The sequence below is a fragment of the Euprymna scolopes genome, chromosome 16 (genome assembly GCF_053919585.1).
Source record: "Euprymna scolopes isolate OS-2025 chromosome 16, ASM5391958v1, whole genome shotgun sequence".
Classification (NCBI taxonomy): Eukaryota; Metazoa; Mollusca; class Cephalopoda; order Sepiida; family Sepiolidae; genus Euprymna; species Euprymna scolopes.
In genome coordinates, this window is record NC_136497.1 from 103,092,867 (window position 1) to 103,164,955 (window position 72,089).

A 72,089-nucleotide genomic window follows, 5' to 3' on the forward strand; every position below is an offset into this window, starting at 1 on the left:
GTTGCAGAGATATGTGTAGCATAGTCAGCCGACTTGATTTCATCATTTTTGGAGACATGTGGTAGCAGAATTGCTATTACTCCAACAATTTCTTGTTGACAATGTGAGGTGAAGTCTTATTGCTCTTTTATGAGTCACTAATTGCTAGGCATGCAAACAAATCCTCTCCACACCTTTTATTTCAAAACATCCCGACTAACTAAACGATAGAGAGAGATAGAGCTTAGCTTTCCATTCTAAACTCTTTGTTGTCTAGTGAAAGAGATTACATAATCTAATTATTGTGTGACGTGACAGTCATGAGTATTCCCTTTATGCCATGGAGGTTCTTCAAATAGTTTACACTCTCTAGCTATGTAACAGATTCTCTTTATAAAGCTCAGAGGCCTAACAAGTATTAAGAAAAAAGCAGAAAGGACAGGTGCAAAATGTCTTCATGAGAATTGGCAAACTGTACTTAATATTCTAGAAAAAAATGTCATTCATCACATTTTAAACCTTCGCCAAATTGAGGCAGACGAGTTGTGTATAACAGGAACATATTCCTTTCGATTTGAGAGGGATAAAAATCTCCAAGTATCTATGTTTTGTTCAATTTTGTAAACCTTTAGAAAATTCTGTGCTTTCCTCATTCAACAAATATTTCTCCTGACAGATTTTCACCAAATCTGCATTCATCAAGACATGCATTGATTATTTTTTTATGGAGAAAACTGCAGCTATTTTGCGAATCTGCAAAGCGTGAAATAAATTATTGGAATTTCCACTCTTTAAAAGTTTAGACTGTGTTTCACATTTTGATTATAGTTAAGTTCACAATGTTTCGGCTGTTGTACTGTCCAGATGAATTCGAACGCCTTTTATCATATTAAAACCAAAGGCTGTGCAATTAAATGGAAAGTACATCATTCAAATCTTTGTTAACATAATAGCAATCAGCAGCAACCAATACATGCAATTAATAACAAATGCAATGTATATTGCTAAATATTAGTTGCAAGTTTGTAATTTAAAACATTCTGTTGTTTTATGGCATGATCATATAAAATGTAGACTATTTTCCCTTGAGTGAGAAGTTCGAAAAAGAGCGGTAAAGATTAAGGCACAAACTTTCAAAGAAATAGAAGAGAGTTAGTACCTGTCACTGCATCTCGTTCTCTAATCCATTTCACTTTAATATCACGAAACCCAAATTTCTTTTGTTCCTTTCTTTTCACTATTTCTACCAACCAATTAATGTGTGCGTTACATTTTTGTGCTAATTTATTTGTTTGTCTACCCCTTTAAACAACTAATCGAATGATCGTAAAAAGCCTTGGCTCACGTGTGTTTTGTATTCACAATTGATTGTTGCTTAGACTGGTTATTAAACAAGGTTAATAATCCAGTAGAACATTGAAATACATTCAAAGAAGGCCGAAAAGTGCAACGGTTGAAACATTGTTGAAATGACAACAGTTAAGATGAACAACATCGTCATATGATATTAATAAACAATATCTCATAACTTATCATCATATGATGAGAAGAAATCATTAAAGAAAAAATCAAAGATAGAAATTTAGTTACAACTAATCATCAAATGAGTAGAAATCAATTTCGCTGCAAATCAATGACTCTGTATTGATCGATTCAAATCGATTAAGTCAGCCAAAAGTTAAAGAAAATGGCTAAAAGTTTAGTGTTTAATTAAATTTAGTAAAATTGTATGCTTTTACCTTTTTGTCTTTGTTAAATTTACAAATCAAAATTTGCATCTTTTCATGGACTTTCTATAGTTTATTTACAGACACTTTTAGAATGTAGACTTAATTCATTATAGTGGTCTGATGAGAGCCATGATTGCATTTGTGTAGCCGTTTAAAATGCGTTTGTATTGTGATTATTATTTAATACTTCTGACACGAGTCATTTTACGTGATACCTCACTGGCAACAACACTGGGTGTTCCACGGAACCTAAGGAAAACATCATATTTGCAGAACATTTTGCTTCTTTTGGATTCTTGCTAATAACGATCTCTGATTTTCTCTGGACATTGAATGGTAGTAAACAACTTCACAATTTTAGTAATCTCTGTGCTCTTCCAGTTGATCTATGAATGGTGCACTATTTTTCAATAATTGATGAGTTCATTTGAATGAAGTCTTTTTTTAATTTGGAGTTATCTTTTTTTATTAGATATTAGTTACTAGTTAATAGTTTATGATCGCTGTGATTTTTGTTAATTTTCAACTTTTGTTTTAATATCTTAATCTCAAATGATTGAAGTCGTCCTTTTTCAATTTTCATTTATTTGGCTTCTGCTTTTGGCCGGTATTTCTTAAAGTTTTGTTAATTCAATGTTAATGATATCGTTTTTAGCTGTTGTTATTCCCGGCTGGATAAGAATTATTCGGAAATTGTTGGTGTTAGTTTCAATATATTTGCTGTTGAGTCATGAAGTTTAAAGTTTGTGTATTTAAGCAGCAATTCAAAGGAAACAAAAAAAACATTGTCAATAGAACTAATAACCACATTAAAATATAACAAACAAACAACGATGACGAGTGCAAGTAAGATGAACTTGAGGCTTTGAAACTTCTTTACCAATTTTTTATGGACTTTTAACTTGTATCATTTTAAGAATTCAATTCTTTCTTTCATTACTTTTCCTTTATTTATTTCTCTTTTGTCTCATTTTTCCATTTGCTTTTCTTCGGAACTGATCAAAGAGGATAGCCAGAATGACAACTCCAAGACTAAACCGAAACACAATTTTTTATCAACACATGAAATTCAGATTTTTCCATTGTTTTAAAAATTTACAACAGTGGTTTTATTTGAATAACTCTAATTTGTAAACTAATAATCCAATTAAGCTCAAATTTTAACAATACTAACTATAAGGTTAAAATTTTATAAATATCACATGAATTTATATTTTAGTTTGATTAATTTATTTTATTAATGATGCCATCTATATACCAGGCTCAGGACTTATTGAGTGATGTGTTATAATGGTTATTTCTATGCCGATTTTCATGTAGAGTGAGTGTGTACATGATAAGCTTAGGGATATCATAAAAAAATATAGGAAATGGCTATATCAAGTTAAAATCTCATCAGATATATGCAGCCTTTCAGCTTAGAACAACGCATAGTAAATGTTCCGATACTACATTTCATTATATTTCTATTTTGTCAGTGAAACGAAACGAAATCCTTTTGGACTGAGGTTATTTCAATTTTTGTCCAGCGAGTTATTTTGGAGAGCTTTTTTCCCGACATGAAAACTTTGTCTTCCATGGATAGGCAAGCAAATAAGCATATACAGTTTTCCCGCGTGTATTAGGGATATTAAATAAAATGTGACGTTGGGTCACTTAATGAAAACTAGTTAGATTGTTTAAGAAAGTGAGTTTGCAAAGCCAGTTTATTTTTTAAAAAAATAAAGGAAAATAAGAAATTAGTTTCTTATTCGTCCCTCTATCCCTATTCCTTTCTTTCTGTCCCTCTCTTTCTTTGTTTCCATATCTCTCTTTCTTTGTTTCCATATCTCTCTTTCTCTCTTTCTGTTTCCTTCCATTCCTTTTTACTTCTTTTCTAACCTCGCTCTCTTCATCTTCCTCTCAATCTTTTGCTTTCTCTCTCTTATTTCTACTTTTGTGTAGGTAAAACATTGATCTGCTCTTGACCACAGGAAGTGGCTGTAGGGTTATTTCACAGAAACAGAAAGTAACCAAATAATGATCTCCATTGGTAGCTCTATATGGAGAGGACATGGGGCAGCCATTTGCTTTTTATGTAAATATGAGCAACGAGTTGGAAGGACACTTTCCCACTTTACAAACAAGATACATATTGAAAAGCACGGAAATTTGTAAAACAACAGTGGACATTGAATGTACTCACGAGCAAATACCATGGAGTGAGCATCTATTAAAGCAACTTATTGATCTTCAGAAAGAAAACATCAAACTAAGAAAAGAAATGATTCACAATCGTCCTAGCATGCCGCAGATGAAAAACAGCCTCAATAGAACTGAATTTCACTGATGGAGAATGGACATTGCTTTTGGACACATGGGCCACATGCTAAGATATATGCAGAATGGAATATCCAAACGCAATCCGGAATGAATTACGTGAGATATACACACCAGGAACAAACAGGCTACTCTGAGGCCAGAGAGGTTCAACTCTGCTACAGAGGAGTATCTTCTATGTCAGAAGGTATCTAACTCCTGATTCAATCCTTTACCTGTATAAGCTTTTTCTTAGAACTGCACACCTGTGGAACTCTGTTCCATTTTCCTGTTTTCCAACTAACTACAATATGGTCGTCTTCAAGTCCAACATGAATAAGTTCTTGATGAGTTATCCCCTTAAGTAATCCAATTAACCAATTTTCCACTATGAACAATTACCACAACATTTTCCCATTGAAAACTGCACACTCATTAACCTTTATCCTCGAGCGGTCTCCAGGCCTTAATAAGTGGTGACTCCTTTAAAAAAAAAGAGCCAGATATGTCCTAAAATGGAATACTGTTGCCATATCTAGGCGGGAACTGCACAGAGCATCCTATCCAGAATTCAAAACCGGTTTTGGTGCTGACCTTTTTTCTTCCCTGCAACCTCTTTTCCACAGAAGAGACGTTGCGACCTGTCTTATGGTTATTTTAATGGCAAGTGCTCGTCTGAGCTTCAAGCTATGGTTGCTCCTTTGCCAGACTTTCACAAAAACACTCGTCCAACACAACGATCATCAATAGTTTCCTCTTCTTTCTATGTGTCTAAATCTAAACAAATTCCATGAACAAAGTTTCTTTCTTACAACTACCAGCCTTTGGAACTCTGTTCTGCTGGCCTGCTTTTTAGCTGACTACAATATAGTCGTCTTCAAGTCTAATGTAAACTAATTCTTGTTGAGCTGCCCCCTAAATGATTTATTTCTACCCAATTTCCACCACTATTAATATGCTGTTGTCCCAGTGAATGCCATACACTAATATACCCTTACTCTCAAGTGACTTTCAGGAGTCGTGTGTAAAACATATATTACTGGTGGTGATTACACAAAGAAGTTCACCAACAGAAATTTCACTGTATTAGACAGAACGAAGGTGAGTCAAAAACACTTTTCTGATTAAGGCTAAAATCAAATTTTGTGAATTTGATATTCATTGCCCAAACGACCAAACTTTCCAGCAAAAAGTGGACTATCCAGACAACATTCTGAGAAACACCGACCACCCAGGGGGGGGGGGGACTGGCAGAGGTAGTCTGCCTTGAGGCAACAGATAAGTCAACTGCCCACTTTAACTATGCCACATTTCCTCTTGCAGTATACAAAGATCAAACCAAGAAGAGCACAACCAGAAGACCAATGCTTCTTCATTTTTACAATATACAAAACGTTCCAACAGATGCAGGAAGGCGCCACACTCTAGAAGGTTAATGAGTTGAGAGGATTGTCCAGCAACTGGACTCAAGTGCCACTTTTGTGGAATGGTGGGGCATCTGAAAAAGGTATGTCATAAATTTGTAGGGACCAGAACGGAAGCCACGAGCAAAGTATTGAGAAGTCATACATCTGCACTAACACACCTTTTTCTTCCAGTGATAAGGAACAGATATCGGTATGTGAATTGTTATTTATGTTATACCTGGCATGAATTTTATTTCTAACAGTTTACCTTCCATTGTTTGCAGTGAATGATGTGAACATGTGTTGAGCACACTTGATTAAAAATATTCAATTAGTCATTGTTTCAGCACATTCTGTTGGCTTGAATGGGATAGTCTCTGGTTTTCTCAGGAAAACATTAGAAAGCCACAGATGAAGAAGGTAGAAACTTAAAAGATCTAATTCAAAATTGCTTCCCCCAGTCACCCAACGACCTTCTACACAGCCCGAGTTTTTTGGTCTAGGCTTCAGAATTACATTGCCTGAAAGAAGTTATTATCAAAGGGGAAAATTCCTGGTAGTTAGAAAACTTTGTGTAAAGGTATTGCAATCCCTAAATTCTACATATCAAGGTGTACATGATATGCTGGCAAATGCAAGACAATGATTGTTCTGAAGGAGTTTGGATGCTAACAGGAAAACAAAATCCCAGTACTTGCAACACGATTACATCATCTCAGCCCAGGGTGCACTTGATGTAGTTGGTGGTTGACTTTGTCAATATACAGAGTAGAAACTTTATGGTGTATGCTAATCGATACTGGATGGATGGAAGTAGACCTAATGACGTTAAGGAGAGCCAAAATTCTATACAATATTTTGAGGACTTTGTTTTGTGTTTAAAGTGCACCTGAAATCTTTTCAGACATTGGACTCTCGGGAATATGATCCCTTTTTGAGGAACTGACATACCTCATCAGCCTGTTATGTTCAAACAATGGTCGCACAGATTAAGCTGTTAAGATTTCAAAATGTATACTAGCTGACAATATGGACAGCTGTGAATGTCTATGCCACAAGTGGACTGCTCGGGTATTACTAACCTAATCAAACACCCTCATCCAAGACTTTGACATGACCCCAGTGTAAGGCTATATATATATATATATATATATATATATATATATATATATATATATATATGGTTGAGTCATTAAAAAACATCTTCTTGCCCTAAATAAATACCAAACTGGGAAACATTGAAAGGAATAGGTGAACTAAATGTAGCGATATGTGGAACAAGCAGTTCTACAACCAGCATTGTCGTCAACTCAAAGAATTCCAAGTAAGAGACTTTGTCTAAATCCAGAACTGGGATGGTAACTCCGAGGGGCGTGCAATAAGTAATACCCCTGACCCACTTCCAGTTGTCTGATCTAGCGGAAATTTTGTATGTGCAATGATTTATATCTCTACGGGTTATGTGGCAAATTATAGCTCTGAACTAATTGTGGTTTCTGTTTTACAGGTGTTTGAACTGAGTCAAGTGTGAAATGGAGCCTGTTGAATGTCGAGCAGTGATCTGTTTTTTTTTTATTTGAAAGGACGCACACCACAGGAGATTTTTGATGAAATGAAAGAAACTTATGGTGATAATGCCGCATCATATGACCTTGTAAAACGTTGGTATCGTGAATTCAAACATGACCGGCAGTCTGTGGAAACAGCTCCCAGACGTGGTCGCCCCCCTTCTGCCATTGATGAGGCATCTATCCGTCAAGTTAAGGCTGCCATTTTGGAAGATCGGCGCATTCCTATTCGCCAAATAGCCCAAGATGTCAAGATTAGTACAGGATCTGTGGAAACTATCATTCATGACCATTTGCATATGCATAAGGCGTTTGCCAGATGGATTCCCAGGTTGCTCACACCATTCCAGAAGCGAGAATGCGTCGACTTCTCAAGGATGAATTTGTAGATGTGCCAAGAAGATGAGTCAAAGTTTTTCAAAAGAGTGATTACACAGGATGAAACCTGGGTCCATCACTATGATCCAAAGACCAAAGCCCAGTCAATGCAGTGGAAGCACTTGGACTCACCACCTCCAAAGAAGGCAAGGGTGCAGCCCTCTGCTGGCAAGGTCATGCTCACAATCTGCTGGGACCATCACAGCAAAGGGTACCACAATTACAGGAGCCTATTATGCTTCACTTTTGAGGAAATAAAGGGAAGCTATCACAATCAAGAGGCGGGGCAAGATTAGCAAAGGTACTCTCCTCCTGCAGGACAACGCTCTGGTCCACAACTTGCATGTCGCCAGATCAGAAGCATGGGCATGTGGTTATGAAATCCTTCCTCATCCTCCCTACTCTCCTGACCCTGCACCCTCTGAGTTTCACCTCTTCCCAGCCATGAAGTTGTTTATGAAAGGAAAGCGTTTCCCAGATGATGCAGCCTTGATTTCTGAAGTCACGTCGTGGTTGGAGGACCAACCTGGGGTGTTCTACAAAAACGGTTTTCAGAGCTGCATCAAACGATGGGAGAAATGCATAACTCTGAGTGGTTCGTATGTAGAGAAAGACGAATAACTGTGCCAAGTTTCGTTGCTCTACTGCTATTGGAAGTGGGTCAAGGGCATTACTTATTGCACGCCCCTCGTACCCACATTGATGGGCAAGGATTAAGAGGATCGTAGAAACACATGGGAACCGACAGTACCAAGTGCAAGTAGATGAAAGCAATGAAGTAACATAGTGCAATATCGGCTTTTCCATAAAATATACACGGTTGTCGATAACCCATGTTATACCATATCAGGATCCTCAAATCCATTCACAAACTCTGAGCTCCACACAAACAACCTCCTGAGGAAGCAGTGGAGGTTGAACGGCACATCAACTGCTTAATGAGCATTATGAAAAAAAAATGGAGTATGATGATGCCACAGGGAGATGTACACACCCGGTCAGTCCCCCACCGGTAGGAAAAACTTCATGTCACAAAACAAGAACACCACAAACGTGCATGAAATCATTCAAGTTTTCTGGTGAATGCAAAGATGACAACGACAATTTATCTCATAGTCACGAGAATGGAGGAGTATTAAGAATCATTTGTTCCTGACAGCATGAAGTGCCTGTTATCTCCCCTGAACAGGAAGTAATTAGGGGTGATATTTCTTGATATATTGAGAGAAGCTGCGAGAACAGCCATTAGTTTTTTAGCAATGAGATGGAAGGACATATTTTCTCACTTTACACTTTCTTTCCTTCTTTATATTATTTCTCCTTCCTCCTTCTCTCCCTCACTTTCTCTTTTATCCTCTCCAACTACGGATTAAATAGTGTTACTGTTTGTGGTTACATAATCTTTTTTATTTATGTTTATGATGGAATGTTCTAATCTTTTTATTCTTTGATTCATTTATTATCCTTGACTCTTAAGAAAGAGACAGAGATGAGATGAGAGAAAGAGATGGGAAAAGAGAGATACTCTATAAAATAAGAACAGAGGATCAAACTAAAGTGAGAGAAGATGTAGAAGTGACAGAAACGTAGCAAGAGTTGGCTGAGTTGATTACCAAATTAAAAGTTTTAGCTAATTGGAATAATTAAAATGAAAAGGAAATAATACATATATTTTATGTGATTATTATATAGGGGAAAACTCTTAGGAAACAAACATTGATTAACACAGCTTTGGTATAATAATAGATTTGTAGGTAGAATAATGACTTGTATTTTACTAATTGTTTACAATAGATTACAATAGTTATTGCATTTCAGATTTAATTCACTTCTAAATCAAACAGACAAAAATAAGACTCAGAAGAGTAAAATATGCAAAAACCTGTTGCTTTACTTATTCATGACACGAGTAATTCTTTATTCTGAAACGTTTTTATACATAAAATAGTTGTCGTTGGTGGAACACGGTAACATGTTAGAAAGAACACTGTTACTGACAACAAAATTGCATTTATTTGAACAATTTTTGAGAAAAAGATAAAAGTCTACGTTCTAACCTTCCATAGGTTGAAACCCAATTACAGGAGACTAAACCAGACATATTATTTCTAAGCGAAACTGGCATTGGACAGACTATTTCCTTTGATGAGTTTGTAATTAAAGGATACTTTAATTTAACTTCCAAATCTGACACCCAAGATTTCCATGGCCATGGAATATGTGCTTATATAAAAGATGGCTTTCAATGTGGTAGGGACATCTCCAGAGAAGAGCCTAACTTACCCTATATGTGCTTCTGGGTTGCACTTGCTCAAATTACTATCGCCCCCAACAACAGAGGAATTACTATCTTTAAAAGCATATCTGAGAAAATTGACCACGTTCTATCTGCTTATCCTTCAGCTAATATTCATGTCTGTGGAGACTTTAATGTTCACAATGTGGAATAGTTAACTCACTCAAACTAGACCGATAATGAGGGAAGATTCTCTTATGATTTCTCCATTGCTTATGACCTCACTAAGATTGTTCACGAACCCACCTGTGTGCCCAATACTGACGGCCAGTATGCAAGTCTCCTAAACCTTTTCCTCCCAACTTGCCCTGAACTGTGTCCAGCTTCCGTTTTGTCTCCACTTGGATCTTCCGACGATTCTGTTGTATCAATTAAGATAAAACTGAAATGTAATAAGACCTCAGATGTACGTCTCCATCGTACAGTATATCGATTCTCTATGGCTGACTGGGATAGTTTCCGTAAATTTATATCAGATCTACCTCTGCGTTCCATGTTTAAAAAGGATGTGTCCTCTATAGTATCAGATCTGACGGAATGGTTAATTGTAGGTATAGACCGTTTCATACCCTCGAAAAAATTCCATCAAAAACCTAACAGCCAGCTATGGTTCTCTCCAGAATGTGCTGCTGCCATTGTGCACAGAAATCACTTTTTCCATTGCTTCCAATGTAATAGATGTACTGAGACTAAAGCCACTTTCAGGACTGCTAGCAAACACTGTAAAAAAGTAATAAAGAATGCAAGAGAGTTGTATGCTCAGTCTGTCAAGTCCAAAGTAGTTAAGCAGCGGCTTGGTTCCCACCAGTTTTGGCAAATAGCAAACAGGATCCTGAACAGAAACGTGTGCTCTATCCCAACTATCATAAATGGACCTGAGGTAATCTCATTAGCATCAGACAAAGCCAAACTCTTTGCCAAGAATTTTGTAGCTAATTCTATTCTATGTGACCAAGGCCACCAACATCTAATATTTCCTCCTGTATCAGAAAACACGCTATGTGATATATAAACATGATGTTACCAGCTAATCAAGAACCTAGATTCCAGTAAAGCAACTGACCCTTGTAGTATTCCAATTATAGTACTCAAAAGACTTCAACCAGAACTAGCGCCCATCCTTACAAAACTGTTTAAACGTTGTCTTAAGGAGAATTGCTTCCCATCACCTTGGACATTCTCATCAGCATGCCCTGTATTTAAGAATTCAGGCGATCACTCATCTCCCTCTCAGTACAGGGCAATAAGTCTCCTGTGCGTCATGAGTAAGTTGCTGGAATATGTGTTAAATACAGAAGTAATCAACCATCTCAGCAAAAATAACCTCCTCAGTGACACGCAATATGGTTTCCGTTCTGCTAGATATACAGCAGATGTGCTTACAGTTATATCTCATAGGATTAGCAAATCTCTCGATGGAGGGTACCTTTATAGGGCAATTGCTCTTGACATATCAAAGGCCTTTGATAGAGTATGGCATAAAGATTTACTTCACAAGATCTCCAGCTACAGTATAGCTGGAAATGTCTTCTCAATTATTAAATTATTTCTCTCTGATAGGTTCATAAGAGTAGTAGTTGATGGGCAGAAATCAGAAGCTCTCAGTATTAATGCTGGAGTCCCTCAAGGGTCCATCCTGAGCCCAACTCTCTTCCTGATCTACATTAATGATCTTCCAAATCACATCCTTACATCATTCGTAGACATTTATGCTGATGACACTATTATCTATAGTAGTACATCTAAGACCGTAAACGACCAAGTTCTCTCTGATTCTCTCTCCTCTGATCTTGAGCAAGTGGTACAATGGGGAAAGAGGTTGCTTGTTACTTTTAATACACCTAAAACCAAGTTTTTATCTTTACATCATCAACGCTCTGATCCCCATCTGGCATCAATTGAAATGAATTATGCTGATAACACTACTATCTATGGTAGCACATCTAAGACCGTAAATGACCGAGTTCTCTTTGATTCTCTCTCCTCTGATCTTGAGCAAGTGGTACAATGGGGAAAGAGGTGGCTTGTTACTTTTAATATACCTAAAACCAAGCTAAAACCAAGCTAAAACCAAGCTTTTATCTTTACATCATCAACGCTCTGATCCCCATCTGGCATCAATTGAAATGAATGTCTCTTGTCTTGGGGAGGCCTCACGTTTTGACAAGCTTCTAGGCTTGAGCTTTACTCCTGATCTGAAATGGAACACATACATTAAATCTGTTGCCAAGACCGCTAGAAAAATGGTGGGATCCTTCTATCGACCCAGTAGAAATCTCACTAATGGTCCAATTCTCTCTATATATAAGAGCCAGGTACGTCCTATGATGGAGTACTGTTGCCACATTTGGGCAGGAGCTGCTAGAAAGGACTTATCCTGCCTTGATAAAGTTTAAAATAGACTTCATAGCCTCGTAGGAGATGTCCTTTTCTCTTCCCTGCAACCTCTTTCTCACAGAAGAGATGTTACGAGTTTGTCTCTGCTTTATCGTTATTTTCATGACAAGTGCTCCTCTCTCGCCAAACTTTCACAAGAAACACAGAAAACACTATCACTAATTTTCCCCGCTCTTTATATGTGCCTAAACCTAAACGTAGATTCCATGAGAAAAGCTTCTTTTTTAAAACTGAACGCCTATGGAATTGTCTTGTTTTCCTGCTTTCCTTTCTGACTACAATATGGTTGACTTCAAGTCTAACGAAACAAGTTTTTGATGAGCCGTTCCATATGATTTAAGAAATTTACTGAATTTCCATTACTAACGATTACTATATTGTCCAATATCTACTGTAAACTCTTTACCACTTATCTTGGAGTGGCCTCTTGGCCTTGATAAATGGCGATGCCTATGTAAAAAAAAAGTATATCTTCAATGAAACTAATTTGAATTAAAATGTTATTCTTCATAATAACATGAATCAACTGTGCCCTCTCTTGTCAGTTTAGAAGTAAATGAGGGAAACCTGATATAAGATCCAGGCTTAAACCACATGATTTGATTACGTCACCAGATGAACTAACAAGGAAAAGAATGATGTCTATCATACATTCGAAGTGTCGTCATCCTTTATTCTAACCACAGTTTCTAACCTCGAGGGTGAAAATCAATACGGCAATCTAATGACATGTGAATATTATGAGAAATGAAAATCATGATCACGATAAGGTCATATACATATAACATTTGCATGAACGTTCAACGATGTATTTGTATTTGTTCATGAAGCACTATTAGTTGGTCGAATGAAACTCATTATTTCAAATAAATTGTCTAGCTGGAACCCCATTTATTGCAAGGAGAATTAATGTAGTGAACTAAGAATGGACAAAAGAGAAATGTCATTCCACTAATAGAATAATAGTGGCGATTTAGAAGTAAAACAGAATAATAGTAGCAATGACTATTATTAATGTCAGCTGAAATATAAGGAAGAGTAATACGTATGTTAATATTCTACTACTATCATTATTCAACTTCATCAACAAAATTTCGTCATGCCAATAAAAAAGCAAATAAGCAAGTAGAGAGAGGTGCAGCATAGAGGTTCATGCAAACAAGGGAGAACGGCAAAGAGAAAGTAATCTAATTTATAAAACTCACCATGTCTGTCTGTCTCCATATTTTTAAATTCTATCTCTTCTGAAAATAAAAGTCGCAGAGCGGAGCTAGGGATCTCAAATAATTAGATTTTGTAGGGGCCGTTATTGTATGGGTCTTTAGACGGTTAAAATGGTTTTTAATAGGCCAAAAAAGTTGAAAAAAATCGTTAGACACTTTGTACATTCATCTTAGTTTATTTTTAATCAGTTCATATGCGTGTCACGATGGTACAGTGATAACGTCACCAGCTTTGAATGCTACAGTTTTATTTTTTATTTTTTTTTTACTTTTGAAATCACGACTTTATAATAAATCTGAGCAAATTAAAATATCATATTTAAGCGTATTTTACAACCGGACAAAGATGGGCGCTCTCCTTTCATATAAAAAAGGTGTTATATCAGTTTACGAAAGGAGAGGAACATGCATAGATAGTAATAGAGAGACATTGACTGAGAAGTAAAACATCAAATATTTGCTTGGAAAATAGTTTTATTTTATTTACTGATTAAATTAATTTTAATATTGGTATTTATTGATCGATTTTGTTTTTAAAGAATTTAATTTTAAAATAATCAAAATCTATTATTATGTTGAGGTAAACAACGTTTTTATTTCCCTGAAATTTTTTACTGTATATTTGGATCATGTTATTAAAATATTCCTTAATTTCATGGTTTAGTAATATTTGAATAAATCCGTTCTTATTCTTAAAATTATCCGTAATTTGTAATTAACTGAACAATTAACGTATCTCTCTCTTTTAGTTGTCTACGTATTTTCCTTACTTGTCTAATTTTGTATTGATTCAACTAATCTCTATCTTAATGTCTCTGAGAAAGAGAGATTCTCACTTGTCAACTCATTTAGAAAATGCATCATTACACATCTCTCAAGATTTAATCTTTCATAAATACATATGTAAATTATTACTTCTATATTATACATAAGTATAATATAGAAGTAGAGACTTTTTTTTATTCATGCAAGAATAATTTCTTAGCAGGTATATAGCAGTTTATTAATTTTCGAATGAAATTAACGTAGAACATTTCAATGATAGTTATTGTGAACCAATGGGTCTCGAAATGTCTAGTATATTACAATCAGATTAATGTGTGTTTCTAAGATGTTTTCTATATCAATTGTGTATAAAACAATATTTCAAAATAATAAATTATAGTATTAAGAATAAATCACTCTTCTTCAGTCATTGTCAGCTAAATATTGTTAAACTAGCAGGACCCGTTAACCGGCGTTGCCTGGTGGAAGCCTCCCCACCTAGCAAAAGTAAACTACGGTTGTTGGTGGAGGTCACTGCCGTCCCTGAACAAATGCGGACACTGGCAACCGTTTCCGAAATGAAATAATCTGGCTTTCAATAGCGAGTAGTTATGGCTTGGATCGATAACATGCAGATACTTTTTGAATGTAAAAAAGCAATTAAGTGAATGTGTAAATCAGAATGAATTAATAAAAGAACGAAAAATGATCCATTAGAATAATAATGGAAAGTGTAAACAAAAGTTAAAGAGGTTAGGGACTTTCAATGTATATGGACTATTTAGAGTGATCGTATTGTGGAAAGTGCTTGAGGAGAAAAAATGAAACATGTCAATCTCCAGTAATTTATTTGGTTGTATTGCAGGGAGAAGGGAGTTAGTTGAAGAAGTAACAGGGAGAGAAAAAGAAAGAAAGAAAGAAAGAAAAAAGACGTCGAGGAAGAAGAGGGAATAAGCAAACCTACATAAAAGCAACTTACAGATACAGAAATTATTTTATAAAAATAAATCAACGCCACATATAGGATAATTTACAATCTTAATTCCTTCATAATTTTTCATGTCTTTTTTGTGTTATTTATTTTTTCCATAATTGTCAAATAGTTTTTATAATTTCTAAATCTTTCATAAATCATTCTTTTTCAACAGAATTCAATGCTTTATCCTTGTTTGGCTGTTATGCTTTTTTTTTTAAAGAACTTTGTGTGTGTTATTATATCTTGTGACCATGGGATTCACACTTTCATTTGATGCATTACAATAAAAATCATTTCCTTTGAAGCAGAGTCCATATATTCCTACTGTGTCTATAATTAGATACATTTTCTTCAATATTCTTACAAGCTCCTTTTCTCAAATGTAACAGTGAATTATTTTTACCCATTTTTTCACTGTTGAAATTTTTATAGCTTATTCCATTTATAGCGTTTTGAAATGTGTATATTCGATATTGTTATTTTATATTCATTTACAATTTTATTTCATATATTTTATCATATATTTGTATTTGTTCCCAGGATTAATTGTATTTCTTTATAAATTTCCTATGTGTGCCATATACCTTTTCCTCTATTTTTTTTCTATTTTTCTTGTCTATTTCACCTAGGTCGTTCTCACTTCTGTTCTTGCTCGGTATAATCATTTTCTCTTTCAATTTCTTTCATAAACATTATGTTTTTTAATTATGCATCCATATTTTGTTATTTTTGTATTTGTAATCAATCCAATTCCTGTAATAATTAAGAGACTTTTAAGAAAATCGTTAAATCATGGCTTTAAAAATTGCTGATAATACCACCTTGAAATAAAAACTACTATAAGATAACGATGATAGTCGTTCGAATAATTTTATAAATGAAAATTTTGTGATTCAATACATTTTCACCTACTGAACAAAACATTCTGAATATTCTTAGTAATATTTGAATGACAGTTATTCATCTAAAGGACAATTTAGCACTGAGATTGAAATTTGATGGAATTCACTTCTTGATATGTCCCATGAAATCGTTGAGTTGACTTGACTACAGTATTTGAGTAATAATCTATTAAATCTCTTTACCGATCGAATGTTTGTGGTTCGAGCTAGTAGATCATTAAACATGAAGCTTTTCCGCAGATCTTTCAATATCTTCCTCAAGTTGATCTACTAATTAGTATTTATGGCTAAGCCAGCCAATCATATCTTGTCGAACTTGCAAATGTTTCTGTCGAATCAGGAATTTGGACGGAATTTAGAGCTTTATTTACTTCACAGGGGTAGCGTGCTCTTGTTCCGTCAGCAATGACTGGATAGAGGTCCTAAGTAATTCATAAATGCATTTTTGATTGCCCACACTGATGATTGAGCAATGCATCAAAAATATGACCGATATATACATTTGCAAATTACTTAGGACCTCTATCCAGTCATGGCTGACAGAACAAGAGCATGCTACCCCCGTGAAGTAAATAAAGGGTTCCACTCAAAATTCCGTCCAAATTTCCGAGTTTGACAGAAACATTCCTGAGTTCAACAAGATATACCTGAAGAAGGGCGGAGGTTATATCGACCGAAACGTTGTGAAAATCACACTCAAAATGAGAACAGTAGTCTGATGAATAATAATACAAATAACTAATCCTCATCTAAAAAATTCTGAAACATCAAACCAGCCATTCATATTCTTTTTACCAACTGCCAATCATATTCTTGTGAATGGCCAGCCAATCATATTTATGTGAAAAACCAGCCAATTATATTCTTGTGAACTAGTCAATCATATTCTTGAGTTAGTCAATCATATTCTTATGAAGAACCAGCCAATCATATTCATGTTTAGAGCCAGACAATCATATTCATGTTTAGAACCAACCAATCATATTCTTGTGAAGAACCAGCCAATCAAAATCTTGTGAAAAGCGAGTCAATCCATTCTTGTGACGAACTAGCCAATCATATTCTTGTTTAGAACCAGCCAATCATACTCTTATGACGAACTAGCTAATTATATTCTTGTGCAGAATCAGCTAATCATATTCTTGTGAAGAACCAGTTTATCATATTCTTGTGTAGAAGAAACGTAGATTTCTTCATGTTCTAATTATTGAAAGAATTCATATTTAGAAAATTTTTCAATATTTTCCAGAAATTTTTTTCCCCCCAAAAGTAAAGCTTGTCGTTTCAAATTAACAAGCTGACAAGATGAGATTAAACATTTGCATCCGTTGAAATGATAAAGAATAAAATGTGACTGCGATTTCCTTGCCCTTTTTGGCAAAATGTAGTATCTGTTCTTTTCATAGTCAGCGAAAAGTTAGGGATGCTTATCATCATCATCATCATCATCATGTTCTTCTTCTTCTTCTTCTTCTTCTTCTTCTTCTTCTTCTTTTGTTTGATATCTGTTTTACTTGTTGACATGCTTTGGGCAGAGTTAAGGAATTGATTTCCAAAGCAACACATCTTTGTCTGGGTTTTGATTTACACCTTTCCCCCCGATCAATTTTTATCACTTAATCCCATGTTTTCCTTGGCTTTCCCCTTGTGAATTGAAGCTATTACTTCAACTGTTCTACATCTATTAACTCAAGAACGCTTATCTATACTTTAAATGTGACCATACCATCAAAGTCTCCTGTTCTGTGCACACGACTCTGTACTTAGATTTAATCTTCCTCTGGGATCATCAGAACAAAGCCTGTATTGAAGAATCACATTATACATCCATCATAGCATAAAATGCCATTTCTATGTAATGTATGTCCTCAACCCTTATTGGTCATGTTTCACTTCTAAGCATCGTCAAACTACATACACATGCTTCCCTTAACTGACTGTAGTAACACTCTGCTGCTTAGTAAAGACAGAAGTCCCATGCACTTATTCCATTCATTCCTAATTCTTGCAATCACACGAACACTTGCTTCAGCCAGTACTCTAATGGTAACACAAAGATGATAACATTTCTATTTCAATTTCATCATCCAGATATGAGTTCTCACCCATTTCTTATACTTCTTACACACAAATTGGTTATTCTCTTCCAACGCACCAATAACTTCATTGCACTTCTTGTGTACTCAATAATTGACTCCTTTTTCACAAACTGGCATATCCCCAAGTGTTAAACTTAACAAGTAGGTCATCCATTGTTTCACAAGCAAGTACTAAATCGTCAGTATATATCGTCTCTGCTGGACAAAAAAGTATGGAAAAACCCGGACAATGACAAAGACACCAATAAATAGTGAAAAACTCAGTATAGAACTCTGACGTACTCCTTCTTGACCATTAAAACAGCCACTGTATGTTCTGTTAATTCTAACTAGAATTTGGGCATTTCGGTACATTGATGGAACAACCTTTATCAACTACTTGTTGCACTTTATTTTACACAAAGCCCTTCAGATAACATTTCTTAGCACTCTGTCAAAAACTTTCTCCAGATCTACACAGGCAACATATATTCTTACCAAAGCACTTTTCTTGTGTTTTTTTTTTCAGGATACATATAGAACTCATAATTTTTTTGCTCAAGTATAGGAAAACAACTGCATTTAATCTATTCTTATCCGATTTGTGGCTCAGTTATCGTCTCAATATCTTTCAGGATTTGAGCGATCCATTTTGAGAATTTGTAATTATCTCTATTTAGTGCTTACCCTCTGCCTTTGTAGAAATTCCCAACTGTATTAAGTTCAAAGTCTTTCCAGATAGCCTCCTCTTTTATTGTCTGATTTGTCACGTCTGTTGCACCCACATGTTTCAACATTCTGTAAGAATACATGAGATTGCTCCATCCTTACCCATCTTCATTTCTCATTTCTTTATCAATTCTTGTAGCTGAACGATGTTCTATGAAAAATCACTATTCAACAATTTCTCATAGTGGCATTTCCAAGCATTTTTTTTTGTCCTGTGCATTTGTTGCTAACACACGATTGTCATTTCGATTGCACTTCTCTCCAATACTATCCATATTTGTTTTTGCAATCTATTTAGCTATTCTGAATATTTCATTATTTTACATGTTTGGAAATATGGCTTTATCACCATTTTTACTGACTTTTTACATTGTCTTTTTTCTTTCTTGTTACCCTAGGTCTTGGTGACTCTTCCATCCACCCACAAGTTTAGTCTGTTTCATCCAACAATATATGTCAGTATCATCCACTATTCTTCCATACTTCTTGTAGTCGAAATGCCCTATAACTTCTTACATGTTCTTCACTCAATCTCCAAACGTTTCTTCTCCAGAAAAACTTTCTCTTTATGAGATTTCTTCCACAAATTTGCTTTGTGTCACAACTTCTTCACCACATATTACTTTCACATCACTTTTACTTACCAGCAGATAATCTACTTGAGTTTTTTCTGTACCAGTGAGATAATTTCCCTTTTTCCTAAAAATCGTAGTAGCAACCAACGCGTCCATTACAAGACTAAATTGTCATGTTGCATGCCTATCGCTATATCCATTTCCTCTATGTACGACTTCAACATCTCTAGTATTCTTTCTAACATGATGATATTAACCTCCTTTCACGGCAAATACTTTCTCATCAAATTTACTAGTTACTGCAATAAGCCATAAAACTCATCTTTCACATCTTTACTCAAACCACATTTTGATTCATGAACGGATGTAAGTGTTAAAATGTTTACACTAACCATCAAATTCATCAAAATGATTTGCTCACTTACACAACTTTAATAACTTTACCGATTCGTCTGCAATAAAAATACCAACATCTAATCCAATGCAACTTGTATCATGCATTCTTATAATCATTCGAGCAGGTTCACTAGGTTTAAAAATGGTCTTCTCTGGAATCTGAGTTGTTTTCATCTCTGTTTTAATAACTGTTGAAAATCACCATTTTTTTTTTATTGTAGATTTGCTGATTGGTTATTTCGGGAATTAGAATTTAAATTTAAATTAGATGTTCCTTTTGTAATATTATAGGGAGGTGATTTTCTGTCTATTGTGACCATGACTCATTATTATTATTATTATTATCATTATTATTATGTGTCTCTTATTATGTGTGTATCGATGCATGTCTATGTACATGGTCGTGTTACCGTTAGCATATATATATATATATATATATATATATATACTCCTTTAAATTCGTTTTTCTTTTGTGTGCATTGATATTTATATCAAAAACCCACTTTTCTATTTATTTAAAAAGAAAATATAATTTTCTTATATATGGGTTGTGGAATTGCATTCACTATCAAAAGATCTAACTCATTTGCATATTCTTTTAAACATTCATTTTAATTAATTCCCTATTAGTTTATTCGATTTTCTTATGGGATGATCATCTTTAGTTAACTATTACGTGTAATTATATTCATGCAGATATTCTACATGATTTATACTTGCATAATACTTGTGTAAAAAATTTAGAAAATTGTTTCCACATATATTTATGTATATGTATATATTTTTGTTCACTCTATCTATCATATCTATAAAAGTGAACGTGTCTATGTGTCTGTGTGTGTGCACATTCCCCTACGCAATAACTCTGTCAATTTGAAGTCTACATACTCGAAATTTGATATACAGGGGACTGAGATTTGGGAAAATTTTGTGATCAGTTCTCGGCCAGAAATTAGTCAAAGTTCAACGATTTGCCCTTTGAGAACTCTACCAAACTCCTCCGACAATTTGGGGTCTAAACACTTGAAATTTTAGATATAGGTTTCTTAGACATGGATCTAACTTAATAATTTGATTAGAGTCCAAAAGAATAAATGTTAAGGGGTCATAATAGAGGTCAAAGTTAAAAGAATTTACCTCTTTTTTTTGTTCAGCGTACACCTCCAAACACCCGAGCAACGCCCGGCTGAAATGCTAGTACGTATATATTTTTGTTAATCTATAAAAGTGAACGTGTCTGTGTGTCTATGTGTGTACATTTTCCAACCAATAACTCTGTAAATTTTCAGTTTACAGACTCGAATTTTGATATACAGGGTACTGAGGTTTGTGAAAATATTTTAATCGGTTTTTGGCCAGAAATTTCGCTGTTAAGGAGTCAAAGTTTAACGATTTGACCTTTGAGATCTCTACCAAACCCCTCTGACAATTTTGGGTTTAAACACTTAAAATTTTAGATATAGGTTCCTAGGATATGGATCAAACTTAATAACTTGATTTGAGCCGAAAACAATAACTGTTCAGGGGTCATAATAGGGGTCAAATTTAAAAAAAATTGACCGCTTGTTTTTTTGCTCAACATGCTCACCTCCAAACACCCGGGCAACGCCGGACTGAAATGCTAGTCTATCTATACTCCTATAAATTCGTTTTTTTTTTGTGTGTATTGATATTCATATTAAAAACACTCTTTTCTATTTATTTTAAAAGAAAATAAAATTTTTTCATATATGGCTTGTGGAATTGCATTCACTAGCAAAAGATCTAGACTATTTGCATATTCTTTTAAACATTCATTTTAATTAATTCCCTATTAGTTTATTCGGTTTTTAATGGGATGATCATCTTTAGTTAACTATTATGTGTAATTATATTCATGCAGATATTCTACATGATTTATATTTGCATAATATTTGCGTAAAATTTTTACAGTAAACACAAAATTGTTTCCATATATATTCATGTATACATATATATTTTTGCTTAATCTATCTATCTATCTATATCTATTTATCTATCTATATATCTATAAAAAGGAACATGTCTGTGTGTGTGTCTGTCTGTCTGTGTACATTTTCCTATGCAATAACTCTGTCAATTTTTAGTCTACATACTCGAAATCTTATATACATGGTACTGAGATTTGTGAAAATCGATGTGATCGGGTTTCGGCCAGAAATATTGCTGTTAAGAAGTCAAAGTTCAACAATTTGACCTTTGAGAACTCTACCAAACTCCTCCGACAATTTGGGGTCTAATCACTTGAAATTTTAGATATAGAATCCTTAGACATGGATCTAACTTAATAATTTGATTAGAGCCCAAAAGAATAAATGTTAAGGGGTCATAATAGGGGTCAAATTAAAAAAAAATTGACCTTTTTTTTGCTCAGCATACACCTCCAAACATCCGGGCAACGCCTGGCTGAAATGCTAGTATATATATATAAAAGTGAAAGTGTCTATCTGTATGCGTGTCTGTCTGTGTACATTTCCCTACACAATAACTCTTTCAGTTTTCAGTCTACAGACACGAAATTTGATATACAGAGTACTGAGATTTGGGAATATCTTTGTAATCCGTTTTCGGCCAGAAATTTCGCTGTTAAGGAGTCAAAGCTCAACGATTTGACCTTTGAGAACTCTACCAAACTCCTCCAACAATTTTGGGTATAAAGAATTAAAATTTTAGATATAGGTTCCTTGGACATGGATCTAACTTAACTTGATTTGAGCCGAAAACAATAAATGTTAAGGGGTCATAATAGAGGTCAAATTTAAAAACATTTGACCTCTGCGGTCTCTACCAAATTACTCAGACAAGTTCTGGTCTAAACATTTGAAATTTTACATAAACGCTATTTAGGGATAGGGAAAGCTTTTTAATCGGTTTGGCGCGAAAATTTGAGCTACTAATATATGTATGTATGTTTGCATGTCTGCGTAAAACTTTTGACAGAGGCGACGAATTTTCACAAGATCGGTATTCTTTTGAAGTTGGACCCTTCTGACGTGAAGTACCGAAAAATTGGCTAAAAACATTAATTTGTTCACTCTCAGCACTTTTCTACAGAGTTGTGTCGCCTTTTTCACCGATATTTTCGAAAGTCATCCCCTCTGTTCAATTGTCTAGCCTTAATTTCACTTCCGATTTGGTGGTGGTCGTAACAGCAAAGACGTTCCGTTTTTTCCCCGTTCTTTCCCGTGGTACAGATTCGAGCCTGCCTTCCTATTACCACTTTTTTTTTCTTTTTGGCTCAACACACACCTCCAAAACCCGGGCAACGCCGGGCTAAAATGCTAGTCTATACTCCTATTAATTCGTTTTTCTTTTGTGTGTATTGATATTCATATTAAAAACACTCTTTTCTATTTATTCAAAAAGAAAAGACAATTTTCTTATATATGGGTCGTGGAATTGCATTCGCTAGCAAAAGATCTAGCCTATTTGCATATTCTTTTAAACACTGATTTTAATTAATTCCCTATTAGTTTATTTGGTTTTCTCATAGGATGATCATCTTTAGTTTACTATTACGTGTAATTATATTAATGCAGATAATCTATATGATTTATACTTGCATAATATTTGCGTAAAAAGTTTATAGTAAATACAAAATTGTTTCCATATATATTCATGTATACGTATATATTTTTGTTTAACAAATTTTACCTACCAAACTCCTCCTAAAGCTTTTGGTCTACAGACAAGAGATTTCATATATAAGGTATTTGAATCCATGCGAAACTTTATATTTGGCTTTTACCCGGGAAAAATCGGTGTAAAAGTGTGAAAATTGAAAAAAATGAAATTTGCCTGGTGAAGGTCGAACGCCGACATTACGAATGCATAATGTAGTAGCTATTGGTTCATGTTTTAATTTTTAGCCTTGCATTATAAATGTCTTCATAGTCCAGTCATTGATGACAGAGGTAAAAATAAATCGTGAGCTGACCGTTTTGGTTTCGATTCTTGTTGGGGGCGCAGAAGACTTCTTTAAAAAAAAAAACTTTTTCAATCATTACTACGTATTGTGTCCAATCTATTTATATTTATAAAAGTGAAAATGCCAGTCTGTCTGTGTGTATGTCTATATACATTTCCATACCAAATAACTCTGTCAATTTTCGGTCTACAGACTCAAAATTTTAGATACGGAATATTGAGATTTGGGAAAATCTTTTTAATCGTTTTTTGGCCAAAAATTTTGCTGTTGAGGGGTGAAAGTTCAACAATTAGACCTTTGAGAACTCTACCAAACGCATCCGCCAATTTTGGATTTAAACACTTGAAATTTAAGATATACGTTCCTTGGACATGGATCTTACTTGATAATTTAATTTGAGCCCAGAAGAATAAATGGTAAGAGATCATAATTGGGGCCAAAGTTTTAAAAAATTGATCTCTGCGGTCTCCACCAAATTACTCAGACAATTTTTGGTCTAAACATTTGAAATTTTACATAAAGTGTATTCAGACATAGAGCAAGCTTTTTAATCGTTTTTTGCTAAAAATTTGGCTTTCAAGGGATCAAAGTCCAAAAGATTTTACCCTTGCGGTCTCTAGCAAATTATTCAGCCAATTTTGGGTCTTAACATTTTAAATTCTACATAAAGAGTATTCAGACATACAGCAAGCGTTTTAATGAGTTTTGGGGAGAAAATTTCGCTAGCAGAAAGTCAAAGCTTACAGAGCTGACCTTTACAAACTCTACCAAACTCCTCCGTGAATTTTTGGTCTAAACACTTGAAATTTTAGATGTGGGTTACTTGGACATGTGTCCAACATTTTAATATAATTTAAGCCCCAAAAATAAATGTTAAGGGGTGAAAATTGGGGTCAAAGTTTTTAAAAAATCCGACCTCTTCGGTCTCTATCAATATTTCTCTATGGTAGTTAAAAAGGCCTATTATATAGAAGGCATTACCATACATATTCACACTTTTTAATATATACATATGCACATTAAGTTATGGACAGTATATAGGGCCCGAGCAAAGTCGGGTGAAATTGCTAGTATATATATATATATATATATATATATATATATATATTTCTGTAGGCATATATTTTCTTATAATATATACTAATCCTTATTTAAGAAACTCAATGTAATTGCAGAGCAATATAGTGAATAAATGACAAAAAACTATATTCCAAAATTCATGATGTTGACCATCTTATTATTTATTCCTTTAATTCAGCTGACATTTACAATTCTTGACTGTATCTGTTTAGTAGCGCAAAATCACTTAATTTGAAGAGAAGCTGTAAATACCTTTAATATGTTTTCATTACCCCATTTTTAATTTTCGGTATTTAATCATGTCAAATCACACTTTATTTTCTTTTGATGGATTGATTATTGCTATTTCTATTGATGAGTTAAGGGCATAAAAGATTCACTGATTGATATAATAATTAAGTGATTGATTTTGCGCTATTGTTTCATAGTGTCAAGAATTGTAAATGTTAACTGAATTAAAGGAATAAATAATAAGATGGTCAACATCATGAATTTTGGAATATAGTTTTTTTTTCATTTATTCACTATATATATATATATATATATATATATATATATATATATATATACGATCATAAAGTCACCACACCTTTTTTCTGTTTCTTAGTCTTCTCTGATCGATTCTTCCTGTCATGCTGTAAAAGTGCCGATTTTCTAGCATGCATTCTTTTATTCGTCTATGAGTGAACTGGGGAAAGCCATTGTATTGTTGACTCACTTCTTTTTGTTTGCATTTTTTTTCAATGGCGCATATTTGCGTCCAACTCGATATGTCTGTTTCGCCTAAAAGCGGAAGCCAGACTGCATTTGCATGCGAGTGGAAAGATACCGTCTACTCTTTCTTTTTCATAGTATTTCTCTCTTTCTTTCCACAAACCGAATGAGATTTCAGGTGACACCGTCAACTCTAACTACAATGTTAATCAAGATTTTTTAAATTCCAATTTCACCCCAAACAAGGTGCAGTGCTACTTTGATGTAGGGGCCTACTATCGGGGACATACGTTGCAAGGATACTATGTAGGGAGTTGAGCAGCGAGATATCCATTCACACTACACTTGAACTTCTGCATGTCAGTATATTTGGGAAAGCAGGGATGCGGAAGGGAGTTCCAAAGTTTAGCAATTTTAGAGAAGAAACTATTAGAGTAGAATATGTAGAAGGCTTTCTTACATCTAAGGATCTCTACTGTGTAGGGGTGGGATTTTGTCGCTTGTTGAGTTTGTCGGGGGTATTTACGTCAAGGCGGTACAAGGGTTTGTAGTTTGTTGGAGCATTCACCATTAAAATACTTGTAGAACAGGCAAAAGGATGCAACATTACGTTGATGGGACAGTGGTTGAAGCTTAGATAACAGTTAAGGACCTATCAGGTTGGGGACTCTCTTTTCAACCCTGTCCGAGAGACTAGTAGCAGATCCCGATGCACTCAAATGTAACAACAGTACTCCATACATGGGCAAATGGTGGCTTTGTAGAGATACAGAATACTTTCAAGTATAAGTAGCTTTCTAGCACAGTAGAGCGAGGCCACCTTATTCGCAGCAGCCTTGGCAATGCTCTCAGTGTATCTGGTCCAGCTCATGTTCCCTGTGAACGTTAGGCCGAGGAGTTTGAAAGAATTACTTTCAGGTAATATATCTTTAGTCATAGCTATTGGTGGTTGAGAAGGTTTCTTGTTATTATTGAAGGAAACAAGCTTAGTTTTGGCAGCATTGAATGTGACCATTTTTGTCCCCATTCCACTACAGATTGGAGTTCTTCCTCTAGTGTTTTTGCCATTGCCTTAGATATGTGTTCATTTGTTTTCCTCTCGTGCCTGTTATAGAGTGTGGTGTCATCCGCAAATATACCCATCTTAGAAACAATTTTATCAGGGAGGTCATTTATGAATATTAGGAATAATAAAGGTCCAAGGATCGACCCCTGAGGTACACCCACATTTATATCATATTGTTTAAATGTACGACTGTCGAGGACAACCTGGATTCTTCTCTTATTTAAGAATGCTTTACTTATGTTAAGTATTCGTCCAATGATACCATAAGATCTAATTTTCCTGAGAAGACCATTGTGCCAAACCCTGTCAATAGCCTTAGATATATCTAGGACTACCGTTCTACCTTCACCTGCTTTGTCCAGTGAATGGTATATACGTTCAGAGATTAATGTTAGGATATCTGCTGCTGAACTCTTTTTGCGTTAACTAACCTGCACAGAAAATCGCAATTTCTAAGATGTCCATTTAACCCTGCATAGATTATATATCAGTTGGAGTTTACAAAATAGACTATATATATATATATATATATATATATATATATATATATATATATATATATATATATATATATATATATATATATACATATATATATGTATATATATATATATACATATATATATATATATATAGACATCCACATACAGTACTGTTTCACTATTTCTCAGCTCATCAGTGCGGCTAGACAAGCAACTACCTCAAGGATCGAAACCCAATCGCCCAAACGACATGTTGCATACTGTTGTTATTTTTGATGTACCAAATATGCGAGTATGTTTCGTTGTTCTTATTAAGTGTTCTTATTTAGATGGCGACTTACATATTTGTTGTTGTTCATGTTGTAAGAGTCTTAGAGTGATAGAGACAGTCTTAGGAGTGTTGATGTTGAATGTTGTGAGATGTTAGATATTATATATATTCATTGTGAGTGTTCATATGTCTTAGGATGTTCATGTTTGTGGAGATAGCATATTGGAGACATAAGCAGGATATATATAAAGAGAGAGACAGTTCTGTATATATATAATAGACAGTGTACATGTTACTACAAGAGCACCAAGCCTGTAATTCAACTAGAAGAGATTTTTGACTATCTTGATAGGTAGACCGAGAGTACGTTTGACATTTACATTTGGCAGTTGTACATATAATATAAACACGTTTCTTTCTCGTTGTAATGATGAATACAGAAAGGAGGCAATTATAAAAACACATTGATGAGCATTTATTCTTCGACCGGTCGAAAATCATTCTGTATTTCAGGGATTCAAAGTTGTTACATGGTTATTTCTAAATCCTCCCGCTTCCAGCGGGAGCCTTGACTCTAACCGAGAATCGGTCTGAACCTCTCTGCTCCTCTGATCTGACTGGTCTAACCCCTTTCTCTGGCTTCTTCTTACTGACTGATTCTGATTATCACTTATCTAACTAAATTCATAACTCATGACGTCATTGCATGACCGAGCACGTGTATATGAGACCCATGGCATGAATTCTTCTCTAACCTAATTTAACATTTTCCATTCTATTTATTTCATAAAGGAATTTAACCTATTTGTTAATTCTGTAACCCAAATTTCTATTATGTTTCTTTCTTACAATGTAAATAGTTTCCATCGAAATTGTATTCATTAAATATTTTAACAGAATCAACAATTTACTAGACATTCCATTTATAATAACATTCTATGTTTATTTTAACTTAGGATTGGAATTCTCAATTCCAAGTCTAGCTTTGCAAGTTCGAATCCTTGACTATCCTATTTCATATTTACATTTAACTAATTCCCTATTTTTTTACTTACATGAAAAGGGGACAGCCCTTATCATGTAACAGACAGTCAGATCTTCTAACCGTTGCACTATATGGTTGCTGCTATGTGGGTAGTGAATTAACAATGTTTTGACATTGTCCAAAGTACCTAAGCTCAATTTGTTTACACAAAGAACATCGCTTCATATGCTAATGGTAATTCGTATATCACTTCCCAAATGCTCAACATGATAGGGAGCATTATAGTCATCCACATACAGTACTGTTTCACTGTTTCGCAGCTCATCAGTGTGGCTAAACAAGCAACTACCACAATTCCTAAACTAATTAACTGATCATTATACATTTTGAAACACAACGGCAGGGCATAATTTTGCATAATGTAAGTTATATCTAGTTTAATTTAGTTTTATGCGAATGAGGCAGAAACTGTTATGAATACTGAGATTTTTTTTAAATATTTATAAAACATATTAGACATCAATTCATAAATGTTCCCCTAATTTTAGTTTCTTTGGAGCACAACCTCCTATTTAACAATGAAAATAATAAGAGTTTCATTAAATTTGATCCATAATTATTAGACACTAATTAAGCTAGATTACCTGAAGTCATTTTTACTTTACACAAATTCTAGAATCAAAATTATATAATTACTTTCATTAAAAATGAAATGAGAACATAAGAATTACATTTTGATTTTAATATTTTTAATGGAAAAATAAACGTTGCGCGGAACTATTTTGTTTAGTAAATTATCTTTTCTTTTCAATTACTTCAGTGTATCTTTTCAGAAATCAATGGACCACTTTCCTAGGTCTAACACTGGATCTCTATATGAGATACGCAGATATTCGAGTGTTCCATTAAAGTTTTCTTTTCCCTCTTAAATAAAGAAGTGAATATGATTCATTTAATTTTCTCTAATAGTTTATTTTTCTTGTGGTCTTTTTGTACACTTGAGTTCCAAGACAAAAATTCATTTAGTCTGCGGAGTATATTTTCACTGCACATGTAATTTGTTTTATTTTACACATTTATATATGTATATATTCATAGATTTTGAACAGAATTAAAAATAAAAACTGAAAAGATTTTCTACTTATATAAAAAATAGAGGGGTGCAGTATTTTTGATATGATTTGGAGAGTATGATCACTGAAAATTGGAAGGTTTAATTTATTGGTCCTGGCGATAGGAACTGACGAATCAAATGGAGCCACGTTCTGTGAGCAACCAATCAGAAACCAGAGCTGTTCCATAAAAATATTGAATCTTTAGAATTCCAACACACAATCTTTTCGTGTCAACAGAAGAGAGATTTTTTGCTCTATATCCTGCAAAATTATAAAATTCAGAATCTGTACAGAACAGCCACCCACTTCATCTTGTACAGAATAGCTATCCAGCAGAAACTCCTCTGAAATAAAACATGACTTTCAATTCAAGAGGTTGTGGACCTAGTGGTGAATATACTTCAATGGATGGGAATCAAATCTTGAATTGTAACAAGTGAAATTTTTAGGATATTTACGAATCCAAAATAATTCAAGTAGAACCTGAAAATAGAAACGACCCTGAGTTTATTGAAAAGAATGTAACCGTCTTTGCTTGGTAATGCGAGAAGCCTTGGACAATGATAGCAAAGAATTAAACATATTAAGAGAGCATTATTTATTGAACAGAAAACCCAAAATTATCTCTTTATATGCTGAACTGACATCGCTAAAACATGCAGAAACCTAGACATTTAAATATTATATTATAAGGGCCAAAACAATCGCAAATTCATTAAACAGGTCTGGTGAAGATTTTAGCGACAGTCTGTTAATCGCCATATTAAATGGATCTGAGTGAGTTTAAGCCGTTTATCATCGTGATAACCCAGAAAGAAAAACCAATGACTTTTAGTCAATTCAAGATAGCACTTAGGAGTTATGAGGAAACTGAGAAAATGGTCACAGAAAAAAATGAATCTACAAATATCATGAAATTTGAAAAAAAAAACAAAATTAAATTCTACCTTTACCTCGAATAAAAACCGCAAATTTTCAAGAAACAATTTTTCTCATAAGAAAAAAGTGAACATTATTTGCTATAATTGTAGGAGACACAATCACAAGAGTTTCCAATGTACGAGTAGGTACAAAAATTTCAAACGGGACTCAATAATGTGGAAGACTCCGTTAGTGAACATACATTTTTATTTTTATGTCCGGATGATGCTTCAATAAACAGTAAAAACTATCTTGTCGATTGTGAAACAACGGAACATGTAATTACGGAGGAATCGAATTTTATCAATTTTGACCCTAACTTTAACCTTCAGAGTTACTTTGTAGAGCTAGCTGGCGGCAGTCAAGTAAACGTTTTGAAAAGAGGCGATGCTAAAATCTCACTAAGGAATAATAAATGTGAACTTTGTTTCTGTATTCTGGAAAACGCTCTTCTAATTCCAAAATTTAAACAAAACATATTTTCTGTAGAAGCCACCAGTAAACAAGGTGCAAATATAAAACTTTGATTTATTATGATAAATCAAAACTGCTGTTCTCGAATGGAATTTTATTCAAAAGTAAAGAAAATTGAAGACTATATTATTTAAACAGTGTAGTCCTCCTCAAAAACCACCTGTTATGATTTACATACTTGGCATAAAATTCTTGGGCACTGCAATATGCCAGATATCAAAAAGTTACCGAATGTGGTTGATGGAAGAACAATAAAAATTTCTAAAATCTTGGCAAACTTCGACGTCTGTATATAAGGTAAAAAGGCAAAATACCAAAACAAGATGGCAGGCAAGAAGGCCACGAAAATCCTATCACTGGTGCATTGTGACTTGAATTGTTTCGTGGAACCGACGGGTAGAGAAAACTTCAGGTATGCATTGAATTTTGCAGACGATTATTCCGGTTTAATAATGATCTATTTCTTAAAGAACAAATGTGATACCGAAAATGAATACAAAAATACTTATTTGACATGACACCCCTATGCTGCAGTAAAGTGTACCCACTCTGACAATGGTACAGAATTCACTAATAAAGACTTTGAACTTTTATCAATTAACCATCGTACCAAACATGAAAAATCGACCCCTAATTCAATTCATCAAAATGAAACTGCTGAAAGATCATGGCAGACATTTTTGAAATGTTAAGATGTCTAGTCATTGAATCAAAACTCCCGAAAAAACTTTGGACTTATGCACTTACGACTGTTGTATGTACACAATCAATTCTTTAACAAAAGACTATCCAAAACCCCATATAAAGCTTTCTGCGATAAAAAGCTAAATTTAAGCAGAATGATTGTATTTGGTTCAACTTGATTCACATTTATAGTTAAAAAAACAAATTAAATATCAAACCGGTCAAGGTATATTCCTTGGTTGCGACAAAGACAACAGTCTGCTTAGTATTTTCCAAACAAAAATAAAATAAAAAGAATCCGATGTGTAAATTTCACAGACATATTTAATTTTAAAGACGAAAATGCATCATATGAAGAGGATGAATTAATATTTTCCCAGATTCATAAATCAAGTGATGAGAATGAAGTCGACGCTGATGAGGACAAGAGTAACAAGATTGATGGCAGGGATGATGCTGGTGTTAAATTCGAAAATTCATCTGAACGTTAATCAAAAAGAAGTAGAATACGACCGGATTTACTTTTGGTCGACAGTGTGGGACACTATCAAGTCGACTATTGCTATTCAACTGATAATACGCCCCCCCCTCCTAAAAAAGGCTAAACACTTTCTTCGTTATTTAAAAGAAACCAATGGGCAGCATTTAGTAATCAAAAAATCAACAAGTTCCCTAAAATTAAAATCAGATTGGGAAAACGATGAAGATTGAAAAATTATAACTGGATATTGTTTTCGACTATCAAAAGAAATCTGAAACGCAGCAGATTGTATTTCTCTCTTCTTGTGAGGTGGAATTTATAGCGCTTTCACATTCTGCACAGGAAGCTCTATATCTTAAGGGCATTCTAAAGACTGTTTTAAAACTAGAAATAACTGAAGCTCATGTAGTAATTAATTGCGATAATCAAGCTAGCATAGTCTTAGCACAGAACATAGTAATTCACCAAAGATATAAGCATATAGATATTACATATCATTGCATAAGAAATAAAAAAGGAATCTATTATTGTAAATTACATAGCATACTATGATCTTGTATCATAATTTTAAACATTATGTTATTTTGAATATTTAGTCAGAGTTTACTTGTAGGAGGAAGTATCTGCGTACCAGGTTGCCCCCACAAACTTCTGTACAGAGAAACCTTAAACACCCGAGGAGGACAATGTTTTGAAGGCATTTAAACTTTTTCATGTATATGTGTTCTTGTCATTTGAAGACGATAAATTGAACAAATGCAAAATATCCTTATTGAATACATGTGACTGGGAGCAGCGTGTGGAGGAAGCTGGTTAAACCTTCCTAGGATTAATAACATTGGTATTTGATATCCTTATGAAATCCACGTGAATTATACATGCGACAAAGTCACAAAGTCACTCTTGACCATGTAGACTAGTATTCTACCTCTAGAAATTAACACGAGAAATAAAGTATCTATAAATACCAAATCAGCAGGCATAAAATGTAAACAGTGGCCTTATAACTATAATATTTTAAAATATTCATAATTGTTTTTAAACCACAAATACATCTGTGTCGTTTTTATCAGTGTAAGAGATAATAAATACTGCTAGCCATTGGATGTTATGTTATATATATATATATATATATATATATATATATATATATATATATATATATATATATATATATATATATATATATACTAGCAAAAGTACTGCTCATTGACTGGGTTCAAAAAAAGCCTGCAGAAAATGGACTCTGATTTATGAAAGTATGATAGGTTATGAAAAGGAAGGCTTGTAAAGAGATAGCTTCGAATTTGAGGGTATCAAAACCAAAGCAAAATATGATGAAAGTAAAAATAAAATAGATAAACCCCATAATTTATTATACCATACCTGTTCACACTGAAACACTTATCACAATATTCTGTGGATCTATATTAAGCAAACCTTGTTAAACTTCGTGACATATTTCCATTCTATGGAGATCAGGTGCAAACGAACACCCCATAATTTTATTATACCATATTTCTTCAAACTAAAACATAATTATCAAAGTATACTTATGCAGATAGATATGAAAAGTCTTTATTAAAGTTTGTGCCTATTTCCATTCTATGGGGGCCAGGCGCGAACGCAGACCCCACAATTTTATTATACCATCCCTATTTAAGTTAAAACATACTTATCAAAGTATTCTTATGTACATCTATATCAAAAACACCTGTAAACGTTTTTTTTATTTTTTTCATTTTCAAATTTTTTTTCCATACTTTGTGGATCAGGCGCTAACGCAGACCCCACAATTTTAATGAACCACCGGTCTTCCAGATCAAACATACCCATTCCTGTGTCGCGATACATCTTCTATCATTATATATAATCAGTTTTTTTAAATAATCAACCATATAGGAGCCTATTCGTGACCACACACACACACACACACACACACACACACACACACACACACACACACACACACACACACACATTCAGCTTTATATTATATATATATATGTCAGCAATGAATGCTCAATTATGAAATATGATGATTTTGTAGCTTACGTTTTAAGTCATCTCTTTTTTTTTTGCTTAAATTTATTGGTATATGAACGATTACTGAATTATATAACCCCAAAAATAATTTTATGTATCTATTTCTATTTTCAGCAGTCACTTTGACAGTTCTCAATACGTAAATAGAGTAAGATAGTAAGTTTAGAAAAAATATATATGGTAATTGAGCTACAAAGAATGTTTCATATTCCTGAGGATTCATCAGGCCATAGTCAAAAAAGAAAACATTCAAACCAATATTTTAAAGTCAATATTTCGTCTCAGAAAGTGCCTTCGTGTACATTTTCGTTATATCTTACTATTTGCTGACTGAAAAATGAAGATAAATTACAGTAGAAACCCGGGATACGGTGGCCCTAGGATACGTTTTTTTTCAGGTTTTGAGGTGGAATACGATGTTTTTTCCGGCCACTGGTTATGGAATTTGCCCTGCCATACAATGTTATTTATAATGTTATTTTATTATATATATGTGCATTATATACAATATTTTGTAACCAATTCTTAAAGCCGTATGTTTTGGGAATATCAGAAATGTCACCATGTAAACAATTAATGGCTGACCTACTTAACTCTAATGACGGACAAAAGTTTGATTTGACTGAATAATGTCTGAAATATGTACATAGAACATTTTACAGTTTGCATGCTCAAAGTTGAATTTAGTTACTGATTGGAATTTTGCTCCATTCTTCTATATGAAAACAGAGAATTATGTTTTGACCTAAGGAAATCGAGCTTTTCACACGTCCAGGTATTTTGCCATGAGATGTTTATATGAACGTATAAATAATACTTAGCGTATGTATAAAGATCACTTCAAAAGTAAAGCCTCCTATTTGTTTTAACTAAAAAGTTGAAGATCTACGAAGACGGGAGTGTTACCATTTAAACTATCTTTTGTGCCCCAGAATTTATTTTTCTACATAGTAATCATGATACTCAATGCACTATTGCCAGGAATTCAATGACGCATCTTTACTTCGGACGTACGTCCATGACAGGTATTTCTTCCATAGAGTCTCATACCGTGAATATCTTCAGCAGAGAAAGAAAAATTTCAGGTAATAAAAGCATAAGTTCAGTCATTATGACAAAGCAATTTGCAATCCCATCTGATTCATTTGGGCAGAATAAAAACTAGAAGGCATTACTTTTTAAATGCCCCCTGTATATATATATATATATATATATATATATATATATATATATATATATATATATATATATATATATATATATATATATATATATATATGAAGGTGAATATTACTATGTCAAGAAAAATAGTAAAAATATTGGTACATAAGGATACAAATATTGGTTCTCCCTGGCCAAGAGAGATGCATTGAGAAAGAAAGATGAGGTTCGCCACACACAGTATTACTGCCTTTTCCAGCACACACACACACACACACACACACACACACACACACACACACACACACACACACATATATATATATAAAATTTTAGTCATTCAATAAGTTAAAACAATTATGACGTGAAATGTTTACATTTCAAAAGAAAACATTTTTATTATGTAAGTCAAAGAATATATTTGAAAAAAAATAAAAAGAGAGAAGATTTATAAACTCCTTAAAGGAGTGGAATTCGAAGCTCATGTTCTATGATTTTAAAAAATATTAAATATATTAAATTATATGTTTATTAATAAACAGATCGACCGGACCTCTATAAAATTTATTTTTTTAACGTACCCATTATATAAACAAAGAAAATTGCTCCAGGAACATGCCTACTTCGGACCATTACCTTGTGATGTGGATTACTCAAAATACAGTTTGGATCATTTTACCACACTGCTATCAAAGACATTCTCTTCGGATTTTACCATGCAATTTGGATGTGAATTTTTATATCCTTTTCATTAACATCCCTTACTCTATGACATTTAAATACTTAAACAACTTTTAATTGTGATTTTTCACTGACTTTAGCAAATAAGGTGTAAACCATTATAACCATTTGTTAATATTTTCTCCTTCGAAGAGATGGTAGACATCGAAATCCTATAGGATAAGGAGTTATAATATTGCAAATGTATGCTTTGTCTTACATAGAATAATAAAAATCTTTTGGTTTGAAATTTAAACATTTCACATCACAAATTTTTAAATTTATTGAATGACTAAAATTTGATTTATTTGCTCTATCTTGTATATCGAGCAATTTTTATTTAGATAGAATATTAGTGCAATATTTTGCAAAACTTATAATCACACTTTTCCATACCAGTTGATTGTTATATAATTTTATTCTGAAGTATATATATATATATATATATATATATATATATATATATATATATATATATGTATATATATATATATATATATATATATTTATATATATATAAACAATACTTACCTTACCAAATTATTGATTACTATGCCTTCTCCAACACATATTCCAGCACACACACACACACACACACACACACACACACACACACACACACACACACGCATATATATATATATATATATATATATATATATATATATATATATATATATATATATATATAATATTTGCCTACAATATATACCTTACCAATTTACTGATTACTAAAAACGTCTCTGGTAATTGAATAAGCCAAAATAATAGTTTTATTGTTATATCATTTGCACTTTTTGTTTTGCAATTGGAAAGTACGTGGATTTATTTCCGTTATCTATAGCCCACTCTTCTTATGAATAGCAATGAAACACCATAAAAAATAGGGAAGATCAATTATCCAAACTTTCCAATAATAATGAATGCTTTTTTTGTTGATGCACTTTGTAGGAAAGTTGTTACTGAGACAATATCCAGATTGCCAACGGAAAATCGCTGTTGCTTTAAGCTAGATTAGGATGCGTAAATCCATCGATATCTATATGAGCCATGGAGCTTTCAAACTAAGCATGAGATATTTACTATCAGAAAATGTATGATTGAATTAATGCATCCTATCTCATATTCCAGAAATGGTTTTGGCAAGTTCAAATTTTATTATGGTGTGGTTTTTCAAATTAATACTTTTGGGAAATGTATGAACACAATGTTCCCTAGTTATGAGTAATGCAGAAATTTGTGTGCAATCATATATAGTTTATATTAATACGATGATAATGATGATGACAAATAGTTTATATTAATACGATGATAATGATGATGACAAATAGTTTACATTAATAATAGTTTACATTAATAATAGTTTACATTAATAATAGTTTACATTAATGATGATGACAAATAGTTTACATTAATACGATAATAGATGATGATGACAAAACACAATGCACCAAGAGTATTTAGTACTAACGTTTAATATGAAGAATTCAAAACAGAAAACCGTAGCACATTGAAACACTTACCTACAACAGGTGAGAGGCAATAATAATAATAATAATAATAATAATAATAATAATAATAATAATAATAATAAACAGGCGTCACACCAAATAAGTGAGGGTCAAGGAGGGTGGAAAGATCGAGGAGAGAGAGAGAGAGCACTTACCAGACCTCCGCTGGATGATTGCAAAGAGGTCTGGGAAATTTGGGAGGCTTATTGCTATCCAACTTCTAGTGAAAACCAATGGTCGCTACCAATGAGAAATCGATGGTAAGCGACTATTGCGATAATGCAAATTCATCTGCAAAGGTTATCGAAAGAGGTGGAGAGTACTGGAAAAAAGGGAGGACTTGTTGTCACTCAGACTCCAGAGAACACCACAAGTTGTTCTCAAAGAGAAATCTTTTATTATGGCATGTGTGAAAACTCCTAGTGAGTAAATAATAATATGCATTACTTCCCTCGCATAACATTTATATTAATTGGATAAATCAATTATTAATCTGTATTATATAGTTTTCGTTTTTACTTTCAAAATCCGTAGATTTGGGTTTCATTCTTCTGAACAATATACTAACATCAATATGTTTGTAAGCGAGGCATGTTGCAATAGTATTCCATGTTTTATTCTATCTCTTTCCGTCTGGTAGTCGACCATTTTTAATTTCTCTACCATGTTGATGGTGAGATGAAAACACGTGGTGCGAATCCATACATATCATGAAAACTGTTGATGATTACTCGGTTAACCAACCCTTAACTGATTTGTGTGAAGGGGACAGCAGGAAATTCTTTTCACATCTGTGCCATCTCAAAGGAAAAGCTGGAGAAATGTGAAACATTGTTTCCACTCTTGAAAGGTGACGTCACAGTCATAATTTCTTCTCTCTTTACCATCCATTTATATTGAATACTTCTTATATTCTTATATTTATATTGAATACTTCTTATAAGGCTTGTTATTCAAGTGCGATACACATCTTTTAATTTTTAAATAAAAGCAATCAGAATTCAATTGCTCAAGAAGTTTCAACTGTCACAGGAGTAACAATAAATTTATCAATAAAACAGGAATATTTTTTAATTTCGAAAATATCTCGAAAAACAGATCCTAATTCAGCTGTCGACATGATTAAGTTTCCAATTGAAAATACAGCCTTCAAAATTAAAGACATGCCACGTTTAAAATAATCTCCACTATTCCAGTTAAGACATATTTGTTAAGTTTGGAAAAGGAAGCTTGTTCTAATGAAAAAAAAAGGTTTTAATATCATACACAACCGTGATGTTAATTCTTTATGGTTTCTTTTTTCCGTCTAGTTTATGAGGAGGAGGACAACTGAGGATGACTACCAGCAATGAAATCAGTCAAACAATTCTTTCTATTATTATGATTGTACCCGTGAAATCATGTGCAGTCAATAATTAGTATAATTGCTAATACAGTCATGTGTTAAACATATGAGATGATCCCGTTAAAAAATGAAATTGTACAGGATAATGACTCGTAAAATATTATTAATGCTTATGCAATATCAAGAAACCTTTTAGACTAAAATCAGCCTTTGTATGATCATTCTTCAACGTTCCAGTTATTTTGATTGGTTTGCATAAAAAAGTCTCATCCTTGAGCACTCAACGCGATCTCGCTTCTGGAATGGTGTGAGCAACCTGGGAATCCTTATGCGTATGCAAATAGTCATGAATGATAGTTTCCACAGACCCTGTACTAATCTTGACATCTTGGGCTATTTGGCGAATAGTAATGCACCGATCTTCGAAAATGGCAGCCTCAACTTGACAGACAGATGCCTCATCAATGGCAGAAGGGGGGCGACCAGGTCTGGGAGCTGTTTCCACAGACTTTCGACCATGTTTGAATTCACGATGGCATCGTTTAACAAGGTCATATGATGGGGCATTATCACCATAAGTTTCTTTCATTTCATCAAAAGTATCCTGTGGTGTGCGTCCTTTCAAATAAAAAAAAACGGATCACTGCTCGACAAGCTCCATTTCACACCTGACTCAGTTCAAACACCTGTAAAACAGAAACCACAATTAGTTCAGAGCTGTAATTTGCCACATAACCTGTAGAGATATAAATCATTGTACATGCAAAATTTCAGCTAGGTCAGACAAATGGAAGTGGGTCAGGGGTATTACTTATTGCACGCCCCTCGTACATGAAAAGACACAAACGTTAACGAGAGTGTAACGTTACACAATTATATACACAACTATGACGACCGCACGTATATTATACATACATGTTTATGCCAAAATATACCCATATTTGCCTTGAAGTTTAAAAACTTAACCTAAATGTGAAAAACTGGAATTTGCACTTTCAACGGCATTCGTCCTGACGGTCGATGCATTGCGATAATGAGCAAAGAAGCTGATGTTTAACCAATCGCAATTCTACCATCAAAAGACAACCATCTGCGTAACTGACAGTTAAACCAAATGATCATGTAAAATTGTTATCCAGATCCTGAGCTTGTGCTGCTTAGGCAGAAAGGTAAGGAGGATTCGGTTTCAAATTTGTTCCCCCGCTCGCCAATAAGCCCTCTCCAACAGTATCTTTAACTTCTACATTTAGTAACAAATTTTAACATAAACATAATACATGCTTCAAAATTACATTAAAAAAAGTATGGCATGACAAACAGAGGCTACAATTATAAAGACTTTATTAAGAAGAAATCAAGTTATATGACCTTCGTACTCTTACGTGTGCAGGATAAAAGTCTTAAAGTCAAATGCATTCTTAGGAGCTGGTATTTTCTGAAAAGAGGGACCAACACAGCCAGAGCAATTACAGAAAAAGTCCAAACTGATGATGCAACTATGCTTTATTATCAATGTCTTTTCTTGGGAAGCTATTAAAATAACTCCTATGACATTATAAGCAATATTACGTATATATACTCTAACACTAAGTAGAAAACACATTTTTATCAAATCGATAATGGATGGGTTAAATAAATTCCCTGAAGTTTTGCATCACTTTTATATCCCGTACTAAGAATAAATCAAGATATAATGATACTAAAACTTATATCTAAAATCCTTAAATTTTTCATAAAAATCGATTACATAATTTTAATAGTAGAAAATATCTAAATTTAAGGATATTGAAATCAATGACTATGGATCAAATGTTTTACAAATCGGCAAATATTCGAATTTTGAAATGGATTTCATATTATATCCTCTAAAATCCCGTTATAATACTCTAAAGATACCGAAAATTAGGGAATATTTATTGATTGATGTCTAATACCTATTGTAAAAATTTCACAGAAGTTGGAATATCAAAATTTTTATGAATTTTCCCCTTTGGATAAAACTAAATTAGATTGAATATAACCCATTTTTTACATCTAGCAGTTGTGTTCCAAAATTTTTAATCATCAGTTCATTACTTTAAGGCTAAATCCCACACACATATATAAAGATATACTTGTACCAAACTTTATATAAATAAAAATATGTTATGTTACATTAACTCTGTTTTTACTTTGCTATTCTTTTCATATGTAACCTTTTATCTGTTTGTTAATGTGAGACCTGGTTTGGTAAAGACGAAAGATCATCATCTATATAATTTATACCAGGGTTCATAAAACATAAGTTTGGCAACGTCTATCAGATAGTCATTGAATAAACATGGACAAAGTATTACTAGCTCGAAGTTTAGATAGCATTGTTAAAAGTGATACTGCTTTTATGGCTATATTGATGATTGCTCTACTGATTCTGTTGTTGTTGTTGTTGTTGTTGTTGTTGCTGCTGTTGTTGTTGTTGATGATGATGATGATGATCGTTGGACTTGAATGTAGCATCGAACATGAAGCTGTCAATATTATCTACTTTTGATCGAGGTCCTTCTGGTAGATTTTGAATACTTCAGGTTCCTGAAAGATTTCACGTTGCCCCAGACATGGAGGACAACAGGAAGCAACGGTTGCTTCAGGTTATTGACGAAGGTCGTCATGTATAGAAATTGAGTGAAATTTTACTTTTGTCAAAATTTCTATTCTCATTCTTGCTTGCCATAGATTAGCCATAGACGTATTATAAAAGTTGATTAGAAGTGTTAATACTTTTGGATTTTACCAGATATCCTTTAGCCGGACTGCGGCTCTAATACTACAAGGTGTAAAACCAATCCTCCTTAAGAGGCCCTGCCAGAAACTGAAGTTTTTGACGGCGTAGCTCTGATACTACCTGTTACCACAGTCTGCACAACATGGATGGATTCCTGTACTTTCTTTTCTGTTCCCTCCTTGTGACATTATCTTTCATTTAATGCTGCTCTTGTCTCTCTGTGTTAAGCTTAACTTAAAAAAAACCCAGCTGTGTTTAGAATGCGCAATATCCTAAGTAAATTGTTTATGTTTTATAATTACTGAAAGTTGAGAGATTCTTCTTTTCGAACACAAAAGAGATGGAAATAAGAGTTTGCATTGTTGTCCGTGCTTGTTTATTGCTTTATTTTCTCTGATACAAAAGGGCTGTGCACACATGGAAATGCATTGCTGTGAGCTGAAATGTATCTCCAAAGAATTAGTCGACTAAGAACAAATAAATTCTGAACCAAGCTGAAACAACATACATGATCGCCAATGTAGATAATAAAAATAATTTCACCCAACGCCAGTTAGTTTCTTGAATACTAAGTGGAAAATGTCAATATACTTATAGAAAGAAAATATGGGGGCATGCGGAATAATAAGTATCTGGATAAAAATAAAGTACATATCTCTTTTTTTCTTTTTTCTTTTATTCGTTCTTTCTTTCTCTTTCTCTCTCTCTCTCTCTCTCTCTCTCTCTCTCTATATATATATATATATATATATATATATATATATATATATATAAACTCAAATGACCTTGTAATGAGTGTTGTAACCACACATCCGGTTTATGACTTCCGGTTGCGCATGTGTACATAAACATAAACCCATAACAGCGTACACAAATAAACACAAATCGCTACTTTTGCAGAATTTGACCTGCGGACTGAAATATTAACATTATTATTTAGAAATTATTATTTAACATGGGAAGGGTGGGGATGTTTTGCAACTATTCTGTATTACAACTATACTGTCGCAATTTTCCTACAAATAAATCAACTTGGACCCGTTGACAACTATAAGAGCATTTTACAACGGCGATTTACCCACGTTCTTCCTTTTTTTTTTTTAAATTTATTCTCCATTTTTTTAATAAATCTTTCTACAAACAGTCATACATTTTCTTCTACACTACCAACATAAATAAATAACACTGAAAATGTTGTTTTTTACAAATAAATAATCAACACAATAAAATGTATTGTTTTACTGTGTACGTTTTCAGCATCCCAATTGTTTTTGTTTTTCGTGTTTAAATTATCCAAATAAACAATTGCTAATACTTTCTACTTTTTTTTACATTGTTCATTTCCACATTGTCTTAATTAGTTTTATTGACCTTATTATTAACATAAATTAAATATTTGACCCAATGGATCATGAATGTTTGTTTAAAATAAATGAAAAAGTTACATTTTATTTTCATTTTCTACTTAAAAAGTCATTCTTAACATGAGGAGAGTGTTTTTAACTATTCTGTACTTTCAACTAACAATTTCATTTAAAAAAGATACATCAAAATTTGAATTTAACTTGAAGTATTAACCTCTTCATGTTAAGAACGGCTTTTGGAATAGACACCTCCAACTTCGCCATGGTAAAAACGGCTTTCAAAATAGACACCTTATTTTATGGATTATTAATGTATTTGACCCAAATTTAACTTTGATATTTGTTGTCAGCTTACCCACCCGCAAAGACTATAAACCACCCCCAAAATTGGTGGGGGGTGGCAGTGTCAGACGGAGAAATTTGTTTAAACAGAGATTTCTTTATCACGCATGTGTACAAATCTGGCGGCCACTGAATTACAGTTCATAATGCATTTCTTTATATCTCGAAAACTACTTGTCTCCACCAAAGTTCAAAGAGATTGTCTTATTCAGCATGGTCGAAAATCTATAAAAGTCATCATTTTAAAGGAAATTGTGGAGATATGGTAAACATTTACAAAAAAAAAAGTGAATGTCTGTACAGTGTCAATAATGAAATGACAAATAAACAAAAAACAAATATATAACAAATAAGTGTTTCCATAGGCAATGTAATTTAGAGTAAATTTGTAGTTTAAGCAACGTAAATTATTTGATAGACACAAAATTAGAAAAGCTATTATCTTTACATAAAACAAGAATGAGAATAAAAATTTTGACACAAGTAAAATTTCACTCAATTTCTATACATGACGACCTTCGTCAATAACCTGAAGCAACCGTTGCTTCCTGTTGTCCTCCATGTCTGGAGCAACCTGAAATCTTTCAGGAACCTGAAGTATTCCAAATCTACAAGAAGTACCTCGATCAAAAGCAGATAATATTGAAATCTTCATGTTATTTATTTTTTTATCATTTTTATGAGACTAAACGTACTCCAGCATTCGAGGCTGCTTTAAAAATTTGTCCTTACTACGGTTTCACAGATTGGCCTTTGTAAGGGCAAATTTGGCCTTTTTTATGCTTTTTCATGGAACCGAGTTTTAAGGAATAGCGCAAAGAAGCCCAAATTTGGCCCCAAAATACTATCTGTCAAACTTTAGAAAGGCCAAATTTTAAAAGCAATATGGCGGCCTCGAATGTCGTAAATTTAGTCGAACAAAAAAAGATGAAAAACCAATAAAAATTAATTTTTTCTGGTTTTATTTCAACGCTTGGGTTTGATAATGTATTTTATATAAAAATGAAAGGGTTTTTATAATTTGTTTGTCTGTCAGTAAACCAAGACATAACAAAAATATAACATCGAGTGAGTGTTGTAAGCGATTGACATAAGCAACATGATTGAAGCCTATGTAAGCGTATGACAAAATATATAAGTACAAGCATCCACAGTAAGAGTAAATGTTTAAAAAAATAAGAAAAATATAATAAAATATGCTCCTACACGATGCTATTTCTTTGTTTATTTTTTGGGGTGGGGGCGTATTTTATCATGCTCTATTGTTATTTTCATCGTAGGTGCTCACATGATATGGTTCCTCCCTTGCTAAACTTTCACAAAAAACACTCGTCTAGCTACAACGACTATCAACCATGGCCCGCCACTCTCTATCTTTGCCTAAATTTAAAAGCAAATTCCATGAACAAGACTTCTTTCTATAACTGTTTACTTGTGGAACTGTTCCACTGGATTGCTTTCCAAATGACTACAATATAGTCGTCTTCAGGACCAATATAAACAAGTTCTTGTTAGGCTGTCCTTTTGTTGTCTTACAATTTTCAATCAATTATAAGGAAAACATTTCAGAAAAAATACAAGCGGAAATTAGTAAAAAATACAAGCGGAAATTAATAATTTTAAAATTTACAAAAAACAACAAATCTCTCATTTATAAATTTTAAAAGCATCGGAATCAGAATCGGGAATCGTATTTGAATCAGAATTTAGGACGGCATCAGTAATTGTATCGGAATCGGGATAAATTTTGGAATCGTCCAATCACAAATGCTTACATAATCAGTGTATGAAGTGATAATTACCATCCTGTTGAAGGATTCAAATTCAGTCAAAAAGTCAGGTTTTTAATCCCTAAGCCACCAAGAGCTAAAATAATCCTGGGAAAGGAAAGAGAAGTGTTCTACACATAATGTCGAGACAAGTGAACAAATATAGAAGGTTCTCAAATAGTTTCCTAGCAGATGCTAGAATATTTCATTAAACTAAGTTTGATAGTTTATTATAACTTTCTTAAAGAGACCAACTTCAATATATATATATATATATATATATATATATATATATATATATATATATATATATATATATATATATATACTAGCGGGGAGGGGTCACCTGGCTTTGCTCAAGTGTAAAATATGCTTAAATGTGATATTTTAATTTGTCCAAATTCTGTATATTATTATAGAGTCATGATTTGAAAAGTAAAAATAAAAGTTCTTGGGTGCCATCAGCTATAATCGAAATCAAAAGCAAAACTACAGCATTCTCAGCCAGTGATGTTACCACTGTACTAACGTGACACGTATATGAACTAATTAAAAATTAAAAATAAACTAAGATGAATGTCCAAAATGCATAGGAATTTTTTCAATTTTGACCCATTTTTGACTTCTTAAAATCTATTTTAACCGGCTAAAGACCCATAAAAAAACGGTCAATTAAAAATCCAATCCTTTGAGGATCTTAGCACTATTCTGCGACTTTTAATTTAGGAGAGATGGAGTTTGAAAATATGGAGACAGACGGACAGATAGTCTTTTATATATATATATATATCATAATTTAGGAATTTTAAATTTGGGATTCGAAAAAGTTAAATTTCAAATATAGATATTTTATTGTATGCAAGACAAAGAATACAGAAGAGTCAAATATATTTCCTTAACCCATGAGTTTTCGATATATAAACATAATAACCCATGGGTAAAGGAAATATATTTTGCTATACCGTATTCTTTGTCTTGCATACAATAAAATTTCTATATTTGAAATTTAACTTTTTCAAATCACAAATTTTAAATTCCTAAATTATGATTTATTTGCTCTATCTAGTATATTGAGCAATTTTATTTAGCTGGGATAGTCTTATATAAAATATTACGTCCAATAATATTTTCTAAGACCGATAATAACTGGATATGCACACCAGAAAATTTATTGTATTTCATTATTCTGAATTATATATATATATATATATATATATATGAATTTGCAACCACGTACATGTATGCACTTACACAGTGTTTAATGAATGTGTACATTAATTTTTTCTTTCAAATAAGCGAAAATAATATTTACTTGATGTCCAATAACTCTGACAGACTCGGGTTAAGCAACATAATACATGCAGAAATATGTTTGCATAACATGAGAAAGGGAACGTTATATGTAGACATGAAAAACTGCTAGGTCAGAATATTTACTTGGACTTTTGCTATTTGCATATATGGGCTGATAAACTAATTCTGTCTCTCCGTCTCTCCCTGTCTCTCCCTGTCTCTCACTCTCCACCCTTCTGATTGCTTTTTTTCTGAGTGTTTACATTGAACTGTGGGTGAATTTAGTTCTCTCCCACTGCAAGGACTTTTACACCAGGGTTGAAAAGTGAGATTGAGAAGTCAGCATCCTCTAGGAGGTGTACTCTGACCTGCAGAAAGTGCTTGGACACTCCGTCTGCGATTAGGTCGTCTTAGGCGATTAGAAATAGACTAACACTTTTTCAAAGAGAAAAGACAAAGCCTGGGAGGGTGGATCTCCTACAACTTCACAGGAACAATATTACATTGCAATCAACAGGAATGTATAATCTCTGTTGATCTTCGGGACTGAGGATAAAAATCCCGGTCCGAGTTTACATTGGACTGTGGATAAAACTTCACTCACCTATAAAATATAGTGAAGAGGGTAGGAGCTGAGAGATATCATAGCCTCTGATTGGTTGAGCTAGATTACATGCTAGATTACATGCTAGAGGGAGAGAGATAGAGGGAGAGAGAGAAAGAGAGAGAGAAATATATACATACATAGATCGGGTATATGTCCTTAACAATCAGTTCGGCAGTGATTTTGTTTCTGTTAGACTGAGGTAAGTTTTGTCATAGCTTTTATATAGGGTGGGGACGACATGATTCCGTTTTTGTTTGATGAAAACCGGTTTTCTTTTTTGTTGCAGACCATCTACTAGTTGGCCAGTTGTGTACAAATCCCAAGAGCGATAGGAACATTCTATCATGTCTGAAAGTGACACAATTTTCAACGAGTGAGATCAGAGATGTGCCACTGTACAACTCATGCTCTCTACTGATCCATGTTATGACTACAGGACTATTGCTAACATTCTTAAAATGCATTGCGTCACAGTGTATTAGAATTAATGCCCACCCCTCGACTTCTTTCTTGATGATGAGTCATTTCCTTAACCCTTTTGGCTGCTTTCAGTGTCACGTGAGAGTTTATAAAAACCTTCACATGAGTGTGCCCTGCCTCTTGTTAACCCATTTTTGGGATCGAACAGCAGGACACACCAGAGGCATGGTGAGACATATCCAAAACAGCAGTCAAAGAAAGCTAGTCCCATTCTTACCATTACCGACCTAAACTGAAGACTATTTGTGAAAATATGAGATGGCAATTACAAGTTAGTCATCATTCATCATCGAATTCTTGCTGGAATTCAACCAAGTCCAATACAAAAAGAGCCAACAATGAGTGACGCACACGTTCCACCTGTTACTTGAACTTTCCACCCCAGATAAGTTCTCACAATGTATGATTTTCGCAATTTTTTTTTTCTGTATAATGAACTTTTTCTTGTCTCATCCATTTGTTCATCCAGTAAAATTGCTTTAAATATCGTACACACTTGTCATGTTCCTTTCTGTAAACAGACTGTCGCCACATTCTGTTTCAGAGCTTATCTTTCATTCGTTTATCTGTGGGAATTGAACTTTTTACCAGGGTAAAATTAATCTCAATAAGGTGAACTGCTATAGTCACGGACCTGCAGTACTGATTATCATGAAAGATGATTGTCTTCTGTTTTAATTCTCAAAGAAATTTCCAAGGGATTCATAAAACTGTTCCAAAAGTGACCATATTTTATTTTTACATTTGACATGTAGAAGTTAAGGAAATATTATTTGCTCTTTTGAATTTATTCTCATTTTTCTTTTTTAACTATTATTGAATAAGTTCACTTTCAGTACAAATTTTTGCAATACAAGTTTTAAGTTTTCTAATGTTTTTGTAAAAGGCTCTCACTGTTCAACATATCTTGTTTGCTAGGCCCTCAGGCATGACATAATTTTTCAGTGATGAGGCCTAAAATTATGAAAGTAAAAGTTTTGTTAAGTCCTGGAAGGGTAGAACCTTCCAGGCTTTACCTTGTTTGAGAAAAGGTTAGTTATTGCTACACGCATGGGACACCTTTACCAGGAAAAGTTGAGATGGCTGCTCAGGCAGTTTTTGTAAGACAGATTGCATTTCACCTGGTTTGCTAGTTTTCAAAACCCTACATAACTTTGTGTCGAACCTGCTGCCGAGCCGATAGATAAACGTAAATAGAGAGAGAGAGAGAGAGAGAGAGAGAGAGAGAGAGAGAGAGAGAGAGAGAGAGAGAGAGACAGAGAGACAGAGAGACAGAGATACAGAGAGAGAGACAGAGACAGAGAGACAGAGACAGAGACAGAGACAGAGAGACAGAGAGACAGACATACAGACAGACAGACAGAGACAGAGACAGAGAGAGACAGAGAGACAGAGAGAGACATCACAAAAGGGAAAGAAAGAAAGAGAAAGAAAGATAGGCCAAGAAAGACAATTTGAAATAGTCAGCAGTATAAAAATCAAATTCGATTTTAACTTTTCCTCATGAACATTCTGGAAATGTGGCTGGCAAAATTGAAATTAGTTTTACATGACGTTCACTAACATGTTCAGGAAATATATAATAGTAAAATGTAAAATAGTTCGGCAGATTAAACTCTCAATCCTTGGTAGGAAACCAATCTAGATGAAAAACTGATGTAACACGTGTGTGTCTCTGTCATGCAGCACATATTATGCTTGTGTAAGCCATTATTTACCGAGTGGGATGAGTGGCCATGTTTTCAACGATGAAGCATCTATTTCAAACAAATGTCTGGGATGTTGGTTGATAATATTGGACTGAATCAACGGTTTGAGTCACTGGCTATTCCTGACTATTAACTGGAAATCTTTTTGAGAGAACATTTTGTCCAACATGCATGATAGGGTCGACCGATAAAGTAGTCTGCTGTCTTTATTGTTTAATGTAACACAGCAAATTTATTTATCTTATTCCTGAAACTATTCCGCTATCACTTGTCCAGTTTTGCAGACCGTATTTTCATGGTGAAAAGTGCCACTATCATTCTAGAAGTCATTTGTCATAAACGTATGGAGTTGCTTTTCAATTAGATGTGGCTAATGTGACTGACAACAGATAGGAATTCATAAAACCTTATTTAATACTGTTTCATTCCATGCAGAACCACATTTAGAATTTTTCTGGAAATTCAATTTACTTCGAATGATTCTTTTCAGTATAGAATGAGGTTTATCACAGTTTCTATCGTTCTTGAAATATTGAAGAAAGTTTAATTTCTCTGTATGTTTGTCTATTTTCCCAATGAAATGATTTCATAGGAAATAGATTGTAACAATTATCTTTTTTTTTTTTTTTTTTTTTTTTTACAAAGGCATCACCACATTATCAAGGCCCAGAGGCCACTCAAGGATAAGGGTTAAAGAGTGTACAGTAGAAGTTGGTCAATATAGTAATCATTAGTAATGAAAATTTGGTAAATTTAATAACTTATATGGAACGGCTCATCAAGAACTTATTTACTTTAGACTTGAACAAAACCATATTGTAGTCAGCCGGAAAGCAGGAAAACGGAAGACAATTCCACAGGCGTGCAGTTCTAAGAAAGAAGCTTTGTTCATGGAATCTACGTTTAGGTTTAGGCACAGATAAAGAGTGGGGGAAATTATTGATAGTGTTTACAGCTAGACGAGTGTTTCTTGTGAAAGTTTGGCGAGGGGGGACCATAGATTGAAGCTCAGTTGAACACTTTCCATGAAAATAACGATACATCAGAGACAAACTCGCAACATCTCTTCTGTGAGATAGAGGTTGCAAGGAGGAGAAAAGGACATCTCCTACGAGGCTACGAAGTCTATTTTGAACTCTATCAAGGCAGGACAAGTTCTTTCTAGCAGCTCCTGCCCAGATGTGGCAACAGTATTCCATCCTTGGACGTACCTGGCTCTTATATAGATAGAGAATAGCATCAGCAGTGAGATATCTACTGGATCGATAGAAAGATCCCACCATTTTTCCAGCGGCCTTGGCAACAGATTTGATATACGTGTTCCACTTAAGATCAGGAGTAATGGTCAAGCCCAGAAGCTTGTCAAAACTTGAGGCCTCCTGAAGACGAGAGCCATTCATTTCAATTGATGACAAATGTGGATTAGAATGTTGATGATGTAAAGAGAGAAGCTTGGTTTTAGATGCATTAAAAGTAACCAGCCACTCCTTTCCCCATTGTACTACGTGCTCAAGATCAGAGGAGAGAGAATTGGAGAGAACTTGCTCGTTTACTGTCTTAGATGTGGTACCATAAATGGTAGTGTCGTCAGCATAAATGTCTACAAATGATGTAAGGATATGATTTGGAAGATCATTAATGTAGATCAGGAAAAGAGTTGGGCCCAGGATGGATCCCTGAGGGACACCGGCATTAATATTGTGAGCTTCTGATTTTTGCCCCTCAACTACTACTCTTATGAATCTATCAGAAAGAAATGATTTAATAATTGAGAAGACTTTTCCAGCTATACCATAGCTAGCGATCTTATGAAGTAAACCTTTATGCCATACCCTATCAAAGGCTTTAGATATGTCAAGAGCAATTGCCCTAGAAAGATTGCCACCGTCGAGAGATTTGCTAATCCTATGCGATATAACTGTAAGGACATCTGCTGTAGATCTAGCAGAACGGAAACCATATTGAGTGTCACTAAGAAGGTTATTTTTGTTGAGATGTTTGATTACTTCTGTATTTAATACAGATTCTAGCAACTTACTCATGACGCACAGGAGACTTATTGGCCTGTACTGAGAGGGGGATGAGCGATCACCTGAATTCTTAAATACAGGGCATACTGATGAGATTTTCCAGGGAGATGGGAAACTATTCTCCTTAAGACAACGTTTAAACAGTTTTGTAAGTATGGGCGCTAGTTCAGGTTGAAGTTTTTTGAGTACTATGATTGGAATACCATCAGGGCCAGTTGCTTTACTGGAATCAAGGTTTTTGATTAGTTTGGCAACATCACGTACAGATATACGTATATCACATAGCGTGTTTTCTGATACAAGAGGAAATATTGGGGGTTGGCGGTCTTGGTCGCAAAGGGTAGAATTAGCTGCAAAGTTCTTGACAAAGAGTTTGGCTTTGTCTGATGCTGACGAGATTACCTCAGATCCATTGATAATAGTTGGGATGGAGCACACGCTTCTGTTCAGGATTCTGTTTGCTATTTGCCAAAACTGGTGGGAACCAAGCCGCTGTTCAGCTACTTTGGACTTAACAGATTGAGCATACAACTTTCTTGCGTTCCTTATTACTTTCTTACAATGGTTGCTGGCAGTCCTGAAAACGGCTTTAGTTTCCATACATCTATTACGTTTGAAGCAGTGGAAAAAGTGATTTCTGTGCGCAATGGCAGCAGCACATTCTGGAGAGAACCATGGCTGGCTGTTAGGTTTTTGCTGAAACTTTTTAGAGGGTATGAAATGGTCAATACCTACAATTAACCATTCAGTTAGGTCTAATACTATAGAGGACACATCCTTTTTAAACATGGAATGCAGAGGTAGATCAGATATAAATGTACGGAAGCTATCCCAGTCAGCCTTAGTGTATCGATATACTGTACGATGAAGAGGTACGTCTGGGGACTTATTACATTTCATTTTTATCTTAATTGATACAACAGAGTGGTCGGAAGATCCAAGAGGCGACAGAACAGAAACTGAACATAGTTCAGGGCAAGTTGTGAGAAAAAGGTCTAGTAGGCTCGCATACTGGCCGTCATTATCGGGCACACGGGTAGGTTCCTGAACAATCTGAGTGAGGTCATAGGCAATGGAGAAATCATGACAGAACCTCCCCTCATCATCGGTCTTGTTTGAGTGGGTCAACCATTCGACGTTGTGAACATTGAAGTCTCCACATACGTGAATGTTAGCTGCAGGATAAGTAGAAAGGACTTGGTCAATTTTCTCAGATATGCTTTGAAAGATACTAACTCCGCTGTTGTGGGGGCGATAGAGAGTAAATATAAATGCAGTAGTGTGAGCTAAAGCAACCCGGAAGCACATATAAGGTAAGTTAGGATCTTCCCTGGAGATGTCCCTCCCACATGGAAAGCTATCTTTAATATAGGCACATATTCCATGCCCATGGCGATCTTGGGGGTCAGATTTAGAAGTTAAGTTAGAGTATCCTGTAATTGCAAACTCATCAAGGGAAATAGCCTGTCCAATGCCAGTTTCACTTAAAAATAAAAGGTCTGGTTTAGTCTCCTGTAATTGGGTTTCAACCTCTGGAAGGTTAGAACGTAGACCCCTGATGTTGGAGAAGGAGACATGGTAGTAGGGGTCTACGTTGGAAGTTGGAGAACCGGGTTTAATCGTGTATTTTTTCTTGAAATCTATTCAAATTTGTATAATAACATTTCGAGGGTCTATAAATTAATAAAAGGTAAGTTCTGTAGTGTATCCTCTTGCTTTATGAAATCAAATATTTAGATCTTCATATTTTTAAAAAGTTTATTATTTAGCAATGATAGATATTTCATATATGTACTAGCAAAACAATCCAGGGTTCTATGGGATTGAATGAGAAACTCTACCCTTTTTGTGCCAAGTCAATAACAACATAATACATTATTTATTTTTATTTTTCATATTTTATATAAATCTTTTTTTGAAGAAAGACTCAAGGATTTACTCAGTATGCTTGGGGATAAGAGGAGGGTGTCAATAAAGTAGCATTAAATAAAATAAATTTTAATTAATTTTTAGTCTCAGTGTTTGCCCGGGAATCAATGACGATCCTAGTGTTGGCCTGTGCCAAGATATTAACTTCTTATTAAATTTTCCATATTGTTTCAATAATTTTTAAGTTATAAATAATGTAAATCGCTGAATTTTATTTGTATAAAGATCAAGTACGAACGCATGATAATGTTGAATCGCTTTTGATCAAAATCAAGTACCCTCGCCAATGTAATTTTAGAAATTTTAGATGAAGGTAGTTCCAAAAGTAAAGTCTCTTAGATGTTTTAAATAAAAAGTTAAAGAACTACGAAGATGGGAGTGACACCATTAAAATGAGTTATCTTTTGTGCTCCAGAATTTATTTTCGATATAGTTACCACCACCTTCAGTGCACTTTTACTAGCAATTCAATGATGACAGGAGTTGCTTTCTTCGAATCTTACATCGTCAATATCTGTAATAGAGAGAGAAAATTTTCAGGTCATGGATGCATAAGTTCAATCATCATAGCAAAGCCAATTTGCGATTCGGGTGGGATAAAAATAGGGGTATTACTGCTGAAACGTCTTTTATGGTTAGGAGAGTTCTATTTAAATACTTACAAAAGTGTTTAACTGATGAGCCCAATTTAAGGCGAACCTCTAGTCTTGGACTTCCAATTTGTTGTCTTTCATGGCTCTTGTGTGAGCTGCAATGTTGTTTGATTGTGGAAATATATATATATATATATATATATATATATATATATATATATATATATATATATATATATATATATATATATTGGTTGCTGTATTTACTTCAAAAGTGCTCAATGCACGAATAGAGATATTTATTAGTGTAAATATATAATTATGGTAAGTTAGCTAACAGAAAAGTGTGCATTATTCTCCAAAGAAATTAAATGTCTGTCTAGTTAACATAAGTACATTTTTATACTACAATATATATTTTTAATCATCCATAGACAGTTCCTTCATTGTAAATCTGCTCTTGTGTTTCTAGACCTGGGGGTTGTTTTAAGCTGGGCATCGAAACTCGATCGCTTAAACAGTGGTCCTGAATTCTTAGCCATATGCCATTGCAATCAAATGAGGTGATGCCAGATCATTTTTCTGGACCAACACAAATTTATGAACTCTTACAACTAATTTAGGCGGCTACAAAACCATGCTCAATGTCAATACACACACACGAGACTTTGAAATTTCTATTTTTAACTATTCATGTCTAGTTATACAATTTCTTTTAGTGACCAAATTTCTATTTTTAACTATTCATGTCTAGTTATACAATTTCTTTTAGTGACCAAATTTCTATTTTTAACTATTCATGTCTAGTTATACAATTTCTTTTAGTGACCAAATTTCTATTTTTAACTATTCATGTCTAGTTATACAATTTCTTTTAGTGACCAAATTTCTATTTTTAACTATTCATGTCTAGTTATACAATTTCTTTTAGTGACCAAATTCCTATTTTTAACTATTCATGTCTAGTTATACAATTTCTTTTAGTGACCAAATTTCTATTTTTAACTATTCATGTCTAGTTATACAATTTCTTTTAGTGACCAAATTTCTATTTTTAACTATTCATGTCTAGTTATACAATTTCTTTTAGTGACCAAATTTCTATTTTTAACTATTCATGTCTAGTTATACAATTTCTTTTAGTGACCAAATTTCTATTTTTAACTATTCATGTCTAGTTATACAATTTCTTTTAGTGACCAAATTTCTATTTTTAACTATTCATGTCTAGTTATACAATTTCTTTTAGTGACCAAATTTCTATTTTTAACTATTCATGTCTAGTTATACAATTTCTTTTAGTGACCAAATTTCTATTTTTAACTATTCATGTCTAGTTATACAATTTCTTTTAGTGACCAAATTTCTATTTTTAACTATTCATGTCTAGTTATACAATTTCTTTTAGTGACCAAATTTCTATTTTTAACTATTCATGTCTAGTTATACAATTTCTTTTAGTGACCAAATTTCTATTTTTAACTATTCATGTCTAGTTATACAATTTCTTTTAGTGACCAAATTTCTATTTTTAACTATTCATGTCTAGTTATACAATTTCTTTTAGTGACCAAATTTCTATTTTTAACTATTCATGTCTAGTTATACAATTTCTTTTAGTGACCAAATTTCTATTTTTAACTATTCATGTCTAGTTATACAATTTCTTTTAGTGACCAAATTTCTATTTTTAACTATTCATGTCTAGTTATACAATTTCTTTTAGTGACCAAATTTCTATTTTTAACTATTCATGTCTAGTTATACAATTTCTTTTAGTGACCAAATTTCTATTTTTAACTATTCATGTCTAGTTATACAATTTCTTTTAGTGACCAAATTTCTATTTTTAACTATTCATGTCTAGTTATACAATTTCTTTTAGTGACCAAATTTCTATTTTTAACTATTCATGTCTAGTTATACAATTTCTTTTAGTGACCAAATTTCTATTTTTAACTATTCATGTCTAGTTATACAATTTCTTTTAGTGACCAAATTTCTATTTTTAACTATTCATGTCTAGTTATACAATTTCTTTTAGTGACCAAATTTCTATTTTTAACTATTCATGTCTAGTTATACAATTTCTTTTAGTGACCAAATTTCTATTTTTAACTATTCATGTCTAGTTATACAATTTCTTTTAGTGACCAAATTTCTATTTTTAACTATTCATGTCTAGTTATACAATTTCTTTTAGTGACCAAATTTCTATTTTTAACTATTCATGTCTAGTTATACAATTTCTTTTAGTGACCAAATTTCTATTTTTAACTATTCATGTCTAGTTATACAATTTCTTTTAGTGACCAAATTTCTATTTTTAACTATTCATGTCTAGTTATACAATTTCTTTTAGTGACCAAATTTCTATTTTTAACTATTCATGTCTAGTTATACAATTTCTTTTAGTGACCAAATTTCTATTTTTAACTATTCATGTCTAGTTATACAATTTCTTTTAGTGACCAAATTTCTATTTTTAACTATTCATGTCTAGTTATACAATTTCTTTTAGTGACCAAATTTCTATTTTTAACTATTCATGTCTAGTTATACAATTTCTTTTAGTGACCAAATTTCTATTTTTAACTATTCATGTCTAGTTATACAATTTCTTTTAGTGACCAAATTTCTATTTTTAACTATTCATGTCTAGTTATACAATTTCTTTTAGTGACCAAATTTCTATTTTTAACTATTCATGTCTAGTTATACAATTTCTTTTAGTGACCAAATTTCTATTTTTAACTATTCATGTCTAGTTATACAATTTCTTTTAGTGACCAAATTTCTATTTTTAACTATTCATGTCTAGTTATACAATTTCTTTTAGTGACCAAATTTCTATTTTTAACTATTCATGTCTAGTTATACAATTTCTTTTAGTGACCAAATTTCTATTTTTAACTATTCATGTCTAGTTATACAATTTCTTTTAGTGACCAAATTTCTATTTTTAACTATTCATGTCTAGTTATACAATTTCTTTTAGTGACCAAATTTCTATTTTTAACTATTCATGTCTAGTTATACAATTTCTTTTAGTGACCAAATTTCTATTTTTAACTATTCATGTCTAGTTATACAATTTCTTTTAGTGACCAAATTTCTATTTTTAACTATTCATGTCTAGTTATACAATTTCTTTTAGTGACCAAATTTCTATTTTTAACTATTCATGTCTAGTTATACAATTTCTTTTAGTGACCAAATTTCTATTTTTAACTATTCATGTCTAGTTATACAATTTCTTTTAGTGACCAAATTTCTATTTTTAACTATTCATGTCTAGTTATACAATTTCTTTTAGTGACCAAATTTCTATTTTTAACTATTCATGTCTAGTTATACAATTTCTTTTAGTGACCAAATTTCTATTTTTAACTATTCATGTCTAGTTATACAATTTCTTTTAGTGACCAAATTTCTATTTTTAACTATTCATGTCTAGTTATACAATTTCTTTTAGTGACCAAATTTCTATTTTTAACTATTCATGTCTAGTTATACAATTTCTTTTAGTGACCAAATTTCTATTTTTAACTATTCATGTCTAGTTATACAATTTCTTTTAGTGACCAAATTTCTATTTTTAACTATTCATGTCTAGTTATACAATTTCTTTTAGTGACCAAATTTCTATTTTTAACTATTCATGTCTAGTTATACAATTTCTTTTAGTGACCAAATTTCTATTTTTAACTATTCATGTCTAGTTATACAATTTCTTTTAGTGACCAAATTTCTATTTTTAACTATTCATGTCTAGTTATACAATTTCTTTTAGTGACCAAATTTCTATTTTTAACTATTCATGTCTAGTTATACAATTTCTTTTAGTGACCAAATTTCTATTTTTAACTATTCATGTCTAGTTATACAATTTCTTTTAGTGACCAAATTTCTATTTTTAACTATTCATGTCTAGTTATACAATTTCTTTTAGTGACCAAATTTCTATTTTTAACTATTCATGTCTAGTTATACAATTTCTTTTAGTGACCAAATTTCTATTTTTAACTATTCATGTCTAGTTATACAATTTCTTTTAGTGACCAAATTTCTATTTTTAACTATTCATGTCTAGTTATACAATTTCTTTTAGTGACCAAATTTCTATTTTTAACTATTCATGTCTAGTTATACAATTTCTTTTAGTGACCAAATTTCTATTTTTAACTATTCATGTCTAGTTATACAATTTCTTTTAGTGACCAAATTTCTATTTTTAACTATTCATGTCTAGTTATACAATTTCTTTTAGTGACCAAATTTCTATTTTTAACTATTCATGTCTAGTTATACAATTTCTTTTAGTGACCAAATTTCTATTTTTAACTATTCATGTCTAGTTATACAATTTCTTTTAGTGACCAAATTTCTATTTTTAACTATTCATGTCTAGTTATACAATTTCTTTTAGTGACCAAATTTCTATTTTTAACTATTCATGTCTAGTTATACAATTTCTTTTAGTGACCAAATTTCTATTTTTAACTATTCATGTCTAGTTATACAATTTCTTTTAGTGACCAAATTTCTATTTTTAACTATTCATGTCTAGTTATACAATTTCTTTTAGTGACCAAATTTCTATTTTTAACTATTCATGTCTAGTTATACAATTTCTTTTAGTGACCAAATTTCTATTTTTAACTATTCATGTCTAGTTATACAATTTCTTTTAGTGACCAAAGTTTTTGATTTTATCAGATTACTTGACTCTTGATGTAGGTAGGATGTGACCTTTTAGTTCAGCGTGACCTCATCAAATACATTCTTTGAAAATTTTACTCTAATCTGTCAACCAGTCCAATGAGGATGTGAACAAAAACACGTTTTTGATTCACTCAGTCTGTCTGTCTGTCTGTCTGTCTGTCTGTCTGTCTGTCTCTGTCTGTCTGTCTGTCTGTCTGTCTGTCTGTCTGTCTCTCTCTCTCTCTCTCTCTCTCTCTCTCTCTCTACTCGTGCTGGTCAAAAAAATAGAACATCATGTTTTTTTAGCGCTAAATTCTTATTGAGGACGATCTGTGAGATGTAATTGGTGCTAAAATATCCTATCATGCTAAACTAACTGAAATAGTTGTTTTATGACAGAATGTTTTTTTCATATCAATTGCAATGTCATTTTTTGAATATTTCGTGTTTCAAAATAATAGAACAATGCAGGTAAGTAAACAAAATAGTTTTTTTATCAACATAAATACAAATAAAATTAATCAATATTTAGTAGCAGCATCTTTTGCCTTGATAACAGCATCAATTCACCGGGGCATGGAATCAACAAGCTTCTCGCAATCATGTGTAGACACTGAATCCCATGTGTTCTGGATTGTAATCTTCATGGCTGCAAGAGAAGTAGGTTTTCCTTGCGGAGCGTCCTCTTTATCTGGTCCCACAAGGCTTCAATAACGTTCAAATCTGGCGAGTTCGCTGGGCATTCAACAACAGAGATCGATTGTTCTTGGAGCCAGGAAGACGTGGTTTTGGCAGAGTGCACCGGTTCCAAGTCATGTTGAAAAATGATGTCTGTTGTCTCCCTGTCAAACTGGTTATCCAACACTGGCAGTAAATTTGCTTTCAGTATATCTTGGTACACTTTTGCGTTTACAGTTTTTTTGATGAAGCATAAATTACCAACACCTTAAGCACTCATACGGCCCCAAACGATGCAAGACTGCGAGAACTTCACAGACTTCTTAACGCATTCTTGGTTATACCGTTCTGTGGTTCTTCACCAAACACGTGGCCCTTGGTCGCCAAAGGAGATACAAAATCGATACAACTGTCCATCAAACCTGGACTGCAGACGAATGGGTGCGTGTGGTCAAGTTGTAAAATACGTCAAAATATGATATTTTATTTTATGAAGATTTTGTACTTATTTTTACAGCCAATTTTCCATTGAATATTTATATAGCGTGATGATTTCAAAAGTTTTTTACAAAATGACTTAGATGCAATCAGCTAGAATAGAAACGAAAACATTTAGCACTTCAGTCATTACCATTTGAGTTATGGACAGATGAATCAGCAAAAATACAAAATTGAATGGAAAAACGATCTATAGAATATTAAATCTCTGAATGTTAGTAAAATATAGAACTGGAAAAGTGAAAATTATACAATACACAAAATCATGACACCAAAGTTCCTTTATATTGTAAGAGTTTTCAAGTGTATTCCCAACAAAAGTTACATCCTGCTTCCCCAAATCTTCAAAAAGGGAACTCAAACTCAATTCAAATGGTTATATTGAGTTGTTTTCAACTATTGAGGCGAAAAGGGTGGCTGCAAGAAGACTATGCATATGACAGCAGGACTCAGAAGTGGTTGTCTAGAATTTGCACAGTTTCACGAGTCATAACATTTTACTCTCCAACAGATCTGATGCAGCTCCATGGACAATTATGTATGTAGAGCACATATCGAAAAGTAGAATATTATATAGATAAGAAGAATATTATAGACATAAGCAGAATATTATGTAGATACGCACAATATTAAGTAGAATAAGATAAGTAGAATATTATATAGATAAGTTTTTTTGTATTTTTAAATCAATTTTCACCCCAAACAAGGCACAGTGCCACTTTGAAGCAGGGGGCTACTATTAAGGACTTAATTAGAGGGGTCATTATGAAGGGAGATGAGTAGAAAGATGTTTGTTAACATTACACTTGAACTTCTGCATATAATTGCAGATGGGAAAGCAGAATCCCGGAAGGGAGTTCCAAAAACCCGCAGTTCTGAGGTAGAAACTATTGGAGTAAAAGGCTTTCTTGCACCTAGGGATCTCTACTGTAAAGGGATGAGACTTAGTAGCTTGTCGGGTTTGTCGGGGGTAGTTACGTCAGGGAGGTATAAGTGTTTGCAGTTCGCCAGATCATTCACCATTAAAGTATTTGTAGAACAGGCAGAGGGATGCAACATCTCGTCGATGGGACAGAGGCTGAAGCCTAGATGACAGTTCAGGACCTATCAGGTTGGCGACTCTCTTTTGAACCCTATCCAGGAGCGAGAGACAAGCAGCAGATGCACCAGCCCAGATATGACAACAGTACTCCATACATGGGCGAATGATGGCCTTATAGAGGTATAGGATACTGTCAGGCGTAAGTAGTTTTCTAGCACGGTAGAGGGAGCCAACCTTCCTTGCAGCAGCCTTGGCAATGCTCTCAATGTATCTATTCCAGTTCATATTCCCTGTAAACGTTAGGCCGAGGAGTTTAAAAGAAGTACTTTCAGGCAATGTGTTCTTGGCCATTGCTATTGGTGGTAGAGAAGGTTTCTTGTAGTTATTGTAGGAAACAAGCTTAGTCTTAGCAGCATTGAATGTGACCAACCATTTTTGTCCCCATTCCACTACAGATTGGAGGTCATCCTCTAGTGTTTCTGCCATTTCCTTGGATATGTGTTCATTTGTTTTCCCCTCATATCTGTTATAGAGAGTGGTGTCATCGGTAAATATACCCATCTCCGAAACAATTTTATCAGGGAGGTCATTTATGAATATCAGGAATAATAGAGGTCCAAGGATAGACCCCTGAGGTACTTCCGCATTTATGTCATATTGTTTAGATGTACGACTGTCGAGGACAACTTTGATTTTTCTATTACTTAAGAAGGATTTAATTACATTATGAATTCTTCCAGTGATTCCACATGATCTAATTTTCCTTAGAAGACCATCGTGCCATACCCTGTCAAAAGCCTTAGATATATCAAGGGCCACCGCTGTACCCTCCCCTGTTTTGTTCAATGAACGGTATATACGTTCAGAAACTACAGTTAAGATATCTGCTGTTGAACGGGCTTGCCTGAATCCATATTGTTTGTCAGTCAGGAGTTTAGCAGCTGTAAGGTGCTGGACTAGGGCTTGATTAACTAAGGACTCAAATATTTTGGCGAACAGCGGGAGGAGGCTAATGGGGCGATAATTTAGTGGGTCAGTTCTTTCACCAGAATTCTTGAAGACTGGTACCACAGAGGCGGTTTTCCAGCAGTCGGGAAAACAAGATTCGTTAAGGCATTTATTGTAAAGTTTGGAGAGAACTGGAGCAACCTCGACAGAGCATTTTTTTAATAGCACAGCCGGCATGAGATCTGGTCCACATGCTTTTGAGGTGTCTAGGTTTTTTATAATAGCATGTACCTGAGAAGGGGTGATTTTCAAATCGTCTAGTGTGGCGTCTGTTCGCAGAGGAAAATCAGGGAGTGGGTGGTGTACCGAGTTCAGTGTGGAGTTTGAGGCAAACTGACTGGCAAGCAAATTAGCCTTGTCAGTTGCCGTGCAAGCAACCTCATGATTGTTTGATAATATATTGAGTAACATATTATATAGATAAGTAGAATATTATGTAGATGATCAGAATATTATATAGATAGGTAAAATATTATATAGATCAGCAGAATATTATAGAGATACTTAGAATATTATATGGATAAGAAGAATATTATATAGATAAGTAAAATATTATATATAGAAGCAGAATGTTATATAGATAACCAGAATGTTATATGGATAAGTAGAATATTTCCTAGATAAGTACAATATTATATAGAAAAGTACCATATAATTAGAGAAGTTGAATACGTTTAGAGACGCCGAATATTATATAGATAAGTAACATATTATATAGATAAGAAAATATTATATAATTAAATAAATTATTGATGCGTATAATATTATATAGATAACTAAAATTAATTAGATAAGTAAATTATTAAATAGATAAGCAGAATATTATATGGATAAGAAGATTATTATATAGATAAGTAGAATATTTTATAGATCAACAGAGTATTATATAGACGAAAAGAATAGTTTATAGATAAGAAGAAAACCAAAGATAAACAGAATATTTTGTAAATAAGTACAATATTATATAGATAAGTACAATATTATGTAGATAAGTGTGATATTATAATAAGTAGAATATTATATGGAGAGGTACAATATTATATAGATAACAGAATATTATTTAGATTAGCAGAATATTAAATAGACTATTTAATAGATAAGTAGAATATTATATAGCTAAGTACAATATTATATAGATCCGTCGAATATATTATAGATAAGTTAAATAGTATATAGATAAGTAAAATATTTTATAGTTAAGCAGAATATTTTATAGATAAGTACAATATTAATAGAAAAGTAAAATATGCAATAGATAAGAACATTATTAAAAAGATAAGTAGAATATTATATAGATAAGAAGAATATAATCTAGATAAGTAGAATATTATATAGTTAAGTACAATATCATATAGATAAGTACAATATTATATAGATAAGTACAATATTATATAGTTAAGTACAGTATTATATAATTAAGTACAATATTATATAGTTAAGTACAATATTATATAGATAAGCAGAATGCATAGAATACATAGGTAGAATATTATATAGAAAATTATAATATTATATAGATAAGAAGAATATTTGAAAGAAAAGCAGAATATTTTAAAGATATGTACGCTATTATATAGTTGAGCAGAATATTATACAGATAGGTAGAATATTATATAGATAAGAAGTATATTTTATAGATAATAGAATATTTTATATATAAGTACGATATTATATAGATAATGAGAATATTATAAAGATGGGAAGAGTATTACATAGTAAAGTAGAATATTATATAGATAAGTAGAATATAATAGAGTTAAGCAGAAAATTATATAGATAACAACAATATTATATACATAAGTAAAATATTTTATTGATAACTACAATATTATTTAGATAGGCAGAATATAATATAGATAAGTAGGATATTATATAGAAAAGTACAATATTATATAGATTAATGGGATATTATATAGATAAGCAGAATATTATATAGATAAGCAATATACTATATTGATAAGTAGAATATTTTATAGATAAGTAAAATATTATATAGAAAACAGAATATTATGTAGATAGGCAGGATATTATATAGATAAGCAATATACTATATTGATAAGTAGAATTTTTTATAGATAAGTAAAATATTATATAGATAAACAAAATGTTATATAGATAGGCAGGATATTATATAGATATGCAGAATATTGTATAGATAAGGAGAATATTGTATAAATAAGTAGCACATTGTATAGATAAGCAGGATATTATATAGATAAGTAGAATATTATATAGGCAGAATATTATATAGATAAGAAGAATATTATATAGATAAGTAGAATATTTGTGAACATAAGAAGTATGTTAACTAGATAATACAATATTATATAGATAAGTAAAATATTACATGGATAAGGAGAATATTTTATAAGTATGTAGAAGATAAGATAGATAAGTAGAATATTATAGGGATTAGCAGAATATTATATAGATAAACAGAATATTACATGATACGGAGTTTATTATGTAGAAAATAGAATATTTTATAGATAATTAAAATATTATAGGGATAAGTAGAGTATTATTATAGATAAGCTAATTATTATAGAGATAAGCAGTATACTGTATATACAAGTAGAATATTATATAAATAAACAGAATATTATATAGATAAGTAAAATATAATAAATCTAAATAGAATATTATATAGATAAGTAGAATATTAAATAGATAAATAGTCTATTATATAGACAAGCACAATATTATATAGATAAGCAGAATATTATATAGATAAGCAGAATATTATATAGATGAGTAGAATATTTTAGTTAAGTACAATATTATATAGATAAGTACAATATAATTTAGATAAGTACAATATTTTTAGAGTAGTAGAATATTATATAGATAAGTAGACTATTATATAGATAAGTATAATATAAGATAAATAAGTAAAATATTCGATAGATAAGTTGAATATTATATAGATAAGGGGAATATTATATAGATAAGTAGAATATTAATTAGATAAATGATATTTTATAGTAAGTAAAATATTATATAGATAAGTAGAATATTTTATAGATCAGTGGAATATTGTATAGATAAACAGGATATTTTTTAGGTAAGTTGAATATTATATAGATAAACATTATATATAGATTAGTAGAATATTATATAGATAATAGAATATTATATAGATGAGTGAATATTATATAGATAAATACAATATTTTATAGATAAACGGAATATCATAAAATAAGTAGAATAATCTTTAGATAAGTAGAATATTTTATAGATTAGTAGAATATACATAACAAGAATATTATATAGATAAGTAGAATATTAAATAGATTGGAAGAATATTATACAGATAACTAGAATATTATATTGATGAGCAGAATATTTTACAGATAAGTAGAATATTATATAGATAAGTAGAATATTATACAGATAAGAAGAATATTATATAGATAAGTAGAATATTACATAGATAAGTAGAATATTATATAGATAAGAAGAATATTATATAGATAAGAAGAATATTATATAGATAAGAAGAATATTATATAGATAAGTAGAATATTATATAGATAAGAACAATATTATATAGATAAGAAGAATATTATATAGATAGATTGAATATTATATAGATAAGTAGAATATTATATAGATAAGAAGAATATTATATAGATAAGAACAATATTATATAGATAAGAACAATATTATATAGATAAGAACAATATTATATAGATAAGCAGAATATTTTATAGATAGATAGAATATTATATAGATAAGAAGAATATTATATAGATGAGAAGAATATTATATAGATAAGAACAATATTATATAGATAAGCAGAATATTATATAGATAGATAGAATATTATATAGATAAGTAGAATATTATATAGATAAGTAGAATATTATATAGATAAGAAGAATATTTTATAGATAAGAAGAATATTATATAGATAAGAACAATATTATATAGATAAGAAGAATATTATATAGATAAGCAGAATATTTTATAGATAAGTAGAATATTATATAGATAAGTAGAATATTATATAGATAAGCAGAATATTTTATAGATAAGCAGAATATTTTATAGATAAGTAGAATATTATATAGATAAGTAGAATATTATATAGATAAGTAGAATATTATATAGATAAGCAGAATATTTTATAGATAAGCAGAATATTTTATAGATAAGCAGAATATTTTATAGATAAGTAGAATATTATATAGATAAGTAGAATATTATATAGATAAGCAGAATATTTTATAGATAAGTAGAATATTATATAGATAAGAAGAATATTATATAGATAAGCAGAATATTTTATAGATAAGAAGAATATTATTTAGATAAGAACAATATTATATAGATAAGCAGAATATTTTATAGATAGATAGAACATTATATTGATAAGTAGAATATTATATAGATAGATAGAATATTATATACATAAGAACAATATTATATAGATAAGCAGAATATTTTATAGATAAGTAGAATATTATATAGATAAGAAGAATATTATATAGATAAGCAGAATATTTTATAGATAAGAAGAATATTATTTAGATAAGAACAATATTATATAGATAAGCAGAATATTTTATAGATAGATAGAACATTATATTGATAAGTAGAATATTATATAGATAAGTAGAATATTATATACATAAGAACAATATTATATAGATAAGCAGAATATTTTATAGATAGATAGAATATTATAGAGGTAAGTAGCATAATATATAAATAAGTAGAATATTATATAGATCGGGAAAATATTATATAGATAAGTAGAATATTATATAAGTAGAATATTTTATAGATAAATAGAATCTTATATAGATAAGTAGAATATTATACAGATAAATTGAATAGTATATAGATAATTAGAATATTATATAGTAAAGTAGAAAATGTATAGATATTAGAATATTATATAAATTAGTAGTATATTATATATGTAAACAGAATATTATATAGATTAACAGAATATTTTATATATAAGCAGAATATTATATAGATAAACAGAATATCATATAGATAAGTAAAATATTATATAAGTAGTCAGAATATGATATGAATATTCTATAGATTTTTTTTTACATGAAGGTCACCACTTATCAAGGTCCGGAAGCCAATCAGGGATAAGGGTTATTGCATGTAAAGTACGGTAGTGTCGAGATTTAATATAGTGTCTACTTAAGGGGGCAGTTCATCAGGAATTTGTTTCCGTTGGACTTGAAGACATCCAGGTTGCATTACGGTGAGGAGCAGGTAGACGGGACAGAGTTCCACAGGCGTGCAGTTCTAAGAAAGAAGCTTTGTTCATCGAATCTACGTTTTGATTTAGGCACAGATAAATAGTGGGGAATATTATTGACAGTGGTTTTAACTAGACGGGTGTTTTTTTGTAAAAGATTGGCCAGAGAGGACCAGAGATTGGAGTTCAGACGAGCACCTGCCATGGAAATAACGATGAAACAAAAATAGGCTCGCAACGTCTCTTCTGTGGGAGAGAGATTGTAGGGAAGAGCAAAGGGCCTCCCCCACTAAGCCACGAAGTCTATTTTGTACTCTATCAAGGCAGGATAGGCTGTTTTAGCAGCTCCTGCCCAGATATGGCAGCAGTATTCCATCCTTGAACGTACTTGGCTTTTATATAGATAGAGAATTGCATCAGTAGTGAGATATCTTCTGGAGCGGAAGAAGGATCCCACAATCTTTCCAGTGACCTTGGCAACAAACTTGATGTATGCGTTCCATTTCAGATTAGGAGTAACGGACGAGAGTCATCCATTTCAATTGATGCATCCATTTCAATTGATGCCAGATGGGGATCAGAGTGTTGACGATGTAAAGATAGGAGTTTGGTTTTAGATGCATTAAGGTAACCAGCCACATCTTCCCTCACTGAACCACGCGCTTGAGATCAGAAGAGAGAGAATCAGAGAGAACTTTGTCATTTACATCCTTTGATGTGTTGCCATAGATAGTCGTGTCATCAGCATAGATGTCAACGAATGATTTAAGCATGTGTTTAGGGAGATCATTGATGTAGATCAGGAAGAGAGTTGGGCCCAGGATGGACCCCTGAGGGACTCCAGCATTAATACTGCAGGCCTCTGATTTTTGTCCATCGACCACTACTCTTATGAGCCTATCAGAGAGAAATGATTTAATGATAGAGAAGACATTTCCAGTTATACCGTAGCTGGAAATCTTGTGAAGTAAGCCTTTATGCCATACCTTATCGAATGCCTTTGGTATGTCAAGAGCAATTGCCCTCGAAAGGAAGCCTTTGTAAAGAGATTCACTAATCCTATGAGATATAACCGTTAGCACATCTGCAGTAGATCTTGCAGAATGGAAACCATATTGCATGTCACTAAGAAAATTATTTCTGCTGAGGTGGTTTACTATTTCTCTATTTAATATTGATTCCAGCAACTTACTCATGACACACACGAGACTTATTGATCTGTACTGAGAGGGAGATGACTTATCACCTGAGTTCTTAAATACAGGGCATATTGATGAGGTTTTTAAGGGTGTTGGAAAGCACTTTTTTTCTTTTTTTTTTTTTACACAGTGATCACCACTTATCTAGGAAGCCACTCAGGGATAAGGGTTATTGCAAGTACATTACGTTAGTGTGGAGATTTGATGAAGTGTTTAATTAAGGGGGCGGTTCATTAGGAATTTGTTAACATTGGACTTGAAGACATCCAAGTTGTAGTCCGGAGGGAAGCAGGCAGACGGAACAGAGTTCCACAGGCATGCAGTTCTAAGAAAGAAGCTTTGTTCATGGAATCCGCGTTTTGATTTAGGCACAGATATAGAGTGGGGGAAATTTTTCACAGTGGATTCAGCTAGATGGGTGTTTTTCGTGAAAGATTGGCGAGGGGGGGACCAGAGATTGGAGGCAACGCTTAAAAAGTTTCGTAAGTATGGGAGCAAGTTCTGGTTGAAGCTTTTTTAACACTATAATTGGGATACCGTCAGGGCCAGTTGCTTTACTGGAATCAAGGTTCTTGATTACCTTGGCGACCTCATGCACAGATATTTGTATGTTACCTAGCATTTCTGTGTTATAGGAGGAAATATGGGGAGTTGATGGCCTTCGTCGCATAGGGTAGAATTAGATGCAATGTTCTTGGCAAATAGTTTGGCCTTGTCTGATGCTGACGAGATGACTTCTGGTCCATTGATAATGGTTGGGATAGAACACACACTTCTGTTCAGGATCCTGTTTGATATTTGCCAAAACTGGTGGGAACCAAGCCGCTGATCAGCTACTTTGGATTTAACGGACTGAGCATATAGCTCTCTTGCATGTTTTATTACTCTTTTACAGCGGTTGCTGGCAGTCCTGAAAGCAGCTTTAGTCTCAGTGCATCTATTACGTTGGTAGCTTTGGAAAAAGTGATTTCTGTGCGTGATGGCAGCAGCACATTCTGGGGAGAACCATGGCTGGCTGTTAGGTTTTCGTTGGAATTTTTTAGATGGTATGAATCGGTCTATGCCTACAATTAACCATTCGATCAGGTCTGATACTAACAATTAAATAACTAAAAATCAGACTTATACAGAATACGGATTGTGCTGAAATAATAACAATATTATTTAGAAAGCCATTCTAAATTTGGGAAGGGTATTTTTAATTATTCTGTACTTGCACCTAATAATTTAATAAATAAAAAAACTGATTTATAAAGGATAATGACCGTGTTGAAATAATGATGTTATTATTTAGAAAGCTATTCTTACCATGCGAAAAAGGGTGTTTTTTTTTAAACTATTCTGTGCTTTCACTTAACAATTTAAAAATCTGACTTATACAGAGAACAGACCATGCTGAATTAATAACCTTATTATTTAGAAAGCTATTCTTTATATTGGAAGAGGAGATTATTTTTCTTTTAACAAATTCTGTACTAGTGTTGCAGGGCCAGTCGTCCGGGGACAATCGATCCAACAAGGTAGACACAGGCAAAAAATAAACAGCAAAAAGGCAAAGAATAATGACAGACACAGGTTATTTGGTTAAAGATGAGGATTCGCCTTTTATTTGCAAAGGAGGCGAAAAATCGTATGATCTGGATGGTGGTCACCTGGAAGGTCGCACATCACTGGAGGCTGAGGTCTGGATGTCTGAAACAGGTACTCTAGACATAGCTTGGTTTAGGGTTGCTCACTGGGTCTGGAATGATCGGCTGGAGATCAGGAATGGACGGTGGCCACTGAGAACTTGGAAGTCAGTGTTAAGGAACGGATGATACTGAGAACAGAAGGTCAATGTTAAGGTTGGTAGAGAGCCAGGTGCGAGCGAGGTTGTAGACTGGAGGAACAAGGTGCGAGCGAGGTAACAGGCCAGAGGAGCGAGGTTGCAGGAAAGTTGCAAGCACTGGAGGCACCGAGGGCTGGAAGCCGCTAGAGTGACCTGGAAGACTGCAGGAGTGAGCTGGCGGTACCAACGGCTGGAAAGGCTACGGGAATGAGCTGGAAGCTGGTGGCGTGAGCTGGAGACTGGAAGCTGAAGTTCACTGCTGCTACTGGAATCCTTCGGCGATGGTGGATTTGGTCAACGTGACTGGTAGCTTCAGTCGTCGCTTCGGGAGTCTCCTACTACTCCTTTGGCCAGGGCTGGCGCCTTGACCGAGGCTGGCTGCATTCATTTAGCCAGCGTGATGTTAGTGACATCGCTCCCAATAAGACAAACAAACAACTCTAATTAATTCTAGTACGAAATTTATGCAATCAAAAGTAAATTGTGAGTTTGTTGGTTCCATTTAAATTAATTTCGTCTAAAAGCAAAAATGTCAATTGCCTGTTTTGTTGGCATTTCGTTGATATATTTAAATTCCAATGTGCGTAGCGAAATTGATGATGAAAAGAGAAAGGGTAGGTGAATCAATTTACTGAACCCGGATATGTTCATACGTTAGCTCGTGTTTAGCCAATCGCGTCCTTTAAGTGAAGAGAAACAGCAGGGGCGAAGAGAGAAAGAAAAAAAAAATAGAGGCGGTAATTTGAAACTGCAACAACACTAGTACCTAACAATTTGACAAAGAAAAAAACTGACTTTTATAGAATACGGACCGTGGTGAAATAAAAATGTTATTATTTAGAAAGCCATTCTTAATATTGGGAGGTAATAGTGTTTTTTTTTAAAATTATTCTGTACTTTCACCTAACAATTTAATAATTCTTAATATGGGGAGGATAATATTCTGTACTTACTATTACTATTCTGTACTACTCTGTACTTTCACCTAACAATTTAATAAATAAAAAACAGACTTATACTGAATACAGGCCGTCCTGAAATAATAATGTTATTATTTAGAAAGAAATTCTTATTATGGAGAGAGGAGGGGATTTTTCTTTTAACTATTTAGTACTTTTATCTAACAATTTAATAAATATAAAACTGTGACATACGGAAAAATTCACACAGCTTAGAACATATACTACACTTTGATCTTAGCCAAAAGGCGAGGTAACCACGTAGTTTCCTACCAGGCATTACCACCTCCTTAAAAAACAAATGTTTTTGATTATGTTCCTATTAAAAAGGCCTCAAGCGATTATCAAATTGTTTTTTTTTTTTTAGATGAAGGTGGGGTGTGGAAAATTAGTGCTGTTCATTCTCCCAAGCATTTTTTTTTTTTTTTTTTTTTTTTTTTACAAAGGCGTCACCACATTATCAAGGCCCAGAGGCCACTCAAGGATAAGGGTTAAAGAGTGTACAGTAGAAATTGGTCAATATAGTAATCATTAGTAATGAAAATTTGGTAAATTTGATAACTTATATGGAACGGCTCATCAAGAACTTATTTACTTTAGACTTGAACACAACCATATTGTAGTCAGCCGGAAAGCAGGAAAACGGAAGACAATTCCACAGGCGTGCAGTTCTAAGAAAGAAGCTTTGTTCATGGAATCTACGTTTAGGTTTAGGCACAGATAAAGAGTGGGGGAAATTATTGATAGTGTTTACAGCTAGACGAGTGTTTCTTGTGAAAGTTTGGCGAGGGGGGACCATAGATTGAAGCTCAGTTGAACACTTTCCATGAAAATAACGATACATCAGAGACAAACTCGCAACATCTCTTCTGTGAGATAGAGGTTGCAAGGAGGAGAAAAGAACATCTCCTACGAGGCTACGAAGTCTATTTTGAACTCTATCAAGGCAGGACAAGTCCTTTCTAGCAGCTCCTGCCCAGATGTGGCAACAGTATTCCATCCTTGGACGTACCTGGCTCTTATATAGGTAGAGAATAGCATCAGCAGTGAGATATCTACTGGATCGATAGAAAGATCCCACCATTTTTCCAGCGGCCTTGGCAACAGATTTGATATACGTGTTCCATTTAAGATCAGGAGTAATGGTCAAGCCCAGAAGCTTGTCAAAACTTGAGGCCTCCTGAAGACGAGAGCCATTCATTTCAATTGATGACAAATGTGAATTAGAATGTTGATGATGTAAAGAGAGAAGCTTGGTTTTAGATGCATTAAAAGTAACCAGCCACTCCTTTCCCCATTGTACTACGTGCTCAAGATCAGAGGAGAGAGAATTGGAGAGAACTTGGTCGTTTACTGTCTTAGATGTGCTAC